This window comes from Geotrypetes seraphini, chromosome 1 (genome assembly GCF_902459505.1).
Source record: "Geotrypetes seraphini chromosome 1, aGeoSer1.1, whole genome shotgun sequence".
In the NCBI taxonomy this organism is placed as follows: Eukaryota; Metazoa; Chordata; class Amphibia; order Gymnophiona; family Dermophiidae; genus Geotrypetes; species Geotrypetes seraphini.
In genome coordinates this window covers 468,152,195-468,224,283 of record NC_047084.1, presented here as the reverse complement: position 1 = coordinate 468,224,283, position 72,089 = coordinate 468,152,195, and the positions used below count along the sequence as shown (strand labels likewise).

At 42.0% G+C, this 72,089-nt stretch overlaps 3 protein-coding genes across 3 annotated transcripts; 2 read left to right on the top strand and 1 right to left on the bottom strand.

The window, feature by feature from the left end:
• Nucleotides 1-20,709: 20,709 nt before the first annotated feature.
• Nucleotides 20,710-21,657, bottom strand: LOC117368383 (olfactory receptor 5V1-like). Its single transcript, XM_033961985.1, has one exon. It carries the CDS (start codon nucleotides 21,655-21,657, stop codon nucleotides 20,710-20,712), a length of 948 nt encoding a protein of 315 aa, XP_033817876.1.
• Nucleotides 21,658-31,160: 9,503 nt separating this feature from the next.
• LOC117368375 (olfactory receptor 1052-like) lies at nucleotides 31,161-52,293 on the top strand. The gene is made up of 2 exons (XM_033961973.1): nucleotides 31,161-31,265; nucleotides 51,328-52,293. Exons 1-2 carry the CDS (start codon nucleotides 31,161-31,163, stop codon nucleotides 52,291-52,293), a joined length of 1,071 nt encoding a protein of 356 aa, XP_033817864.1.
• Nucleotides 52,294-63,560: 11,267 nt separating this feature from the next.
• Nucleotides 63,561-66,111, top strand: LOC117368367 (olfactory receptor 1052-like). The gene is made up of 2 exons (XM_033961963.1): nucleotides 63,561-63,623; nucleotides 65,149-66,111. Exons 1-2 carry the CDS (start codon nucleotides 63,561-63,563, stop codon nucleotides 66,109-66,111), a joined length of 1,026 nt encoding a protein of 341 aa, XP_033817854.1.
• The last annotated feature ends 5,978 nt before the right edge of the window (nucleotides 66,112-72,089 follow it).

Here is a 72,089-nt window from a genome sequence, read left to right as displayed (position 1 = left end):
ATAGCACTAACACAGCATGGATAGTTGAAGAGAGGAGCTTCAACAGAGACCCATGCAGGTATCACATTAATTGATTTAAAGCAGGGGTGTCCAAAACTTTTGGCTTCCCTGGACCCCAATGGCCACAAAAAAATGTTTCTGGGGCCGCACAAACGCTGCAGCAAGACAGAGGAGAGAGCCGGCAAGACGGTAAACACCTGGGGGCAGCAGAAGAAAACACTGCATTGCCCTTGACCGGGGCCACACAAAATACTTCACGCATGTGGCCCTTGGGCTTCAGGTTGGACACCCCTGATTTAAAGTATTAATGGAGCACAGACCACTGAAAAGTCCCATACATGCATCACACCGATAAAACTTAAATAAACTAAACTAAACTAAATTAAACTAAAACTTAGTTTTATAGACCAGGTCTTCAACCAAATGGAGCTCGACTTGGTTAATAGTGAAATAAGCATAATACATAAACATTTTTAAAAAAATAAATAAACTAAAATGACTTAATTTCCAAAATGTTTAGTAAACAGGAAAGTTTTCAGGGCTTTCCAGAATGAGAGGAAGGGCCTAAACTTCTCAGTACCAGCGGTAGATCATTCCAGAGCTCTGTCAGCTTGAAAGCGAAAGAATGACTAAATCTCCTCAAAGCATTGATATCTGCATAATAGAACTGGAAAGAAATTTTAAAAAAATAATCAAAGAAATTTGACTATAGTAAAAGGTTGTGCAATATTTAGTCCCCTAAAATGTCATAGAAATATAAAGGAGCCAGTGGACTAATGTAAATGTCCAGAGTTCAAAGTTTTAGAGAATTTTTATCCAGCATCTGTTACAATTAACCAGAAGGGGTATAGTAAAGTCCCTTCTATCACAAAAGTGTTCTTTCTACAAAGCTAGGGAAGAATTGCTCAAATTGCAAACCCTTCTTCAAGTTTGCCCTGCACCACGTAAGAGCGATTACGGTTGTCGAGTTACTCACTGTTTTTATCCAGTTCCTTGCATTGATACATCACAGATTAGGACCCCTGAGGAAGGAGTGTTTATTTGAAACACGGACTATGTCGGGTCCAACCTTATCTGTCCTTTTGGATACAAACTGTTTTATAATTTTAATTTTATGTTTATTCAGTAAAGACTTGGCGTCCTGTACACCATCACTGCAGTTTTGTTTTGTTTTATTTTGTTCTTTAACTTGTTACTTCACTGCAGTTCATTGTATACTTTTTTGCTTTTTGCGTCACGCATACACATGACATCAGCATGTCGACGACCGCACACTTCTGGGTGCCTTCTGGTCAGGGTACTGTGTTTAGTGTGCCGCCGGCCGGAAAGTTTGCAACATACTGCTTTAAAGGGTTAATGCAATTTAAGGCAAGCCGCATTTCATTCAGTAAGTCCCATTTACTAAGGAGATAAATTCTATTAATAACTCTGCTTCTCTGGAGTTTTTCTCTTCTGTGGTGTTTTTTATTGAATTACTGCATTATTCTTCCCTTATCCTTATTTTGTCTAAGCCTGATATGTATGATAATAATTGTTTGCTTACTCCTTTTCATAAGTACTACAGTTAAGTAGAGCCCCCTACTTAAAGTACCTGATTAGACTTTTGGCCATTGTATAGGTCAAATTTTATTTGTTTTTTAAATTGCTTCGAAGCCAGTGTGATGATTTAATGGTATATAAACATTGCATTAAATTAATTAATTAATGTGCTTTAATGTACCTTAATGCATAAACACATATCAGTAAATGAGGCTCTTAAATTGTAAACCTTCTGCAGCAAGAAAATACCAATAGTACCTATATGTAACTAGCCCTGAGCAAAAAAATAAGCATCCAAAAGTAAAATACAAATTTTGTTTAGACCCTTTTTTAAAAATAAGAGTCATTATGCAGACTCTACAGAATTGCAGTACTTCTTTTTGTATTGTCATGACTTGTCTAATCCTTTCTCCACAGTGCCCAAAAAAGATTTAACTTGCATCCTATACAGAGGCATTATTACCTCCTTTTTCTTCCTTTTCTTGTGCACCTTTGAATTCATTTAGTTCTAGCCACTGATTTGTCACATTTTATTTCTAGGTTGATATTATCTGATTTCATCCCTTAGTTTTCTCTTCTGTTTGGTGCACTTCAGTATCTCACCAATCCAAATGCAAGAGACTACCTGATTTTACATTAAAACTTGATATATTAATGTTAAAAGGCTGAGTAGAAGTTTGAAAACAATGAGAAATGCCTTTAGTCTACGTAAAAAGAGATTAGGTTCTTACCTTGATAATATCTTTTCCAGTAGATAGAGATGGTATGCTGAACCATAGGGTACGCGATCCATTCTGTGAGTATACTGCAGAAAAATGTCAATCACAGCTTTTGAATGCCTCCTCCTTCTCCCCAGTCTCATCTTCCCCCTTCAGTTTGTACCAAAGCATGCAAGATCTCTAGAGTAAAAGACAGGAGACGGAGGGACTCCCCAAAACCAAGATTCTGATCTGCTCATATAATGATATAACAGTCAATAATGAAACTAATTTATAAATGAACGAATATTGTCATTGAATAGTAAAATTCATCAAATAAAAACAACAACTTAAATATTAGTGAAGCTCAATTATTTCTTGAGTTTCTATTTACAAACTGATTTTGAACCCATAGTCCAACTGGCAGAGAAGTCTTAGCTATGAAAAGGACCATGAAGCTTAATGCAGAAACAGGCACACCAGAAATTATTTGGTGAGGGGTTCAACATGCTACCCCTTTCTATTAGAAAAGATATTATCAAGGTAAGAACCTAATCGCTTTTTCCAGTGCAATAGGGATGGTATGCTGAACCATAGGGATATATCTAAGCAGTTCTCAAAGTCCCAGTTAAGATAGATAAGCCTGCTCTTAGTACCGAAGATCCAAATGCAGAATCCTCCTGTGCTGCCATGTCTATCATCTAGAATTTAGTAAACGTGTGAAGAGAAGAAAAAAAAATTAGGAAAATCCAACATGGCCACCTCAGGCGAATTTTAGCACTAAAAAATAGCTTAAAATCAGCTCAGAGCTTATAAAAAAACTTCAAAAATTAGGATTTTAGGGGAGGGGGACCAAGGCTCTAGCTGTAGAATAAAGAAGAAATAGACCAAGCAGATCAGAAGACACTTTCATGCTCGCCTGCAAAACAAGAAACTGAAGGGGGAAGAAGAAACTGGGAAGGAGGAGGTATTCAAAAGCTCTGATTGCCATCTTTCTGCAGTATGCTCATGAGAATGGATTGAGTACCATATGTTTCAACATCCCATTCCTATTGCACTAGAAACTGTCCTTTATCATATTTCAGTGACATGGTCATTCTGCAGTACTGTTAAATGTGTATATTTTTTATACTGCTTCATGGTAGTCCTATTATTAGGTTTTAGGTTAATAAATTCCCCAAAAAATAAATAAATAATCTGGTCCACTTGTGCCCCACTGTTCTTAATTGTCCTGTTATACCAGTGGTCTCAAACCTGCTGCCTGGGGGCCATATGCTGCCTGCCAGGTACTATTTGGAGGCACTCGGTATGTTTATCATAATCACAAAAGTAAAATAAAACCGTTTCTTGATCATATGTCTCTTTAGCTATAAATTACAATATTATTATTAAGACTTAGCCAAAAGGAAAGATTTATAAACAATAAAGAGTTTTACCTCATGCAAAATTGTCATTTCTTTAATTAGATATTAGCTATTTTTTCTGAGGCCCTCCAAGTACCTAAACATTCAAAATGTAGCCCTGCAAAGGGTTTGTGTTCAAGACCACTGTGTTATACCTTATATTGAACATATACTTTTTTCTTTGTTTAGACCCACACCACCTGGGTAGATTTTATTTATTTACATGTTTTTGATTAAGAGTTTAATTATGTTTTCTTTAGTGTTGCATGTTGCCTTTCATTGCTTGTCTTCTCCTTATGGTCTTTTAGATCATGTTTTTTTGCTTAGAATATATGTTTTGTTTTTACATATGTTTTTAATTATGCTATGAATTATGCTGTTTGTTTATGTTCAGGTTATAATGTTGCTCTCATATATATATATATTTTTTAATTTATATACATGTTTTTATGATGATTTGAATTATGATGCTTAATTATGTTTTATCCTATTTTATTTTGCTTTAACATAGTCCCTTAGACTCTTGATAAAGGCACATACGCCAAAACACTGCCAGTGTCGAGTCTTTGAGCTATTGTGAAATATGCATCAATAAAGTGATTCTTTGAACTATATACCCCTGGCTGATCTCCTGATATCTTGTCCTCCCGACTCCTCGTTGTGTGTCCACCTGACCCCCCAAACCAGAGAGATCCATTTCCAAATACCTTCAACACTCCTATCCAAGACACAGTTCTTACAGGCTCAGTGCATGCAAAAAACACACTCGGCTGGAGATTCTGTAGTGTTGAAGAGGATAAACTGAGGTGTCTCTAGAGCAGGGCATGAGAGAGATTTGTTTGTACTGCCACCTCCGTATGCAGATCTCTCTCATGCACATTCATTGTGGATATCCTGAAAACCTTGCCCTGCCTGTGGACCTCAAGGAGCAGAATTAAGCAGCCCCACTTTAGAGTGAGTAGAAAGTTAAGATTTGGCAGTTATTCAATAATCAGTAGGATGGAATGACTCTCATAAGAGGAAAGTCTACAGAGGTTAGGGCGCTTCAGCTTGAAGACAAGATGCCTGTGCGGAGATAGAATAGAGGTAGAGAGGAGTGGGTAAACCTGAATCAATTGTTTACTCATCAAAAAATACTAAGTAGTCTGATTATTCTGTCAGTTCACTATACAGGTAATAAATAGATTTTTTTTTTTTTAGCAGTTTACATACAGGTACTTCAAGCATTTTCCCTATCTGTCCCTGTGGGCTCACAATCTATCTAATGTACCCGGGGCAGTGGAGCATTAAGGGCTCCTTTTACTAACCTGCGCTAGTGGTTTTAGTGCATGCTAAATGGGGAAAATATTGTAAGCGTGGGCCGGTTACTGTGAGCCTTGAGGACCGGCCACGCTACAACCTGCTGACCAGAATCTGTGGATGTGCATATAAGTGAACTTCAAAGGGAACCCTAGTGCTTGATTCCCCAGTACTAAGCTAAGGACTGGGGCAGGAGATGCATACAACAGGAAAATGATATCTTTAATACATATAAGAGCTCATATAGGTCAACTTCCCAGGACCTCAGCGATACCACTCAGGGCCTGAATATTCTCATGGCCCTAGAGCTTTAAGTATCTGATCGTCACTGGACTTCAACAAATCTCTGGAGACGGGAGTGGTTCTTGGAGATTGGAGAAGAGCGGATGTGGTCCCTATTCACAAATAGAGCGGATGTGGTCCCTATTGCCCCATGTGCTAGACGCTAACGCCTCCATTGAGCTGGCATTAGTTTCTCCATGTAGTGCGGGGGGTTAGCACGCGCTAAAAACGCTACCGCAGCTTAGCAAAGTGACTTGCCCAAGGTCACAAGGAGCAGCATAGGGTTTGAACCCACAACCTCAGGGTGCCAAGGTTGCAGCTCTAGCCACTGTGCCACACTCTCCTCCGTAAAGCAAAATAAAAGAAAGGAAAGGGAAAGCAAAAAGATGATACCGTTTTATTGGACTAAATGCAAAAGTACAAAGACTATGAAGCTACATAGTTGTCACATTTAAAACAAATAGCAGAGATTAGTTTTTTTTACTTCACATATAGATAAGATCTGAAACTCATTGCTGGAACAAGTGGTAAAAGCAGATAATTTAGCTGGGTTTAAAAACAATGTTTGGTAAAGTTACTGAAGGAAAAGTTCATAAACAGTATTAAGATAGATCTGGGTAAAGTCACTTCTTATCCCTGGGGTCGGTAATATGGAATCTTGCTACTTCTTGGTATTCTGCCAGGTACTTGTGACCCGGACTGGCCATTGATGGAAACAGGATACAGAGCTAGATGAACCTTTGGTCTGACCCAATATAGGAACTCTTATGTTATGACACACAAGTCAATGGGCAGGCAAGTTACGTAACTCAAATTGTGGGATGTTTGGTTATCCATGTAGTTACCTGGAGATTCTCCAAGCTGAAAACTGTCAAAAGTATGTAAGCTGTATCACAGTCATAGGAGCCAACATTTTAAAATTATTGGGGGTGCTAAACCCAATGAAAATTTCCTCTCCCTGGGACACAGTCAAGGTATTTGTTCAATATTGGGGGTGCTCAAGCACACACAGAACAGGCTCCTATGATCACAGTAAATGTACTTCTGCCCACAGTTAAAAGGGGCAAACCCAGGAGCAAAGAAGGTAAAATATATGTTTTTGAGTGTTCATTTGAGCACATGCTTACACCTTACTGTCCTGAATTTATTTCCAATGCAACATCCAATGGAGGTCCTTTTTAGAAACTAACTATGCACCTCTGCATATGACTAATTCAGGGGCCCATGATAGGGCCCATGATAGGGGGATGGAATTTACTGTTACTATTTATCACTTCTAAAGCACTAAAGCTATACATTTTGACATTTAATAGATGATCACTTCTAGGAAGAACTTACAGGCTAACTTGACATAAAGGGTTGGGGATGCAGAACCCAAGGTGAGAGGAGTTAGGAGTTGAAAGCACTCTCAAAGAGGTGGGCTTTTAACTGAGCCTTGAACACTGACAGAGATGGAGCCCGCCGCAGGTATTCGGGCAGCTTGTTCCAAGCATACAGCGCAGCAAGACAGAAGGGACATAGTCTGAGTTGGCAGAGGAAGAGAAGGGCACAGATAGGAGGGACCTACCAGCTGAGTGGAGCTCACGGGGGAGAGGGGAACATATGGGGAGATAAGTGAAGAGAGATAGTGAGAGGCAGCTGAGTGAGTGCATTTGAAAGTCGGTAAGAGGAGTTTGAATTGTATTCAGAAATGGATTGGAAGCCAATGAAGTGACTTTAGGAGAGGGGTAATGTGAGTATAGCAGTTCTCCCAGAATATGAGTCGTGCAGCAGAATTCTGGATGGATTGGCGGGGATTGTGATGGCTAAGTGGAAGGCCTGAGAGTAGCGCATTTCAGTAGTCCAAGGGCGAGGTAGTGAGGGTGCAGATAAGTGTTTTGGTAGTGTGCTCAGAGAGCTAGGGTCAGATTGTGATAATATTATAGAGGAAGAAGCAGCAGGTTTTAGTGATAGCTTGATTCTGGGTTATGAAGGAGAGAGAGGAGTCAAAGATGGCCCCTAGATTATGAACAGACAAAACAGGAAGGATGAGAGTGTTGTCCACAGAGACAGAGAACGAGGGAAGTGGGGAGGTGGGTTTAGGCAGGAAGATGAGTGGCTCTGTTTTGGCCATATTCAATTTTAGATGGCGGTGAGACATCCAGGCGGTAATGTCGGAGAAGCAGGCTGAGACTCTGGTCTTCACATTCACAGATCTACGGTCACAGCATGGCAGTGTACAGCTATGATCATGTGCACATACTCTGGCTGTGATCATGTATGTTCTGAAAGATAATCACAGGGCAATTAAGGAATAATTAAAAATCTTTTTCCATAATCACAGCCCAAGCTTGAGGCAGTTCCTCTGCCTGTAGCACGCAGGATCATGGGCTAAGCTGAGGGCAGTTCTCCTTTACAAAGGGTATATGATCGCAGTGTGAGCGAGGGGCAAGACTACTTTACACAGAGGAATGTAGTAGAGTGAAATATAGATGATCAGTCATCTGCATTGATATTAATTTACTGAGAATTCCTTTGCATTAACAAGGAGAGCATATATGGCTCCTGTATAACTGTACTTTTATAATTATTTAAAAATAAGATGTCAGTCCCTTACCATGCCACTAAGCACTACTTCTTGTATCCTTCCATCGTCGCCGTCCAGTGAAGATCCTTGAGCCACAGCAGTTTTGGAACCTAATAGACCCTTGAACTGAGAATCATGACTTGAATATTAAGACTTCAGAGTCTTGCACAGCACATAGATCACTGGTGAGACAAGGAAGTAGCTGTTCACATTTATAGGACACTTTCAGTAGCTATGGTATAACTTACAACTCTTGTTTCTCTCCCTCGTCCACTGGGAATGTGACATGGTGTACTGTGATCATTGCTTCTGCCTTTTTCAATCTGGTTCTCAGGTGACATACATGAGAGACGGGGAGCGGTGGTCACAGAGGAGAGGCACAGGGACTAGGGCAGTGAAATCTTTCAAGTTACCTAGTCAGCAGGTATCAGAAGCGGGGTAGGATTAGCACATTGGTCAATCCTAGGCAAACAAGTGTATTGGTCCCCCTGATAATAATATAAATAAATTTTAAAATTCTCACAGATGGGGCCTTGTGGGTTTCGTACAAAAGGGGGAAATTGGCTGAGGAGGAAGGAGCAGCTATGAAGTACTGTTCTCTGACCCTGCAGACTGAAGGACAATGTAGGGTCAGGTCAGTGTCATGAATTTGATATACAGTACCGCCTTTCTGTGGTACAACTAAAGCAGTTTGTGCAGTTACTTTCTCTGTCCCTAGTGGGCTCACAATCTAAATTTTGTAAGTGGGGCAAATAACAGAAGATGGAGAGAACAATCGCACCTCCTCTGGTAGTGCTGGCTCACTTCTCACTTCTCTCACGCCTTCCGTCCCCTCCCCTCCTTCTGCCACATACACATAATACCCACACACTTACACATATAAATCCTTTTTCCTGTCAGCAACTGACTTACTAGGGCAAAACTCTGCCTTAGAAATCATTGAATTACCACATCAGAGAGGGCCCCTTCTAAACATTTGGATCATAGGCACATGCCCAGTTTACCTGGGCCTTAATCCTGCCCTGATACAGAGATGCCTGTGTTCCACACTGGGGAATCTATTAAATGTCAGGGAAATTAATTGTCACATTGCTCTTCTTACAAACTTGTTCTGAATATAAATCAGTGCTTTTAAGAGGGATGCTCTGTGTCATGGGTAGAAAAATAAACCTCTTTCTACTTCTCCCTGGTTCCAGTACAATTCCATGGAAAATTAATCCTATGAGAGGTTCCACACACCCACTGTAATATCACAGGCAATGTCTCAGCAGGAAACTCATAATATGAACCTACAGCCTTCTGCTTCGCTCAAGCATTGAGCTAAGAGATCAATTTCCCTAGCTGACATCTTTTTTCAAACTCTATGAGGATACAAACAGAGACCATAGGCTATGAGCCAAATTTATACTTTTCATTTTGGGTTCTCTGAAGCAGCCGTTAGGCGAAACGCGTTAGAACCTGCAGTGCCTGCTCATATAAAGATATCCAGCTAAGTCATTTTACGTCTGTTTGTTGCACTTAAATGTAAGAAAGGTTTTTTTTTAAAATGAAGCTCACATTGAAGGTTTACAAAGTATTCAATCACTAAGGCCCTCTTGTACTAAGGAGTGCTAAGTGATTAGCGTGCGCTAAACGCTAACGCATTCATGTTAGTCTATGGATGCGTTAGCATGTAGCATGCGCTAATTCTATTAGCGCGCACTAGTACAAGAGGGGGGTAAGTGTGAAATGACTGGGAAATAAAACCACTTCTCCAGTGGGCTCAATTGCCCTCTCAGCGGTCTAACTGTCACGTGACTGAGCACATTAAAAAATCTTAGTGAGAATCCTTTGCAAAGATTCCTACATTGGGTGCATTTTTTGTTATTGGCCCATATTTGGGTGCCAATGAAAATTAGCACTAAACGCTGTTCTAAGAACAGTACTCAGAGTTGGACAACTTTAAAGGATAGCATTTGGTGCTAAGACCTGTACCCAAAATTGGGCATGAGGATATATACTAACTGAAACCTGGCGTAAATTCCCGTGCCTAAATAAGGTGCAGATCTCCTGAATTCTATAACACTGCGCGCAAATTCCAGGAACAATTCTGATCTACCCATGCCCCTCCCAGGTCCCATTTTCAGATCCACATGTAAAATTTACCTGCAGCTCCCGACACCTAAAGGTGTGTGCACAACTTTTAATTAATGCCAATTAGCACTGTTAATTATTAGCGCACAATTATCACCTCTTATTGTCTCATTTATCAATTAAATTGCATGCATAAATTGGGGCGTGTGCCCAAATTTGCATGTGCAGTTTTGAGCACTATACTTACTTTAACAAGCTCATAATTGAAAAAAAAAAAAAAAAACAATTCTACAACAGATTCCAAAAAAAGATTATATACTCGTCTATGAAAGCATGCACACCATACTCGAAAACCTAGGGCTCCTTTTACAAAGGCGCACTAAAATGCCACGCGTGCTAGCCACTACCGCCTCCTTTTAAGCAGACGGTAATTTTTTGGCTAGCGCATACTAATCATGTGCCTGATCTTGTACGGGCGCTAAAAACGCTAGCGCTCCTTAGTAAAAGGAGCCCCTAATGTCACTAAATTCCACACTGTACTCAAGTGACATTAGGGCCCAAATTCTATAACCAGTGCCTAAAGTTAGGCACCTATTTTGGAGGCGCCCGCCTAGATAGGCACCCGCCTAGATAGGCACCTATCTAAATTAAATTAAGCTTTTTAATCAGCACTGATTGAAACATAGGCGCCTATCAAGAAAGCTCAATTCTGTAACAAGGCGCCTCTAAAAATTTAGGCGGCCTTAAAAAAAATAGGCGCTATGCATGTTAGGCACCTTGTTGCATAATCACTGATCTTACGCATGATTATGCACTCAGCTAGGCGCCTAAGTTTTAGTTGTGCCTAGAGCTGGCCTATTTCTTGGGCGCCTCCAAAATAGGTTCCGCTCAGTGTGATCCATTAAACAGCACCCAATTTTACTTGAATCGCACTGAACAGTGCCTAATTAGGTGCCTAACTTTTGGGCGCTTGTAGAATTTGCCCTTAGGTTTATCGAGTTAATGACTTTAGGAGAGGGGTAATGCGAGTACAGCGGTTCTTCCAGAATATGAGTCATGCAGCCGAATTCTGGATGGATTGGAAGGGATCGAGTTGGCTAAGTGGAAGGCCTGAGAGTAGCAAGTTTCAGTAGTCTAAGGGCGAGGTGATGAGGGTGCGGATAAGTGTTTTGGTAGTGTGCTCAGAGAGCAAGGGTCAGATTTTGGTAATATTATAGAGGAAGAAGCAGCAGGTTTTAGCGATAGCTTGATTCTGGGTGACGAAGGAGAGAGAGGAGTCAAAGATGATCCTTGGATTATGAGCAGACAAAACAGGAACTAACTCGAAAAACCTAATGTCACTAAATCCCACACTGTACTCAAGTGACATTAGGTTTTTCGAGTTAGTGACTTTAGGAGAGGGGTAATGTGAGTATAGCGGCTCTCCCAGAGTATGAGTCGTGCAGCCGAATTCTGGACGGATTGGAGGGGATCGAGATGGCTATGTGGAAGGCCTGAGAGTAGCGAGTTTCAGTAGTCTAAGGGCGAGGTTATAAGGGTGCGGATAAGTGTTTTGGTAGTGTGCTCAGAGAGCAAGGGTCAGATTTTGGTAATATTATAGAGGAAGAAGCAGCAGGTTTTAGCGATAGCTTGATTCTGGGTGACGAAGGAGAGAGAGGAGTCAAAGATGATCCTTGGATTATGAGCAGACAAAACAGGAACTAACTCGAAAAACCTAATGTCACTAAATCCCACACTGTTCTCAAGTGCTTTACCAGTATATTCATAGAACCTCCATTCTCTCTTCCCTATTTCTTCATTCATAAGTCTACCCTTCTCAAACTGATAAAATGTAGCATATAAGGTACATTCTGTAATTCCTTATTTTGTAAAACACCTTGAACCTGTTTAGGCATATGACAACTCAGAAATACTAAATTAAATTAGATTAGATTAAAAATAACAATTAATTGGGTGATAGGCACCTGCCTTCTTAGGTGCAATTCTACAAAAGATAGGCACCTATCTGCGCCTAACACCAAGTAGGTATGTTTAGGGGTGGAGAAGGACTTAGGCACCACTACCTATGATTCTCTATACAACTTAGGCACCTATAATGTAGGCCTCTAAAATCCTGTCTTAGTTTTAAGTTTTCTGTAATAGGTGGTCAAGTGTGATTGACAAGAGATAGGCGCCTATCTGTTAGATGTCATTTACAGAATTGACCCCTAATAGCCTAATATTCCAAAGATTATGGCTGCTAACTTGAAGAGGTGGGTGCCTATGCTCCATCTTACTGAAAAAAATTTCTTCTCAGAGCAACTCCTATAGGCAACTGAAAAGCACTGTTCACTAAGATGAGCAGGTGTCCAGTGGGGGGGGGGAGGAGTGCTTCAATATTTTGTTTTGAACCACTAGAGATAGGCATGTTCCCTAGAGTCCTGCAGAGTTAGCTTGTCCCTCACTATTGAAAATTTGATGGTGAAGCAGCACCCCCTACTGGCAGGACTAAAGATAGAGGACTCCCGCTCAGCTTAGAGCAGTAGTCTCAAACTCAAACCCTTTACAGGGCCACATTTTGGATTTGTAGGTACTTTGAGGATTGCAGAAAAAATAGTTAATGTCTTATCAAAGAAATGACAATTTTGCATGAGTTTTTATAGTTTATAAATTTCCTGCCCCCCACCCCACCCGCCAAAGGCCTGCATGTTCCCCCCTTCTTCGCAGTGTCCTCCAGCTTCCCCCCTGGCCCCTCAGTCTTAGTTTCAGCTAATTACCACAGCCTGCAGAGAGGATCACCGGTGCTGTAGTGTTCCTTGCAGGCTGCCATCGGCCTCCGCAGCACGTTCCCTCTGCCGGGGTCCAACCCCTTCTCTGATTTCAGGGGCAGGATTGTGGCAGAGGGAACTTGCTGCTGAGGTCGATGGCAGCCTGCAAGGATCGCTACAGCACCGACGATCCTCTCTGCAGGCTGCGGTAATTAGATGAAGATAAGAGCGGGAGGCTTGGGGGGAAGCTAGAGGATGCTGCAAAGAGCGGGCAGCACTAGTACAGACAGAACTAGTACAGATTGCGGGCTGCAAAATAGTACCTGGTGGGCCGCGAGTTTGAGACCACTGGCTTAGAGGGAATGATGGCTAAAAAGTAGGCAAGACCAGGGAACAAAAGTCAGTGTTCAGTGCTATAAAAGATATGTGCATCTTGTAGAATTATGCTATATTGTTCTAGTTGGTGCCAGTTTTATGGGCGCCATATGTACAATATGGCCCTGAGGACATTAGCATGGAAAGAGCCATTGTCATTAATTAATTGGCCTAACATTTGAATATCATCATCTGCTTTATGGGCAAAAATTGTGAACATGCTGCCAAATAGTATTTATATAAAATATCATTAAAATAACATCTAAGGCTTATGCAATATATTTAGCAACATTTTATTTCCTGAATAGTTTTCTTAGATATCTTGATATGAGATTAATAAAGCATTATTCTTGGAGAACAATTCTTCCTCCTTCCCAATAGAGCTGTGGGGTACCTTAGAGGGCACCACTGTGAACTTCACATAAAGGGTGCCAGATATACCCCCCTTAAAACTTCCTTATAATTTATGGTGATCCCTCCAAAACTCCCACCCTAAAAGCCCTTATGGCTTCAGGTGGCACTTAACAAGCAAATATTGATGTTAATTACAATCAATTACAAGTAATGCACCTAAATTTTATGTGCGAGTCAACAAAGGGGGAGCATGCAAATGGGCTGGTCATGGGCAGATCGGGGACATCGCTTTCAGTTACGCTTGTAATTATAAAATACAGGCATCCACGCTTAAACTTAGGCATGAGCATTTGCACCACAGTTTTCTTGGTGCAAATGGTCACACTTAAATTTAGTCTTGGTTCTCAAGTATAAGGGCTATTCTATAAACCATGCCTATCTTGAAGTGAATCTTACAGAATATCACTTTTTTCAGCACTGATTTTTTGAGCACCATATACAGAATTTAGCCCTTAATATATTTGAAATATCTTTTAAGGCAGCATTCTGCAATATAATCCTTTACAGATATGACTATGTCAATTAGCATCTTGATACCATACTAGGGGAAAATGCCTTTCTTCTCACCTTTGTCTATGCAAAGGGGTTCAATTTGTACAAACTGAAGAAGAGGCAAAGAGAATGAGTTACCAAGGGATGGATTTTCAAAATGATTTACCCAGTTAACTTTGGCTGGTTATCAGTTAAGTTTTGGCTGGACAACTCAATGTCTAGACAAAAGCAATGAATTAGGAAGAGATAGTATTCTATAAGTGCCAGAATCATGGTTTCTTTTCACTGAATACCAGTAATTTCAACACTATTGTCTTAAAGATTACTAGTTAAGTCATGCCACACCACACAAATTTCTATTTAACTTGTATATTCAGTGGCACTGGATTAACTTGTTATCAGGGATACCAAGTTACTTAGTTCCATGCTGGATAATTTTTGGGCAATTCTGGTTTTGGATCTAAGTCTGTTCTCTTGAGGTTGAAATACCATACCTGGGGGAGTGGTGGGACACAGGGAGGTACATAGAGGAGACCTACAGGAATGTTGTAGAGCAGTCCCACCTCCAGTCCCTGTGCTGTTTTGGAGGAGGGAGGTCTCCAGAAAGGAGAGTATCACCCTGGTGAAGCAGGAAGTAAGCAATATCCTCTCGCACTGAGGATATCTCCAATGGCTTTTGATCAGGAGAGAAGGGATAGGCCAGCTGATGATTCAATCATTAGGCATGTAGATAGCTAGGTGGTTGGTGGACATAAGGTTTGCCTGGTCACAAGCCTGCCTGGTGTGAAAGTTGCAGACCTCATGCATCACCTAGATAGGATTTTAGATAGTGCTGGGGAGGAGCCTGCTGTCTTGATAACAATGACACAGGAAAATGCGGGAGGGAGGTTCTGGAAGTCAAATTTAGGCTCTTAAGTAAAAAGCTGAAATCCAGATCCTCTATGGTTGCATTTTCAGAAATGCTCCCCATTCCATGTGCAGGACCCAAGAGGTAGGCAGAGTTCTGAAGTCTCAATGCATGGTTGAAACATTGATGCAGGGATAAGGGAATTAGATTTGTTAGAAACTGGGCAACATTCTGGGTAAGGGGTAGCCTATTCTGAAAGGATGGACTCCACCTTAATCAGGATGGAACTAGGCTACCAGCACTAACATTTAAAAAGGAGATAGAGCCGCTTTTAAGCTAAGATGGGGGTGGAGAAGCTGACAATTGCCCAGGAGCACATGGAGGAGTATCCTTGAAGGATACTATTGAAATAGGACATTTAGGGAATCCCAATAGAGAGGGTATAATAATAGTGAAAGAAAGCCAGGAGTGCTTAAAGGAAGTACAAAGTAAAGGATACAAATTATCCCCATCAACTCCTAAGAAGCCTATAGATGCAAGGAAAAACACAATTTGAACCATTTGTGTATAAATGTTATGTTATGTTTTCTATTCCACCTTTACCTATTCAGTTCAAGGTCAGATCACATTACAAGAGGTTAGTCCAGTTACCCAGGAAGTTACAATGGACAGTTTGACATGGTCATTCAATAGAGTTATCAATAAAGTTAGATCAAAGTTACAAATACATAGTTACAAGTTTAAGTAGGTCATCTTTGGTTCATCGTTATGTCTCAGGAGTTGCATTGGACAGTTTAGAAATGGGCTTTTACAATTACCATTTCAGTTATTTCTGGGTTGGTTCCCTGTCATGGTATGGAAAAGCTTTTAAAAGTTTTCTGAACCTGATATATTGGTCACAGTAGTGTAGTTGGTTCCAATGCCAGAAGCCTAAAAAATAAGATGGGTGAGTTAGAGTATATAGCACTAAATAAAGAGGTAGATATAATAGGCATCTCAGAGACATGGTGGAAGGAAGACAGTCAGTGGGACACTGTTATCAGGGTACAAATTAAATCACAATAATAGAGCAGATCAAGTTGGAAGGGGGATTGTGCTATATGTTAAAGAGGGAATTGACTCAAACAGAATAAACATTCCACATGAAACAGATAGTAGCATGGAATTTTTATTTATTTATTCAATATTTAGCCCATCCTCCCAAAGGAGCTCAGAACAGGTTACAAATCAGGTATTCAAGCATTTTCCCTATCTGTCCCGGCAGGCTCACAGTCTAATATACCTGGAGCAGTGGAAGATTAAGTGACTTACCCAGGATCAGCATGGGGTTGAACCTCCAACCTTAGGGTGCTGAGGTTATAGCTCTAACCATTAAACCACAGTCTCCTCCTTATGGATAGAAATTCCATGTGAGAGGTGAAGAAATATACTGATGGGACAGTACTACCATCCTCCAGGACAGAATGAACAGACAGATGAAGAAATGTTTGCAGAAATTAGGAAAACAGGCAAATTGGGTAACAGTACAAACTCAGTATTGACTGGATAAATTTGCATCAGGGAGTGCTAGGGAGGTAAAATTCCTAGATGTAATAAATGGTCCAGGAACTTACAAGAGGGGAAGCTATTTTAGATCTAGTCCTTAGTGGAAATCAGAGCACAGCAAGAGAAGTAAAGGTGTTGGGTTCAGCTGGGAAACAGTGATCATAACATGATCAGATTTGAGCTAATATCTGGACTGAAATCACAAAAGAAGTTTACCTTAGCAGCATTTAAGAGGGAATTCAATGGACACTAAGCGATATAAGAACAAAAGATTAGCCTTACTGGGTTAGACCAATGGCCAATCAAGCCCAGTAGCCCGTTCTCATGGTAGCCAATCCAGGTCACTAGTACCTGGCCAAACCCAAGGAGCAACAACATTCCATGCTATCGATCCAGGGCAAGCAGTGGCTTCCCCCATGTCATTCTCAATAACAGACTATGAACTTTTCCTCCAGGAAATTGTCCAAACCTTTCATAAACCCAGCTACGCTATCCGCTCTTGCCACAAACTCTGGCAATGCGTTCCAGAGCTTAACTATTCTCCGAGTGAAAAAAATATTTCCTCCTATTGGTTTTAAAAGTATTTCCCTGTAGCGTCATCAAGTGTCCTCTAGAATTTCTAATTTTTGATGGAGTGAAAATTGATCCACTTGTACCCATTCTACTCCACTCAGGATTTTGTAGACTTCAGTCATATCTCCCCTCAGCTATCTCTTTTCCAAGCTAAAGAGCCCTAACCTTTTTTAGTCTTTCCTCATATGAGAGGAGTTCCATCCCCTTTATCATCTTGGTCACTCTTCTTTGAACCTTTTCCAGTGCCACTATATCTTTCTTAAGATAAGGAGATCAGAATTGAACACAATATTCCAGTTGAAGTCGCACCATGGAGCAATACAGAGGCATTATAACATTCTTAGTCTTGTTAACCATCCCTTTTTTAATAATTCCTAGCATCTTGTTTGCTTTTATGGCTGCCACCGCTACACATTGGGAGGAAGGTTTCATCAAATTGTCTACAATGACACCCAGATCCTTTTCTTGGGTGCTAATCCCCAAGGTGGACCCATAGGAATAAAATGGGTATCTTAGCATTTAGTATGCGCTAATTGTTAATGTGTGCCAACCCAGTAATGTTCTGTTGTGAATTACACATTTCTTATTGGACAGAAATCAGAGGGTAGAGTTAAATGGCCATTTTTCTCAATGGAGGAGGGTGAATAGTGGAGTGCTGCAGGGATCTGTACCGGGATTGGTGCTATTTAACATATTTATAAATGATCTGGAATTTGGAACAAAAAGGTACAAATCTTCAAAGTTATTAAAACAATCATTTGGACAGTGAAAAATTGCAGAAAGGCCTTGGGAAATTGGAAAACTACACACATTCAAATGGCAGATGAAATTTAATGTGGACAAATGCAAAATGATGTATATTGGGAAGAATAAACCTGATCCCAATAATCCCTGTTTATTGCTGGGAACAGTGCTGTTTTTCACCATGGTTTAGAGTTCCTATTGTGCTCTTTTGTTTGTCAAAATTTTTAAAAGCACATCTATATTCTCAAGCATTTTTATGAATTAAAACAGAAATTTTAGACATTGTTCAGATTTTTGAATACTGTGGGGCTCATAATCAAAACAAAAAAAAGTCTAAAAAGTGGCCTTAATGGGTACTTGGACGATCAAAAAGCCTAATCGTCCAAGTACCCATAACCAAAGCTGGTTTTAGACGTATCTAAAACCAGCTTAGGCCTTTCCCCTGTCTCTAAATGCATAGGGCGAAAAGAGGCATTTTTAGAGGCAGAGAAAGGGTGGGAGGGGGGGGCGGGAGGTGGGCTGACCAAGACATAGCCATGCAGCAGGTATAACCAAAGGTTTAGGCAGGTTGCCTAATTGGCACTTATACGTTTTGACTTAGACCAAGTCAAAACAGTTATAAGTGCCAAAAAAGGGGCCACTAAACTGATCGCGGCTGCCATGATCAGCTCAGCGGCCCAAGCAATCTGCCTACCCCCTACCACAATGATCGTGGCAGGAGAGATGGCTCATCTCTCCTGCTGTGATTACGATCGCCCATCTCCCCATACCACGGCATTTTGTGGTGAGGATCGCGGTAGGGCATCTCCCCTGCCGTGATCCTCACACCGAAGTGCCGCGGTTCGGGGGGGTGGGCGATCACCATTGCGACAGAAGAGGTGAGCCATCTCTCCTGCCACGATCCACCCCCTCAAGCAACAATCAGGACAGGAGGGAGCCCAAACCCTCCTGCTCCTGCGACCTCCCTACCCACCACCCCCACTAAAATATGGGCAAGAGGGATCCCAGGCCCTCCTGCCCTGATGCAGCTCCTCCATGTCTGGCCCCCCCCATGCCCCCAATCGGTCCCCCAAACACCCCCCACCCACCGACCTGCGAGACCTCCCGCCTACCCCGTGACCCCCTCCCCCCACACTCCCCTGTACCTGAAGAATGTTGGCCAGACGGATGGGTCCCAAGCCTGTCCTTCTGGCAGACCCGCCATCCTCAGAATGACGGACCTTAGGGCCTGATTGGTCCAGGTGCCTCAAGCCCCACCCACAGATGGGACCTGAGGTGCCTAGGCCAACCAGAATAGGCCCAGTTGCCTTAGGCCTCTCCTGTGGGTGGGACCTTAGACACATGGGCCCAACCCAGCCCATGTGCCTAAGGCCCCACCCACAGGAGGGGCCTAAGGCAACTGGGCTTATTCAGGTTGGCCCAGGCGCCTCAGGCCCCATCTGTGGGTGGGGCTTGAGGTGCCTGGGCCAATCAGGCCCTAAGACCCGCCATTCTGAGGATGGCGGGCTTGCTGGACAGACAGGCTTGGAACCCGTCCATCCGGCCAATGTTCTTCAGGTACGGAGGTGGGGGATGGGGTGGCGGGGTCAGCAGGGTTCTCGCAGGTCAGCAACTGGGGGTGTTTGGGGGGCCGATCGGTGTTGCAGGAGGCCAAACGTGGGGGGCTGCATTGGGGCAGGAGGGCCTGGGATCCCTCCTGCCTGTATTTTAGTAGGGGTGGGGGATAGGGGGGGTCACAGGGGCAGGAGGGCTTGGGTTCCCTTCTGCCCCGATCGTGTCTGGGAGGGTGGGGGTTGGTCACAGTGGCAGGAGGGCTTGGGTTCCCTTCTGTCCCGATCGTGTCAGGGAGGGTGGGGGTTGTTCGGGCACGAGGGCTTGGGCTCCCTCCTGCCCCGATCGTGTCGGGAGGGGTAGGGAGATGCCGGGCAGGAGTGCCTGGCCTACCTCCTGCCTGATTTGACCGGGGGGCTGGTCAATCCGATCAGGGGGGGTGGATTGCAGCAGGAGAGATTGGCTATCTTTCCTGCCGCGATCGTTGCTGGGGGGGAAGTGGATTCTGTAACCAGTGTTCTTTTTGACAGACACCAGTTACAGAATCCAGCTTTTAGGCAAAGGACTGGCTCCTCCTTTGCCTAAAAGCTCTTGTGTTGGGCGTTTGGGACTTAGGCTTTTTTTGGTTGATTATATGTTGTTAGTGTAGACGTAGTGGTGGTCTAGGCCTTTAAACAGCAGAACATAGAGGCAGGCCTTTATCAAAAAAACCTGCTTTTGGACTTTTGAGAATGGATATTTTCCCTGCTTCTACTTTCAACGTTTAGGGCCTAGACCAAAAGGGGACTTAGACTTTTTTTTTATTATGCCCCTCCACATGTCTTGAAAAATAATATATTTTAATGTTATAATCTGTTTTATGTATGTTTGTTGTAAACCACTTAGATTTGTAAATTTGAAGTATATAAGAAATTTATAAATAAATAAAATAAATTCCAATGCATCACAGAGGGGGGGTCTTTTACTAAGGCATGCTAACCGATTTAGCGCTTGTTAAATGCTAACGCACCTATTATATTCTTTGGATGCGATAGCATTTAGTGCGCACTAATATTTAGCATGTGCTAAATCAGCTAGCGCTCCTTAGTAAAAGACCCCCAGAATCCTTTGCAATGTGCTCTTCCACTGATAGCATATCAGTATTCTCCTGTAATTACACTGACTGAAAATCCAAATGCTATTCCATAGCAAAGGGTCTTCTAGTTTTTCAAGCAATTAAATTGAATGGATAGATTACATGTCAGCGGGTACTTCACAAGGTAGTTTTCAAAGAGAAACTTGCTACAGAAATAACAGAATTTCCTTTTAAAATTTCAGGATTAACAAATGCTCTTGAATCTGGGATCTTTGTAGCTGCTGTATCAACAGTGCAAAATATATGTTGGATAAACCACACAGAAGAAATGCTAACATATACTTTCTTTTCCTTATCCACTCCATCCCAGGTTAGTCCCTTTCACCCACAGCCAAAATTATGCCCAAATCTGAAACAATGCACATATGTTTTCCCCCAAATGGAGGGTGGTTTGTTACCTAGGCAAATCCCTTTGCAAATGGCTTTCTAAAAGAAAACTTTTGTGCTAATGAGTTTCTTCATTGCTGCCTTCACTTCTCTGTTCCTCAGGCTGTAGATAATGGGGTTCAGCATGGGAGTGATGATTGTATAGAGCACTGCGACCACCTTCACATCTTTGTCCATAGCATATGTAGAGGTTGGCCAAATGTAGCTGAAGATGCCACTGCCATAGTATAATCCAACTACAATGAAGTGGGAACCACATGTGGAGAAGGTTCGGCGACGGCCAGCTGTGGAACGCATCTTCAAGATGGCAGTAATGATGCACGCATAAGTGGCAAGGATGAAGGTCAAGGGTCCCATTCCGGCTACAGCCACCACTACCATGTAAATGGTCTCACTAGCGACCACGTTGGAACAGGCAAGTTTGAAGAGTGGTGTGACATCACATAAGAAGTAGTCCACCACATTGGGGCCACAAAAGTCCAGGCTAGTGACAGATATTACCTGGACCATGGAGTTGATGAAGCCACTTACCCAGCAACTAGCTGCCAGACAGAGGCGCACTTTCCTACTCATTCGGATGGCATAGGTCAATGGATGGCAGATAGCCACATAGCGATCATAGGCCATCACAGCCAAGAGATAACACTCTGCCACCACAAAATACTGGAAAAAACCTAACTGGATGATACAACCATAAAATGAGATGGTCTTCTTCATACCCACAAGGTTAGCAAGCAGGTTGGGGACAGTTGAAGAGGAAAAGACTATGTCAACCATGGAGAGGTTTGCTAAAAAGAAGTACATGGGGCTGCGGAGGCGGGAGTCTTTGGAAATAAGGGTGAGGATGAGCAAGTTCCCAATGAGGGTGATGAGGTATATAATCAGGAAAATAAAGAAGAGAAAGATCTGGGGCTCCTGGACAGAAGAAAGTCCCACAATTATGAATTCGGTGACGCTGGAATAGTTTTCCCGTTTTGTGTCCTCCATTATGTCTGTTGATAGAAGAGAAGAAAGTCAATGACAATTATGGCATCATTGATAATGTCAGACTTGATATACCTTTCTGGGAGAATTTTATAACAGGGCTTCTTTATAAATTCTCGAAAATGTCCCTGCCCCTGTTTTTTGCCAATTTAACAAAGGCAGTGAAAAAAATATATTCCCCTACATATATAGAATTAGTATACTGGCAACACAACTTAAATAACCGCATGACACTTAAATCATTATATTATTATTAATAAGTGTGTACCCTCAATGTGTTAACGAAAGTTATGATAACGGAAACTATGAGTTCAAAGGTTTACATGTCAAGCGTGAGGCTTTATCCCAAGCTTCAATTACACGCCATCATAGGCATACAGAGTGTGCGTTTTTATTTTTAAACAGTGAAGTGATGCAAAATCAATTAGTAAATAAATAAATCTATACTTTATAAATGTTCCCAATATACCAATGCTACAATGGTTTGCAGAGGGTTTGTACATATCTCCAACGCTTCCAATTGTTCCTCCATAGGTGGCACATCGGGACTCCAAATTAATACGTACATTTCCCACTGAATTTTGGGGCTTTATGTAACAACCTAACCTCAGTATTCTGGGTTGTCTAAAATTTGTTGATTAGGAATACATGATCTTAATGCAAAGTGTTGCATTAGTCCATCTTAGAGATTATTAATGAAATGGTAATTCTGCAGAGTTCTTTGGGGCAGGCTTTGAATGCACTGAATGGATGAGTCTTAATGTGAAGCAAGATTTTTTTTTTTTAATGAGATATGCTTTTGAAATAATAACTGATTGTCCCAAGGCGTGACTGAAACTCTTAATGACAATTGGAATGTCTTGAGTACAAAAAGAATTCCACTATGGGAAAAGAACAGCTTCAGTTTTAGAAGAGTTAAGTTAAAATTGATGATCATAAAGCCAGTTGGCTATTGACAGCAAGTTATTAGTAATGACCTCTATCAGAACCACACCGCCTGTATACTTTGAAATGCATATATACCCGTGCAAAATTATAAAAGGCAGTTTAGTAAGTAAAATATAGTTTATATAAAATGCTTTATATAATTACCCCCTTTATGACTGCAGTAATTTGGGGTAGAGGGAAATTAGAAACACAAGTAAAAGCTTAGAATTCCTGATGTCACCTTATTAAACGATCTATTAATAACATCTTTGATCAGAGAAGACAAAATATGAATTTTAAAAACACATAAAAATATACACATTTCTTTTTCTGTTTGTCCTCCCAGGAGTCATTTGTGACATCAAAACGAGACTAGCTTTGAGTCAGATTTCTTCACAATCACTTAAATTTTTGCCAGCAAACATGGACTTTGCAATGCCCATGGACTATGCCCTTTTAGCAATATATTCAGAGCTTCATAAAGATATGACACGGACAAACATAAATCAAGAATTCATCATCAGAGTGCCATGAAGCCATAACATTGGTAGAGGTAAAAGGTAAACATACTGGACTGCTAAGAGAGCAAATCTTCATCAGAATACCCACAGCTTTAACAATGATACATATACAAGGATCCGCTGAAAAGTTCTCAGCTCAACCAACAAAATTGGTGGAGTCTCCATCGAAAGCTATATAACTGGGGCCTCTTCTATCAAACTGCGCTAGCAATTTGTAGCACAGTGAGCTGTGTTGAATGGCCTGCGCTGCTCCCGACACTCATAGAGCTCCAATGAGTGTTGGGAGCAGTGCGGGCTATTCAACGAAGTTCTCTGCGCTAAAAACTGCTAGCACAGTTTGATGGAAGAGGCCCTTAGTCCAGTGATTTTCCACTTTTTTCATTCCGTCGGAAAAATAAGGAACAAAAAAAGTGGAAAATTGTTCTCGATGGAAACTGCCCCAACTTTGTTGGTTGGGCTCAGAACTTTTCAGCGGCCCTTGAATATCATAAATATAGCATAGATGACTGATATGAGGGCCTTCAGAAAAGCATGTTACATTAGAATCACCCTGACACACATACAGAATGAACACAGCATGGACAATTGAAAATTGAATCTTCATCAGAGCCCCATGCATGCTACAGTCAGGAGATTCAGTGTTTTCTCAAGATAAGAAAATTAAAGTTATTTTAAGTATTACCAGCAGCTTATGCAGCATAACAATTCAATTTTGATATTACAGAAGTGACCCAACTCAGATCACCTCCTAAAACTCTCACTGAAAATAATTTTCAATAAAAACCCTCAGAGACGCCAACAAGATACTCAAAGATTTTCACCAGGTCTTCTATTTTAAATATATTCAAATGTGTTCAACTGCATAAATATTTTATGTCATTAAGGTTCCATAGAATATTAAATACATAGCTTAAATGTTAAAGTGGTCACCATCCCAAGGGACTAACAAGCTGACATAACATGTTTCACCCAGAGGTTTTCCTCAAGGCTATTGTCCCTTTTTGAAGCTTTTTCACCCATATAATGACCACCGAGATTCAGTTATCAAGCATAACAATTCAAAGCATATGAGTAACTGGGTTGTTGTTTTTTTTGTTTTGTTTTGGGTTGGGGTTTTTTTTTTAATTTATCGGATTTCAAATTTACATTTCGAGTATCCACTTGTACAGAAAGTTGAAGAAAAGCAAACAATTAGCATACTAAGCTGCAATAGTAAACCTAGTATTATGTAGGACGATTGATTTGGTATAAACATATGCATATAAGTAGGATGATCGATGTGCCAGTAACATAAGTAGGATGATTGATTAAGGCAAAACTATGCCGCTATTAATAACTCTGTATTGTTACACCGCTACAGAAGCCTCTGTAACTCTGTATAGAGCCCTTGTATTGTAACACCTTTACAGAAGCTCAGGCAAACTGCTCTGAATTGACTCCTTAGTAGCGGTATATAAGCTCAGAATAAACAATATAGTGGGAGGGTAGTTTTTAGAATCATTTACCTATGGTAAAATGACTTGTGAAATTGTGCTCTTTGCTGAATAGTACCCAGGGTCTTCCATAATACACATACTTTTAACCAAGCAGTAGAAAAGTATTTCAAGAAGCATGTGACAGACCTTTCTGTCACATACTTATACAGAGGTGTGACAGGCTTTTACTAATGCAAATAAGCCTTTTATTTGTTAATCTTTGAAATTTCAGTGGATTTACTTGCATTGCACAGAGCACCAATTTAATTTGGGGGTTTTTTTGCCTGCTATACCTGCCGCTTGGCTCTGTAGGGTGGAGGTTGGGATCTGAGGTTTTTCCTTCCTCATTTTTCATGTTATTGGTTGCTCTGCTTCTCTGGGCACTTGCTGCAGTGCCCCTGTTATAGTGTTTGTGATACACATATGTACCTGTTTTGTTTCTGATGACAGGTAGAAGTGTGTTTGGTTATTACAATATTTTTTTTGGCTTTCTTTTGTATTGGTTTCTATTACGTATAGGTATGTGAACATTAAAAACTACCATACTGGTTAGACCAGAGGTTCTCAACCCAGTCCTTGGGACACACCCAGCCAGTCAGGTTTTCAGGATACTTACAGTGAATATGCTCAAGATACATACCAATACATTGGAGGCAGTTCATGCAGTCTCATGCATATTCAGTGTGGGAATGCTGAGGGCTGGATTGAGAACCTCAAGGTCACACTAAAGGTTTATCAAACCCAGGAGCCTGTTTCTACCAGTGGTCAATCCAGGGCACAAGTACCTGGCAGCAGAGTTGGGTAAGTACTATATTATTAAGTAATGTCTTTTGTTTTATTGTTTATTATACTTTATAATATGCCGTCTTTCCTGAGGAGATAACAAAGCAGCGAACAATCTAAATCTGAGAGGAAGGAATGCCAATTGTCAATCAGGGCTTAGTGCTGATATTCAGCTAGGGTCATCATATGGTTCCAGAAAAAAAAAAAAAAAAGAGGACGGATCGAGACATCCAGGTTTTACTTCCTTCCTCCTTTTTCTGGAGCCATATGGTAACCCTATATTCAGTGGCACTATCTGGTTGAATGGTACTGCATATCAACAGCCTCACATAAGTGTTTTAACTGGTCAGGAACCTCTCCTGTCCAGTTATGTAAATCTCTTTGAATTTTGACTCCATGATAACATTTGGCAGATAAAGACTAGCATGGGTCCATATAGTCAGCCCAGGAAGGTAGCCAGAGCTGTACCTGCTGCTATGAGTAGAACATGTAGGTTACCTCCTCTATGCCTTTGTTTAGGATTGCACCTGTCACTCCTGTATGCAGACAGCATGGACAGCTGGAGAGTAGAATTATCCATCAGAATCACATGCACATATCAAACTGACATATGTAAACTATTTTTTCCCAAAAACGTATGGGGCTATGAGAGTTCTTATGCCAACATGGTTTGCTCCCCTAATCCTGTCTTCCAGCCTGACCCCAGCATTCTTCCACCATTTTCACAACTCAGCTGTGGCATTTTTTTCCTCCCCAGCCTGACCACTCTGAAGCTTCCAGCTAATCTCTACTGTAGCACACACACACATACTGTATAGTTATACTTTCCCACACGAGCACTAATTATTCTCCAGGTTGTGAAGGTGATTGTGCTGATTTCCATGGCTCTCTCCATCCTCCTGCCCATGTGGGCCACTACTTGTTCCTGGAAGGAAGTCCACTACCTCCCTTTGTTCATGTGGAGCCAGGTTGCTTTGAAAAATACACATATTGCACTGTAAGGAGTGTCTCTTCCTGTTCACCAGTGAGCCTACTATGGATTTAAAAGCACTAAATACATAGATCAACAATACAGCATACATTAGATAGATGAAGGATGGACTTTCATCAAATTTCCAAGTTTATTTCAGATTTACTATCCGAAACAATGGACTAACCTTCTTGGTGGCTTACAATCTAAGTCTGGGACAGGAAAAAATAGTTAATGTCTTATTAAAGAAATTACAACTTTGCATGAGGTAAAACTTGTTATAGTAACTATAATGATTTTACCTCATGCAAAGTTGTCATATAGTTGTAATATAGTTTATAAATCTTTCCTTAATTGCTTCTGATAATTTCAGCAATGCACAGCTGAAAGCAGTGCAACATGCAGAAAGTGGAAAAACTATCAAAGTATCAACTGCAAGAAACAAGATTTTGGACCAACTATTTTGAGGCCCTCGTTATTATAAAGAATGATTCTTTAAGGAAAACTTGTGCTTAAGTGTCCGGCGGTCGCGTCCACAACCGCCTTCAGCTCCCACCTCCTCCAGCACCGGACACACACACAAGCTGTACTGCCTCCAATGGCTACCTTACGTTCTCCAACGTTGCCCGCTTCACTCAGCTGTAACCTCACGCAAGCACTTTCCTGCATCTGCACGTGATGGGACTCCACCTCATAATCGAGTGCAGACACAGGAAAGCGCTTGCATGAGGTTACAGTGTGCCAGACATGACCGGCGAACACTTAAGGCACAAGGTTTCCATTCTTTATAATACCGAGGGCCTCAAATTAGTATTTGACAGGTCATATGCGACCCATGGGCCACAAGTTTGAGACCACTGATTTAAGTTGTACGTGGAATTTCACAAGGTGCCTTGTGGTGCCTAACAATGCCTACCGGAAAAGTATGCATGTTTACACATGGAGAATAGGCATAGTTGACCTAGGCATTGGTACATGGAGTAAATTCCGGAACTTGGAGGCGAGGAGGATGGCAGTTTGAGTGCAGAGCTCCTCTCCCTGGACATTCTCACTAAAGATTTTATAACTATTTAATCCCTTCAGTTTAACTAAAGTGATTTCAGATGGCTTCAAGAAAACAACTTACATTGGATACTGTATTTGCTACAGATGGGAAAAGTAAAAGACCAAAACCAAACACTGTAACACCATCTAACACCATTCCAGCAGGGGAGAGCCGACGGAGGAGGGCTGCAGTCCGGCCATCGGACCAACGGTCGGCTTGGGGGCCCGTTCCAGCGGGGCACCCGACACTGTCTTCGCTCCTCCCCCATTCCAGCAGGGGAGAGCTGACGGAGGATGGCTGCAGTCCGGCCATCGGACCAACGGTCGGCTCGGGGGCCCGTTCCAGCGGGGCACCCGACACTGTCTTCGCTCCTCCCCCATTCCAGCAGGGGAGAGCCGACGGAGGAGGGCTGCAGTCCGGCCATCGGACCAACGGTTGGCTCGGGGGCCCGTTCAAGCTGGACTTCAGTTTTGACTGTTTTGATTTTATTTTCAATTCTTTTTAGTTTATGATATATTTTTTTAATCTCACTTATTGTTTTACCACTTATTTTGCATCTATTCTTATCTCCCCTCTTTTTTCAACCTTTCAAAGTCCTTTAGATCATTGTAATCTTATTAGAATGTTTATTTTCTTATTTTTCTCATCTATTCTCTATTTTATTTCTTCATTACTCTACTAATTGTCATTTTTCCAGGTACTTTAGTTAGATTGTGAGCCTTCGGGACAGTAAGGGAATTTCTAAGTACCTATTTTACTTATAATTTTAATGCACCCTATTGTCTATTTTTCTGTAAACCGCTTAGAATCCTAACGGAGTTTAGCGGTATATAAGAAATAAATTACATTACATTACATTACATCCTGGCCTAATGTACCAGCAACTACCACTAAGATACCTAGTGACACCTACGCGCCACTAGGCGTGATTCTATAAATGGCGCTGAATGGTTGATTGACAAACACGCCGACGGGCACCTACAACTTAGGCGGCGTTTATAGAATCAGGCCCAAAATGTCTACAAAGTCTAATGACACAAGAAATAAGATTTATTTGGGCAAAAAAAAAAAAAAAAGAGTTCTATAAGTAAAATTGAAAAAGAATGTGATAGAGCATAGAAATGAGAGAGACAATTATCTGAAAACCCAAATGAGAGGCATTTCTCCTTTCAGCACAAATTTATGACCCGTGGAAATATCATTGCCCTCCTTACTGAAGGCAGGCTGTTGAGTTTTTTTTTTCCTTGAGACAACCTGTGTGCTTTCACCTCTGCCATCACTGTATAAGGTTTTGCTTTTTTTTTCATTAAAGGCGGTATATCAAGTTCAACAAGAATAACATAACATAACAATTAGCTTATATACCGTAGGACCATGAAGTTCTATGTGGTTTACAAAAAATAAGATATACAATTGAATGGAAGAATTAGTTACCCGAGTATTTGGCGAATAGGTATGTTTTTAGAGGTCCCCTAAATTATAAATATGTACTGGAAGCATAAGGCACTCTTTGCCACTGTTCCTGAATGATTATTTATTAAAAGATTAGTAAATCAGGAGCCAGATGACTCAAAAAGGCCTCTTACCATACCTCTATGTTCTGCCTCCTGTCCCAGTGTCCACTCCAGCAAAAAATTGTTGAGCCGGGGCAGGGATGGAGCCCATTAGTGTCATGAGCTGTGAATCATTTTGATGTTAGAGAAAAGGCAAAGAGAGAGTCCAGCTTCCCTTGTAGTGCATGGATTGCTGGCAAGACCAACTTAAAGCTCTTCACTTTTAAAGATCATCCCTAGAACTTATGACATCACTTGAAATCTCCTTTCTTCTGCATCCTTTTCCCCTAGGTACCAAGCAATATGTGCAATGTTACGATCGTACAAGTTTCTGACTCCCTTTGAATGCAGTATCTCATCCTCAGAACCTATGCCATCACTTGAAACCTCCTCCCATCTGCACCCTCCTTCCCCTTAGGAGTCAAGCAATATGCACAGAGTAAAATGTTATTGTCTTTTTCTTGAATTTAGTGAATAATGGAATAGTCACCAAAGGAGAAGACAGAGGGAACTACTGAGGGTGGTTACCATAATTTTAATGTAAAGCACTGCATACATCTGATAGATCTATAGAAATAAATAGTAATAGTAGTAGCAATGATGGGACATTGGCAAGGTGGGGGTTCTTCTAGCTAGATTTTAGTTGACTTACAGAAAAGGCAATTTATAGTATTTTGTAGAACCCTGCCTAAAATAGCTCATTGCCTAAGTGGTTACCTGAGGCAATGGGAGGTCACAAGAACTATTAGTGGGAAGAAGAAACATTTATTTGAATCCTGGTTTTCACGATTCTCTGCCTATTGTTATTACTACAAGGCCCCTCATTCACAGAAAGAAGGACCAGTCTGGCTATGAGGAAGTCACACCTGTCCCAACTTTATTTACTCTCCTTGCGTGAACAGGACAATTCTATAAATGGAGGCCAACATAATTGCACTGCATGCTGTTTTCTAAGGTAATATGCATTGGCTTAACGTGTGAGTACAAGGGGTTGTACATATGGCTGTATGTCTCCAACTTACACACATAAGTCTAGATTCAGTAAATGGTGCCCATATTTGGGTGCAAAAAAAAAGAACACTGAGCAATGGCGTAGTGAGGGTAAGCGGTGCCCCTTCCCCGCCCTCAACCCCACCCCCCTGCCACATGTGTGTGCGCCCTTTCCCCATACCTTTTTAACTTGGGCGCAAGCAGCCACCAACTTACTGCCTGCATCGTCTTCGGCACTCTCTGATGTCATGTCCTAGGCGCAGGTCCTGGAAGAGATGTCAGAGAGAGCGCCGAAACCAACGTGGGCAGTAAGTTGGAGACTGCTCTCGCCCGAGTTTAAAAGATAGAGGGGAAGGAAAGGGGCGCTCGTGTGGCAAGAGAAGGAGTGAAAACCCATCTGTTCGACACGTAATCTCCTTTACCCTCTCCTCATCTCTTTTCCTCCCCTTTCTCCTTCCCTCCCACCTCCACTCCCCCCTATTTTCTCTCCCCTCCCCTTCCTCCCCCTCCTACCCTTCACCTCCCCTCTCTCCCTCCTATCCTCCTCCCTCCCCATCCTCTCCCCTCTTGCCTCTCCTTAAAGTCACCTTGAGCCTGTTTAGGTATGAGCAATTCACACATAGAAGATTAGATTAGAACTATAGAATAGAATGTAGCACCAGGATCCATGCCCAATTCTTGGCACAAGGAATTGCACCAACCGAAACCTGGTACAAATCCTCCCATGTAAATTAGCTGCGGATGCTCCGAATTCTATCATCTGCATGCATCTTTAGTGAATGCCTATGTCACGCCCATGCCCCTCCCATGGCCATGTTCCCTTTTCACTTGCTTGCTAAAAAATTGACACACGCATCTTTAAAGAACAGCGCTTACAAAGATGCACTCATAAATCCATATTGTGGCCGATTATCACTGATGATTGTTAATGTCCAATTATTGGCGCTAATTGGCTCATTACAGATTAAATTGTGCAAGCCCAAATTTGTTTGTGTACTTTTGAGTGTCAATTATAGAATTCCCCTGATAACTTATAGAATACTGTAAGTTACATGTGTTGCATCCATCTGTGCCTGCCATTGACCTGGCACACCTAAATATAGGCAGCCCTGCAACTAAATGAAATGCATGCTAAGTTAAGGTTTTTTGCCCCTGAAAAATTGCACACATAAGTCAAAATAGAATTGACTACCCCATCCCCCACCCCCAACTTGCCTGTAGTCCCTTCTAGTCAGTATAACGATGACCCTGGCTGGTTCTGCAGCTCCTCTTTCTAGTGCCTTGTTCAAAGAGAAAGCCATCTACAATGGAGGCAGCATATGCAAATCAAGCTTATGCTTATTCATTGTGGGTATCCTAAAAACCTGACAAGCAAGGGGGTACTCCAAGACCATTTTGGGAAACCCTGCCCTAGATAGTTAAATCTCTAAAATGTTAGACAAATTTTAATAAACTTTTACAGAGCTGTTTCTTGCAATGTAATTACTACAGGGGTTGCCCCATCTTGCTGGCAGACTCTCTCAACTTCTTGCACCCAGGCCACAGAGGTTTCACAGCATACCTCTTTCCCTGTCCCAGTAGGTTTACAATTACTGATCAGTAAGCACATTTACCTCCCAGCAAGAATCATTAAGACTTATAGGGCTCGATTTTCAGCCTACCTTTTTTTTCAGGAGGAAGGGGGGAGGGCAGAGAATGGTTGGGGGGGTCCATGGTACAGGGGTCCAGGCCTGGGGGGAACATGGTTCATGGTGGGGGGTGTCATTGGGGAGGGCCATCAGCGTGGTGGGGCTTTTTTCTTTTTTTTATGGGGCAGATTGTGCATGTGTGTAACGCATGCACATCTGTGCCATTAAAAAAAAGGAGACCTAACAGCAGTGACACTTCCCTAGTCACTGCTATTAGGTCTCTATGCATGTGTCACTTGCTCACTGAGCGATTGATCTGTCGGATTTGCAAATAATTCATACCTCCTTGCAAATCATTAATCGCTGTTCCACAATCGTCCAGAGAATTGGCCAACAGCGTTCCAGTCAGTATTACCGACCAACTTTAGTTCATCTAGCTCCAAACATGACACTGTTCAACACTAACAGTGAGCACATTAACCTTGGTTAAAGGTACATACTGCACTAATGTTTAGCACAGGCAAGTTCAACCTCAGTCCTCAAGAGCCTCAGTTTAGTTGGGTTTCCAGGATTTCTCCTGTGAATATACATTATCTGCATGCACTGTCTCCTTTGTATGTAAATATATCCAGGGCCGGATTAATGAATAGGCCCAGTAGGCACATGCCTAGGGCACAAAACTGTGAGAGGGGCCCGCTGAAGGAGGACGATTCACCATGCCAATTTTTTTAAACAGCAACGACTCCCCCCCGCCCCCGGCATCAATGGTAATGCGCCCCCCCTTCCTCCCCCGGCATCGATGGCAATGTGGCCGGCTATGTTACAGGAAGGTCCTGCGATGACTGCATCTGCCGGTCCATCCCCCTCCGACGTCACTTATTTGCTCCGGAAGAAGTGATGTCAGAAGGGGATGGACCGACAGACGCAGTCATCGCGGGACCTTCCTGTAACAGATCCGGCCACGTTGCCGTTGATGCAGGGGGGGGCCCATTGCTGTTGATGCGGAGAGGGCCATTGCAGTTGATGCAGGGGGTGGGGGCCGTTGCCATCAGCTGTTCTAATTCTGCTTTCGGGCTGCCTTTTGCAAAGGAGCTCAGAGGACAGAGCCAGCAGCTGCAATGTTTGGAGGGGGAGAGAGAAAGGATGGTACGGAAGGGTGGTGGAGGGAGAGAAAGGGTGGCAGGGTGATATGGAAGGGTGGTGGAGTAAGAGAAAGGGGGCAGGGTGGTATGGAAGTGTTGTGAGAAGGATGGTAAAGAAGGGTGGTGGAGGAAGAAAAAGGGGGCAGGGTGGTGGGAAGGATGGTATGGAAGGGTGGTGGGGCAGCATGGTATGGAAGGGGGGTGGAGGGAGAGAAAGGGGGCAGATATTGATGGAATTGGTGTGCAAGGAAAGGGAAGAGAGATATAAGGGGGAAGGATACTGGATGGAATTGTGTTGGAAGGAAAGAAAGGGGGTATATGGGGGTGGGGCATAGTATGGTGGGGGCAGGGGGCCCAGTGTACTTGTGGGCCTAGGGGCCCTAGACGAATTAATCCAGCCCTGAATATATCTCATGCACATTCTTTGTGGAAATCCTGAAAACCTGACTTGTCGAGGGTTGGGGTTGGTCACCCCTGGTTTAGCTCATGTACTGAATCCCCTGCTATAATTATCTCCGCATGCCACTGCCATGTGGGCTCCAGAGCAGCAGAAGCTGTCAGCACAAGAGAGCTTTAACCTCTCCTGTAGAGAAAACAGGGAATTAATGCTGTAAGAAAATTCATGAAGAGAATAAATTAATTTTATTTTCTTAAATTAGAATTTCACAGTTCAGGTATCCAGTCAGGCAGGCTCCCAACTAAGTTCATGCACATAGGGTGGTAGTTTTCTCTCTTTTTATTTGATTTAAACTAAGTTTAAGTCAACCACACACACCTACAATACCAGAGATTACATCATAATCTCCTCTGCTACAATCATTAAACTAAACTAAAGCTTAACTTTATATACTGGGTCATCAACCTAAGGAAGCTCAACTCGGTTTACAACAATTAGATAAAAACTAAAAAAAAAGTTTACAATGATCAAATAAAAACTAAAGAAAGTAATAGCAAAGGTTTCAAAGAAATTAGTTTTCAAAATGTTTGGCAAAAATAAACGTTTTTAGAAATTTATGGAAAGTTTGGAAAGAACTGAGGCTCCTCAGAATTAATTGGAGTTCATTCCATAGTTGAGAAAATTTAAAAGCCAGAGATTGACTGAAGATCTTAAGTCCTTTAATTCCTTTTCTAGAAGGAAGGGAAAGTTTGAATTGTTGGATGCCTCTTGCAAAGGAAAATCTGTAAGCATTCCATAATAAGGGAATGAGGATCATAAAAATGCCATATCAAATTTAGAAAAAGATGCAAGCACATTTTAATTGAATTCTAAGATAAACCGGGAGCCAATGAAGACTCAGGAGCAAAGGGGTCACATGGTCAAATTTACTTTTTCCAAAAATCAGCTTCACAGTAGTATTCTGGATTAATTGTAATCTTTGGAGACAGATATTTGTAATTCCAAGATAAATAGCGTTGCAATAATCTAGTCGAGATAATATGATTGATTGGACGAAGACAGAGAAATGTCGATGATGAAAAAGATGTCTAACCTTCCTCAACATTCGTAAACTAAAAAAGCATTTCTTGACCAGGGAATTTATTTGGTCCTTAAAAATAAGAGAGGAATCAAAAAGGACTCCCAATATCTTAGACAAGAACTCGATCTGCAGAGGCCCCAGATTCCAAAGCTACAGTACAAATAATCTTGAACTTAATTTAGAAGAATTTTCCAAACTTGAACTGAAAGAGCAATCCACACGCATCTACATCTCTAAATCTAGTCAGAAGCCATGGTTCAATCAGGACTTGGAAAACTTGAAGTTTACAACTTTGCTCCAGTATACCATGTTTAAAAGGATATTTATAATATATTAGTTTCAGTGGGAGTTGAACTGGGATCATCAGTGTGCATATTGAAAAAATGTGACATGTTAACCTTCACTCTAAACATAGAAACATAGAAACATAGAAATAGACGGCAGATAAGGGCCCACGGCCCATCTAGTCTGCCCACCTTAATGTCCCTCCCCTACCTTTGCCCTGTGAATAGATCCCATGTGCCGATCCCATTTGGCCTTAAAATCAGGCACGCTGCTGGCCTCAATCACCTGTAGTGGAAGACTATTCCAGCGATCAACCACTCTTTCAGTGAAAAAGAATTTCCTGGTGTTACCTCGTAGTTTCCCGCCCCTGATTTTCAACGGATGCCCTCTTGTTGTCGTGGGACCCTTGAAAAAGAAGATATCTTCCTCCGCCTCGATGCGGCCCGTAATATACTTGAACGTCTCGATCATGTCCCCCCTCTCTCTGCGCTCCTCGAGCGAGTATAGCTGTAATTTGTCAAGCCGTTTTTCGTATGGTAGATCCTTGAGTCCCGAGACCATCCGGGTGGCCATTCTTTGCACCGACTCCAGTCTCAGCACATCCTTGCGATAATGCGGCCTCCAGAATTGCACACAGTATTCCAGGTGGGGCCTCACCATGGATCTATACAATGGCATAATGACTTCCGCCTTACGACTGACGAAACCCCTTCGTATGCAGCCCATGATTTGTCTTGCCTTGGACGAAGCCTGCTCCACTTGATTGGCAGACTTCATGTCCTCACTGACGATTACCCCCAAGTCTCGTTCTGCTACCATTTTTGCTAGGATCTCGCCATTAAGGGTATAAGACTTGCATGGATTCTGGCTGCCCAGGTGCATAACTTTGCATTTTTTGGCATTGAAGTTGAGTTGCCATGTCCTAGACCATCGCTCCAGTAGGAGTAGGTCGTGCATCATGTTGTCGGGCACTGAATCTTCGTCTGTTGTGCATTTGCCCACTACATTACTCAGTTTGGCGTCATCGGCGAATAATGTTATTTTTACCTCGAAGCCCTTCTGCCAAGTCTCTTATAAAGATGTTGAATAGGATTGGGCCCAAGACTGAGCCCTGTGGTACTCCACTAATCACCTCCGTCATTTCGGAGGGGGTGCCGTTCACCACCACCCTTTGGAGCCTACCTCCAAGCCAGCTCCCAACCCATTTCGTCAATGTGTTACCTAATCCTATAGAACTCATCTTGCTCAGTAACCTGCGGTGTGGTACGCTATCGAATGCTTTGCTAAAGTCCAGGTACACGATGTCCAGGGACTCCCCAATATCCAGCTTCCCCGTTACCCAGTCAAAGAAGCTGATCAGGTTGGATTGGCAGGATCTCCCCTTAGTAAATCCATGTTGTCGGGGATCCCGTAGATTCTCCTCATCTAGGATCTTATCTAATTGGTGTTTGATTAGAGTTTCCATTAGTTTGCTCACTATCGATGTTAGACTCACTGGTCTGTAGTTTGCTGTCTCCATCTTTGAGCCTTTCTTGTGGAGTGGAATGACGTTAGCCGTCCTCCAGTCCAACGGGACGCTGCCTGTACTAAGGGAGAGGTTGAAGAGCGCGGACAGTGGCTCCGCCAAGACATCACTCAGCTCCCTAAGCACCCTGGGGTGCAGGTTGTCCGGCCCCATTGCTTTGTTAACCTTGAGCTTTGACAGCTCACCGTAGACACTGCTGGGCGTAAACTCAAAGTTACTAAACGGGTCAACTGAGCCAACCCTTGTCTGTAGCTGAGGGCCGAGCCCTGGCGCTTCTCGGGTGAAGACTGAGCAGAAGTATTCATTTAATAGTTGGGCTTTTTCCGAATCCTTTTCCACATAGTCTCCGTCTGGTTTCCTAAGACGTACAATCCCGCCTGAGTTTTTTCTTCTATCACTGATATACCTGAAGAAGGATTTATCTCCCTTCTGGATGTTCTTTGCTAGAGACTCCTCCATGAGGAATTTAGCCTCCCTGACTGCTGTTTTGACGGCTTTTGATTTGGCCAGGTAGTCTGCTCTAGAGTCCTGCTTCCCTGATTGTTTGTAAGAGATGAATGCTTTTTTCTTCTCCTTGATCAGGTCTGAGATCTCCGCAGTAAACCACTGTGGCTTATTGTTCCTTCGCCGTTTACTTACTGATTTTACATAGCGGTTTGTTGCTTCTTGTATGGTTGCTTTCAAAGTCGACCACATGTCTTCCACGTTATCGGTTTCTTCTTGGCTTTGTAGCGCCTGGTGAACGAAGTCTCCCATTTCTTTGAAATTTGTGTCCTTGAATTTGAGGACTTTGGTTAGTGTAGTAGATTTAGTGAAACCTTTCCTGATATTGAACCATACCATGTTGTGGTCACTGGAGGCCAATGTGTCGCCCACCGAGACCTCTGTGACACTTTCTCCATTGGTAAGTATCAGGTCCAGTATTGCCTGATCCCTTGTCGGTTCCAACACCAGTTGCCTGAGGCTTGCTCCTTTCATAGAGTTTAATAGCCTCCTGCTGCTGCCGGAAGCAGAGGTAAGTGTAACCCAATCCACATCAGGCATGTTGAAGTCACCTAGCAATACTGTGTCCCCACGCAAGGTGATATTTTCTATATCTTCGATTATTTCCATATCCAGGTCATCCTGTTGTCTTGGGGGTCTGTAAATTACGCCAAGATACAAGCATTTGTCCTTCCCTCTGGCCAAATTAACCCAAAGGGATTCCCCAGTATACTGGACATCTGAGATTCTCGTGACCTTAATGTCATCTTTAGTATATAATGCTACACCCCCTCCCTTCCTACCCTCTCTGTCCCGGCGAAGCAAGTTGTAACCCGGTATGACCATGTCCCACCCGTGGGAGTCTGTGAGCCAGGTTTCGGATATCGCCACCACATCCAGGTCGGCATTCCTTATTTCTGTTTCCAATTCCAGGATCTTGTTTCCTAAACTGTGTGCGTTGACGTACATAGCCCTCCATGTTATATCTTTGTTATGTCTCAGTGGGGATATTCCTGTTTGAGCTATTTGAACACCTTTAGCATTGTTTGTGTTATTTGTGCTTTCCTGAGGCTCAGAACCACAATGTGTACTCCCCATATACCCAGAACTACAGTGTGTACTCCCCCTAGACCCGGAATTACAATGTGACCCATAAATATGATGTGACTCTACTCCCGACTCAAAAGTGTGTGCACTCACCCCTGACCCAGAATTTCGGTGTCTACTTTCCTCAGCCTCATAAATGTATTGGCATTTTAGTTCGCCTGGTATGTTGTTTGTGCCTGTACCCTCCCCCGACTTACCTAGTTTAAAGCCCTGTGGAGTAGGCAGGCTAGGCGGTGTCCAAGGACATTCTTCCCTCTTCTGGTTAGGTGTAGCCCGTCGTGTCCCTGTAGTCCTTGCAATGCTTCTCCATGGTGCAGAAACCCGAAGTTCATCTCCTTGCACCATCCTCGCAGCCAGTCGTTCGCCCTTTGTATTCGATCCTCTCTGGCTCTGCCCTTGCCCCTCACTGGGAGAATCGAGGAGAAGACTACCTGCGCATCCATCCTCCTCAGCTTCTCCCCCAGGGCCCTGAAGTCTTCAGGTATGCTGTCCGGGCTGCTCCTTGCGGTGTCGTTGGTTCCGACGTGGATTAGAACCATGGGGAAGTGGTCTCGGGGCTTGATGAGTCTGTCAATGCAAGCAGTGACATCCCGGATCCTGGCCCCTGGCAAACAGCAGACCTCTCTTGATTGTAGGTCTGGTCTGCAGATTGGTCCCTCGGTGCCCCTCAGCAGCGAATCTCCGATGACCACCACTCTGCGCTTCTTAGGGGTGGGCTGTACTGTTGATTCCGGAGTTGGAACCGTCTGCTGAACAACTACTTGTAGCTCTTTCTCCGGACCTTCCTGTAGCAGCTGATATCTGTTCCTCAGGACGATATGAGGTGTCGATGTTGAGCTGTCCTGTATGGGGGAAAAAGAGACAGAGTTAGGTCCTCTGCATTTTCTTGTGGAGGAAGTCACCAACTGCCAGGAGTCCGCTGTGCTAGAAAATGAGCCATACAATAATAGCAATTCTGATTTGATTATACTACTCCTTATAGGTAGTGCATGGCAGTTAATTCTGCTAGGAGACAGAACAAGGAATGTCTCTCTTTCTTATTATATCTTTTTTCTTCATTATTTCTGGATTGTATACTTCAACAGTATAAAAACAAAAAAGTCATAAAGTATGCCATGTTTAAAAGAAGAAGTATAAGATTTCTGTTTAACGAGAGGTACTGAGTGGGAGTTGATCTGCAAACATCAGCATGGAAGGGGGAAAGTTTCACTCCTGTGCTTTACAGAAACTTGTATAGCAATGGTATCATTAGCTCCTATAAGAAGTGTAACGCATAGGACTTAGAACTCTCTATAGGCTTCAAATAGACATGGTTTAAGCTCCAGAAAGGCTTTAGCACAATACATGCTATTTAGGTCATCCAATCAGCTTTCTCTGGGCATCCCACAGATGTTATTTGAGAGAGGATTTTAGAAGCAATTCCTTGCTCTAAATAACACTCTCTTTGTCATGAAACATTGCTACAATCAGCTCATTCTTCAAAGCAAACAGAAAGCCCATAACTTCAATTGGCCAAGCTTAAAAACAGAATAAAACACAGAACAGACCTGTATGTGGCTTCTAATTCATTGCAAATGAAGGTATGCAGCTGCACAATGATGACCTCATTGTGACATCATGAAAGTGCACCTGCAAAGTAGACGAGCAACGAAACTAGTAAATGGTATGGAGAAACTGGAATATGAGGATTGACTTAAGAGATTGGGATTGTTCTCCCTTGAGAAAAGGAGACTGCGAGGGGATATGATCGAGACCTTCAAAATACTGAAAAGAATCGACAAAATAGAGCAGAAAAAATTATTTACATTGTCCAATTTGACACAGACAAGAGGACACGGAATGAAGCTAAGGGGGGACAAGTTCAGGACAAATATCAGGAAGTTCTGCTTCATGCAGAGAGTGGTTGACACCTGGAATGCTCTCCCAGAGGGGTTATTGCGGAATCAACCGTCCTAGGATTCAAAAGCAAACTAGATGCACATCTCCTTATGAGAAGCATAGAAGGATATGGGTGACTAAAAATTACCAAATAATTCCCACTTATAATTAAATGTGAATGAAGGTTCTATTCTATGTATAGGAGTCGGCCTCAGTAATGGAGCCTACGCGTAGCCACATTCAATGACTGAGGTATTCAGCGTAGTTATGTTTGCTCCTTATTCTCCAATCATTGGCCTTACTCCAATTATTTTTTAATTTATTCGAAAATATTAAACTCTACCTACTATAAATTAGTTATTTCAATTTTATCTTTTTATCTTTTTTTTCAATTTTATGAAAATTCATTAAAACGTATTGTTTAATTCATTTCTTAACATTTAATCTCCATTCCTTTCACTATCCCTCCCCTTACAACCCCTCTTACATTCCCTCCCGTTACAACCCTTTTTCTTCTGTAACATTCCCCTCATGCATTTGTAATTCGTTGAATGTCCAGCCTTCTTTCGATATGAACCACTTAGAAGTCGTCTGACTATGGCGGTATAGAAAAATAAAGTTATTATTATTAAATATTATGCTAGTTGCAGGCTGTGAGGCAGGAAACATGCCAGCTACTCTGTTTGCCACCCCCACCCCTTTGCACCCTGGGCCTCATGGAACACTATAAGACAAAGGTCAATGTGACTAAGTAGCTGAAGTGGTGCTTATTAAGGAAACACTAATGCCCGGCTGTTACTCAATATAAATAAGCACAAGGTGAAAAATGGTATAAGATTTTTATTGCACAGTCCAGTAAAGCAGCATGCAAGTGTAATATCAGGCAACAGCAGTTCAATGAGATGGATGACAGGTATGCATAGTAAGCCACTCCTAGGTCCAAGTTGTTACTGTGGTAGAATTGTTAAGGTCCCAGAATCTGCTCCTGGTAGAAGGCAGACTGAAGAAAAAGGAAGATTGGATTGAGACAAATTAAGAGTTGATTGGTGAGTTTTAGGCTGTGTTTTACAAAGATGTGCTAAATCCATGCATGCGCTAACTACTAATTCATCTATAGGATAATATGCACGCATTAACCTTTAGCACATGCTAACGGTGCCTAAATGGTGCCTAAACGGTGCCACTTCAGGGCACCATAAAATTTGGGAGAATATGTCACACCACAGTCTCAGAATAACAGCTAGAATGAACAGAAGCAAAAAAACACTGTTCCTTTTTTATAATAAGGATGCCTATCAATTATGACTCTAAAATGATTTACCTTTGGCTCTATGAGGAAGAGCACTGCTTCCATCTTCCCAACATCATAGGTTCCACATATTCATGTAACTTGCATATCCATTTTGCTTGCACCAAAGTTTCAAACAGTATGGGGGAGTTTTCAGCCAAGACTCCTGGAACCAAATTTTATCATCACTAATTCTCAGACCTGCTAATGACCCTGTGGAATGAAGAGTTGTGGCAGATATCAGGGGAACAAAAAGTTAATGGAAAATCACCATAAGCAATAACACAGAATGGGAGTCCAAAAGAAGAAATCAGTTCTGCCTGAGCTTTTATCTAATAAAGACACCTAAGTAGCTTGCAATAAATCATTCTCACCTAGATTTGTTCATGGAAAGATGAAAAAGGTTAGATAAACATCAAAATTGCAAATTGCTATAGCTGCTAATGGTCCTATGAAATGGAGAGTTGTGGCAGATATAGGAATGAAAAGGTTAAAAGATAATCAAGAAAAGTAAAGTATCAGAAATAAGCATTAACACAGAATAGGAGTCCTAAAAGAGAAAACACTGCTCTGATGGATCTTCTTATACTAAGCATGCCTAAGTAGCATCTGACATCATAGGCACCGTTTGGACTTCTCACCAGAAAATTTTCAAATCTGATTGAGCGTGCTTTAGATGTGGTTTGGGCAAACACAGCTGCACTGACTTCCTTCACTTCTCAAAGCTTTTACTAGAAGTCATTTGTCATCTGCTTAGTCTGTAGAGGCTCTGTTACCAAATTCTAAGTGAAGTTCCCTATATAGCTCTATGCCTTAAGGCACTGCTTTTATCTTCCATATGTCAGGGGTTCAAGTCTTGAGTGCGGTTAGCAAATATTTGATATTCATATTTCTACCAGAAAACTTTCAAACTCTGCTTAAACATATTTTAGTTGATCTTTAAAATGATCTGCAGCAATTCTCAGATGTCTAAAGCAGCCTGTTCTCTCTCATTCTAACCCCCCTCCCTTACCCCAATACACACCCCTCAAGCATGAAACCACAAACAGCCAAGCTGAATATACCAACAGGAATGTCTCTAGGATACATCTCAAAAACATGTACCTTTCTTCAATACCTGTCCAAGTCCTCTGAAGTTTTAAGTAAACTGTTATACCTGTTGCCCTGTGCGGATATTGTACAGAAGGAAATCCATTCCTACCACAATGGCTTGAAGCAGAGAGAAGATGAATGTATCTGATGCAACTGTGCCTGCAAACTGCAGAATGCTGATGAAAAACAGCAAAGTCCACCACTTATGGGAGCTGTTAGGATGCTGTACTTGCCTTGGATTATTAGGGCTTACCAGCCATTTCAGATACTCTGGATCCAGCCCATGAATAACCTTAAAGATTTAAGAGAGGATCTTCCACTTTGCTGACCCAGAAATTGAGAATCAAGGTAAGTTTTTCATGAGATAGAACAAGCTCCGATCCCGCCTAGGGAGGAGCGTGGCCAAATCGGCCGAAGCCGGAGCGATAGGATGGGAGGGGGGAGGGGGAAGGGAGGAGAAGGAAGGGCCAATGAACAAAGAAGTGGGGGGGGTTAGGGGACAAGGGTGAGCGGAAGGGAAGTCGCCCTTTCGACACGGCGATCCCGAGAGAGAGACGCGGCTTCCCTCCCGCCCACCCTTCACTACTGTCGCAGCCAGTCTGGCAGGTAAGCACAGCATATGGTTAGAAGGCATACATCTTTACAGTGGTTAAGACATGGGGCACGTCGCCTTGCTTGGACGGCAGGGAGGCCAGGCCATGATCTTCACAGCTACTTACCGCTGACGAGGGGACACCTCCTTGAACGGGAAGGGTCCGGTGAGCCGGGGTTGCTTGTACGGCACCCCACATTGTGCGGGGATAGAGAGGCATATGCTGTGCGCCTGATCATCGGTTGGTTATATGTTGCCTGGTGATGTACCTTGCGTGTTATGCCATTGTCAGAAGTGCGGTTACAGTGTACGGGTCATCACCGTTCATGCTTGATTATTATGTTCAGTTGATAACAGTTGATGTAATTGTGCTGTCATGGCTGCGGCCAAATAAATTCCACATGAGTCAATAAATGCCTGAGTGTCATCATTGTTCCACGCTAGTCCATGAAGGGTAAGAGCAACAGTGCTGAGTGCACGATTTGGTAATATGACTATACCCAGTAGCCAATTATGCCACATTCTTGACTAACTGCAGTACTCTGACCAAAACATCCGATAACCCTGGAGAAATGATATTGCAGTCATTCATATCCCAAAATACTAAAATCTGTACAAAAATCAAATTGTCCCTAATAGTTTTGTATTTTCCAAATAAGACACAGATTTAAAAAAAATAATGTCAGCACAAGCAGACAAATTTGTGTGTCCATAGATAACGAATGTCTAACCACTTTCTTAAACTATGCAATTCTCCAACTACTTCCAATCATTTACTGATAAAAATGATCACAGATCTACAAAGTTAAATGAAACATGAGACATGCCCAGAAACATACCCCCTTTTACAAAGCTGCGCTAGCATTTTTAGTGCTGGCCACAGCGGTAACAGCACGGACACTCATACTACGCCACTGGTTCCTCCCCCTTTCACTGAGGTACTCAGCACAAATAGTGTGCATATAATTTGCATGTTGTTTGTGCTGAGCATAGCCCAGCAAACAAAAATCGCTCCCAGCCTGGTGTTTTCACACAGGTTGCTGGAGATCTGTGCATCCTGCCCTGAATACCTGATTATTCATTGGTCTGCCCCTCTTGCTTATTTTGTGCCCTCGCTGGTCTATAGGAGGGGATTTTTTCCTCAAAGCAGAGGTAGTACAGAGGGAATTCCAAGGAGCTTCTGCCATTCTCTTAAGAAATCCCCTGCCTTTTCTACCAAACCACTGGCAGCTACTAGGCTGCACACCACAATGCATTATCTATTTTTCAGAGGGGACATATTATGGGGAGAGAAGAGGCATGGAAGTGTTAACCAACTAGCACATTCACATTAGCGTGTGCTAACTGCATAATACAGACTTCATAGTTTTTTAGTTTAATACAATTTGATATTCCACCCTTCCTAACATGTCAGAGTGGATTGCAATATAAATATCTAAAAAAACATAGTCCATTTTTGTTTTAGATTTTTTTAAAATAATAATAATAATAGTAATAAAAAAGAGAGAAGAAGAAAAAAAAAAGGAAAACCTGGTGCTACTTCATTGAGCTCCCCCAATTGCTTTTTCAAAAAGTTACGTTTTTAGCATCTTAAAACCCAGCAGGGTGTGTTCCTCCGACAAATTCATTGGTAAACCATTCCATAGCACTGGGGCCTCCCAAAAAAATGCACACTCTCTTATTACAGCCATGTGAGTGAACTTAACATGAGAACCTTTAGCACTTCTTAAATAGGAGATGGTAAGAGTTCCTGTATTAATTTTTTTTTTTTTTTTTTTTTTTTGCAAATCCCATGCATTAAAGGAAAAATGAGTGCAGGACCTGCAAAAAACAAACTGAGAAAAATCCTTAATATGCTGCCACAGTAAATCTGGACATACCGGGGCTGATATTCAGACTGCAGTCAGTACTGACAGTAGATATTCAATGCCGGGCACTGAATATCCATTTTATATTTTGCTGGCCTAAACATATACCCCCCACCCCCACACCCACTTTATAAAACTGCGCAAGAGTTTTTTTTAGTGCTGGCCAGCACATTGAATGCTCTGCGCTGCTCTTATGCTCATGAACTCTATGAACATTGGAGCAGCACAGAGCATTCTGCGCACTGGCCAGTGCTAAAAAAAAACTCTTGCATGGTTTTGTAAAAGGGAGTATTAGTCGACTAAATCAATCTTCAGCCCTGCTTAATTAAGGGGCTCATAATTGAAGAGAAAAATGTCCAAAAACCGGCCTAAGTTGGCACTTGGACGATCATAAACGAAAGACATCCAAGTGCCGATAATAAAACCGGGTTTTGGACGTATTTCTAAATGAACTAGGCCTTCATAGTGCCACTGAACGACCATAGCTAAACGGGGCATTTCAGGAGGAGTGTCGAGGGCAGGATTTGGGCGGGACTTAGTGGGCAGGCTTAGACTTAGTCGTATTGCATGTATAACCGAAAATTATACAGCACAGGGTCGACGGAATTTGGACGTTGTGACTTAGACCATTTAAAACATGGTCTAAGTCATAAAAACCCATCTAAAGTGACCAAATAAGCACTGCAAACACATAATATAGACCCACACATACTACCCCAGTAATCACTGACCCCCCGACCCCACACCCCCATAAAAATACTAATCACAACTTGAAAATTGTGCCTCCAGAACATCATCACCTGGCAGCCTGGCATAGGAAAGCCTAGTCGTTCTGCACAGAAGTGTCTTAAACCATCTTGGGGGTGGGTTAGGGACCCAATAGAGAGGTGAACCCATGCGCATAAGCCCCTGTAATCACTGCATTGATATTGAAACATGTGCACTCTCCTATACACCTCCAAAATCCTTTTTTACTAGCATATAAGTGACTCCTGCAGCCATAAGGGCTATTGGGGTGGTAGATAAGTGGGTCTAGGGGATTCTGGAGGTGGTTTTGGGGGTTCACCATGCCCTATAAGGGAGCTGTAGTGAGATGAAGACATGGCACCCTTTTTGTGAAGTTCACAGCAGTGCCTTGTAAGGTACCCCACTATTTAGGTGTCATGTCTGGGTATTCAGTCCATCATTTTGCAGACCCCTCCCACGTCCAACAGGGCTTGTTCTAGGCATTTTTGACTTGGACGAAAAGTTGGACGAAAATGTAGTATGAAGATGGATGATTTAGCGGCTTGGACAATCAGATCAGCAAGAAGTATTGTTAGACGATTTTCAAAACGAAAAAAAATTTGGACATATTTTTCGAAAATGTGTCCTAAGCTATTTTTACTTTGGATGACTTGCGACTTGGATGAAAATGGACTTAGACATTCCTTTCGATTATGCCCCTCCACGTATATAGCAGCAAAAGACAGACTTGATATTCGTGCGGCCTGATTTGGCCACTAAACTTGGACAGTCAGCAAGCAATATTTGTGGCTATCACATGATATAGCCTGCTAAGTTTTAGCCACTGACCATGAATATTCAGTGGACATAGCTCCCTCCAAATATTAGCCGTTAGCCAGCCAAACGCTATTTAACTGGCCAGGAGCCATACATAACTGATTTTTCACTATCATTTAAGCTGTAACATTATTCAGAAAGTACTTTCAAGTTGAAATTAATTAGACGGTTAAAGGATCTCCCGGCAACTCAGAATTTTCGATCTATGTTGCAAGTGTTGATATTGTCAGTTTATAATTATTGTAATGTATTGTTTCTTGGGTCTTCCAAACGATGTGATTGTTGGGGAGAGAGATAACTTTCAAGACCCTACAACTATATTTCTGTTTATTTCTTCCTCCAGATCCCTCATACGTGATGTCCAAGTAGAGACACCTTTGCGGCTCCACTTATCAACTTATTCCAAACGCAGTATTTGCCATTATTAGCACCTAGTAACATTCCTAATATTCCTTTGGCTATTCTTCTGCTCTTGAGTTTCTTCAGCTTATGGTGACCCCTGGGAATTGATCTCACCGGAGCTGTTAATATTTAACTGCAGTAATAAATCTTCAAATACTCCTTGTTGTGCTTTCATCACAACATAATAGCAGAATGAGGGGCAGGACATCAAGCGCTTTACCACTGATATAAGTACAGTAGAAGCAGTGGCCTCAGTACTGCAATTGACTCATTGTTCCCCAACATCTGATTGCACAGGACATCCCACAACTACAGGGCCTGATACTTCATGATGGTGCGTTCCAGTTTTATCTCTGTGCTGACTGTTATCATCACTATAGTAATGTAAATTATAGAATATTATTTGAAATGTCTAAGAGCTAATATTCAGAAGACAATGGGGTCCTTTTATTAAGGCGCGCTATGCGATTTAACGCACGCTAAATGCTAAGGCATCCATTATATTTTATGGGCACCTTAGCATTTAGCTTGTGCTAATCTTTAGCGTGCGCTAAATTGGTTAGCACGCCTTAATAAAAGGACTCCCACTGTGGTGCAATACAATTGAAAAAGTGAGTGCCAAAGTCTGTTAAGTAGAAAAATCTATGAATCTATGGAAGCTTTTATTTTCAAAAATTCTAGCCAACAAAAGAAATTTTTTTTCACTGAATATTATATACCTTATGAATAAATGCCTCTCGGTACAAATTTCACACATCATATGACTATAAATTCAGGCTGTTTCCAGAAGAAACTCATTGGGGGGGGAAAGTATATTTAACAGGTTTTGGAACTTTCTTCAATTGCACTCTATATGGCGTTTTTTTTAATTTAAAAAAAGACAAGAAAATTAGGGATACAATGGAAAGCACCCACATCGTAGCATAGATGTGTTGTGCTTAGCATTCTGATGAACAAATATAAGTATCTATAATAATCTTTTCCAGTAAAACAGGTTATGGTGGGGGAGGGGGAGCAGCATAGCTTACTTTGCTTATTTCTGCCTATCTACAGAGATTGATTGCAACACTCAGACCAATCCAATTGAAAAACAACACAAAGCACCTTACAAGTTTCACCAAATACTCAGCTGTGGGGTTTCAATGTCTCAATAAGAAGTTGGTGTAAAGAAAAGAAATTTAGATTCATTAGGTCCTAGAGACAAATTGAGGTAATGAGGAACTTATTCCAACAATTTTGCCTGATTGGAACTCCTTTGGTGGCATTGATATTTATAAATAAGACAGAGTAATTTCTAAAAGAGATAGGGAAAACTGAGAGTCACTGAGAAATGCATAGCTCATTTATCCTTGTTAACAATCTGCGGGAGACGTTAAATATAAAAGTACTCACTCTTATTTATATAACAATTCTAGTACTTTGCAAAACAATCTTCTTATTGTCTGTTAATAATTAACTGATATTAGTGTATTGTGCTCAGTGGCCACCACCACGGTTATGTTATACAACGTATTTTATAATGACCACGATTTAATGGGAACCATCATTGCACATACAGGTTCCCTACTCCTCCATTGAATCAGATAGGAAACAGTATAAACCAGTGGTTCCCAAACCTGTCCTGGGGGACCCCCCAGCCAGTCAGGTTTTCAACATATCCCTAATGAATATGCATGAGAGAGATTTGCATATAATAGAAGTGACAGGTATCTTGAAAATCTGACTGGCTGGGGGTCCCCCAGGACAGGTTTGGGAACCACTGGTATAAACTGTGCTCAATAATCTTAATTAAATCCACTACCGTACTCCAATAAACAAGCTAAAATAAAAAAGCTACACTTATCTGGTTCCGTTCTATCCAAGTTATCCAAGCTATCCACGCTATCAAGACCAGGATATCCGAACATTTGAGCATGATTCGCACTGCAAAAATGGAGGCTCCTTTAACCAAGCATTGGTTACAAGCAGGTCATACTGTGCACCAACTCCACTTTATAGTACTCTTAAAGATCAATGTTCAAACAGGAGGGATATAGCTCAACAATTACTTTACAAAGAACAGAAATTGATTTATATATGGTGCACTGTAGAGCCTGTAGGATTACACCATGAGCTTGAATGGCCCGCGGTGTGATTTATCAACACAGCTCATTGGTCAGCTATACTTCTCCTTGATTGGTTCATTAAAGTGACATCACTATACAGACAGGGATAGGGAAGCAGTTCTGTAGCAGTCCTTCCTTTGTTGAAGCCAGGATATGTTTCAGCCACAACAATGTAAGTTGATTTGTTTGGTTTAATATTCAACATACAGTCTTTTAACACTAGTTTACTAGGGTTTTATTGATGTTTTTCATCAGTATCATCTGTTGACCGTTTGTTTACCCTGAAGACGATTGTGAAACTCGGCTTGAGTTGGCAGACAGCGGCATTGAGAGGATAAAGTTTAAACATGATTGTTTTCATTGATTATTGAAGAATGAACAAGGATTAGCATTAAGAAAGAAAAAAAACTTTTGACCTGATTTTCTTTTTTTTTTTTTGCAAATCCTTTATTCATTTTTTTTTTTTTTTTTGTAACTTACAATAAGTGCGATTTAAGATTTAAAAAAACCATTTTACACTTTAACATCACTTAATATTCCATCAAAGTCTCATTCAGATCAAATATCCCTCCCTCCCACATCACCAACAACTGTCTTTAAACATAAGAAAACATAAAGTACCCCACCCCCCAGACTTGGATGTGTATGCTCAAAAAGAAAGAAATATAATATTCATTCTTTACAATATTTTGTTAATGGCTCCCAAACATCCTGAAATTTCTTAAAATTTCCCTGTTGTATGGCTATTACAAGTCTCCTGTGACTTTCAAAGTACCAGCAAATGGGGGGAGGAGGGTGAATTAGAGTTTTACTATAGGTTTAATTAATAGTAAAAAATATTTATATTTGTATATTTTTGATTGAATGTTAAAGGAAAGGGTGGGTGGGAAGGGAATAAATTTATTTCTTTGATGTTATACTAGAAAGAAATTCAAGTGAAGTATTTAATTTTAAATGTTTTATTATTTGTACACTTGTTGTAAGATTAAAAAATGAATAAAGAATTTTTTTTAAAAAACCAAAATACCAGCATCCAGAGAACAGAACCAGATAAGTGTAACTTTTTTATTTTAGTTTGTTTATTGGAGTACAGTAGTGGACTTAATTAAGATTATTGAGCACAGTTTACAGTGCTTCCTATCTGGTTCAATGGAGGAGTAGGAACCTGTATGTGCAATGATCAGGTTCCCATTAAATCGTGGTCATTATAAAATACATTTTATAACATGGCCATGGTGGTGGTCACTGAGCATAATACACTAATATCAGTTAATTATTAACAGACAATAAGAAGATTGTTTTGCAAAGTACTAGAATTGTTATATAGCTCATATATACTACCAGACAGGATTTGGAAAAAACTGATAGTTCAAAAAGATTTAAAAGAGTGAACAAAGGGGAGAGTTGGGAGCTAGAGAAATCATAAGATGAAGCAGTGTCAGAGGAGGGAGGGGAGGGGCTGGATAAACAGCATGGAGGGAAGGAGGGGGCCTGAAAAAACACCATGGAGGGAGGGCTAGAGAAACAGCATGGAGAGAGAGAAGGAGGGCTGGAGAAGCATTATAGAAAGGAGAGAGTGCTAGAGAAAAGAGCATTGAGAAGGGTAGTGCTGGATGGGTGGGGAGAGACAGAAACAGCAGTAAAACAGGTTGGAGAGAGGGGCACACACAGTGGGGTTGGAAAGAAAAAAAAGAAAGAAAGACCCACAGGAAAAGGGGATTAAAGGGGAGAAAGAGAAAAAGAAGCGTCTGTGGGGGAGGAGGGTTGGAGGAAGGGAGAGAGAAAGAGAGAGAAAAGCTCTAAAACAGTACAGAGGATGGGAAGGGGTACCATGGAAATGGGTGGAATGTGGGCAGGGCTGTGGGTGGAGTGTGGGTGGGGTCATGTGTCTTCACAAATAGAGTAACCCTGACTACAGTATACACTAATTCTGCACCAGGACTAGCTTGCCACACTAGCTTGCAGGGCTTACTGCATTCAAAGAATAAATCCAGGGTTGTTCACGGTAGTTCAACTGTCTATCAATGTGTCACTCACCGTTAAGAAAGACGACGACGCCATATTAAGAATGATAAAAGGCTGGCAGCGGGTCTTTCTTAACGGTGAGTGACACTATGGGTTATGGGTAGTATTGATATAATATGTATTATGATTAGATTTTTTTCTAATATTCTTCTTTTTGATTTCTATTAGGGATTGCTCCTTGAAAAAGCCTATTAGCGAAACGTGGATTCATGTCGGAGCCCCTGTTTCAGCTTTTAGATACAAAACATGAAAGATTGATTAGAGTATATGAATATTTGTGGAAGAATATTTGATGATGAAAAAATGTATACATGAAGAAACTTTATTTGCTTTGAAGCAGGGACTGCCTATTAAAAAAAAGACATGTACCTAAACCCCCCAAGTCTCTCCAAAAAATAGCCCTGGTGGTATAGTGACAAACACAATCGGGCCTGGACAACGCCCTTCCCCCGCCCCCTTGTCAGGACACAAAAAACACACACAAAAAAATCAAACAGAGCTTTAGACTGCTCCCAGTTCATCCCAAGATGCACTAGGAAGGGGAAGGCCAGCCATTTTAAGATGGTTTTTTTAATGTGTTTTTAAGTCTCGTCATCAGGGGGGATGCAGGATCGGGGATGGAGTCCAGGCCCATTTGGTCTGCCATCAGACCACCAGGACCATCATTTGGAGGGCCCAGGGGGTTGGGAGTTTGGGATATGTCTCTTTTTTTAGGGGAGAGACATTTAGCGGCAGTGTCTGCTGTCATAGGCTTACTTTCCTGTCAGTGCCTGAGCCAGTCCTGCACTAGTCAAACTGCATCAAGCAAAAAGAAGGGCTGGGGATTCACACAACCCCTTAAAGGTTCTGACAGTACTACAGTATATACAGTATAGAATCGTTAATATATATATACAGTATATAATATTATATACAGTATATAATTTAGTAATTGTTTTTTTTCTACAGATAGACCTTGTGAGGCATAGGCCATGGGAAAACAACTCTACATTAAGAGAAATCGTCCTCACTGGTCTGTCTAGTACCCCAGAACTACAGACTTTGTTGTTTGATATCTTCACACTTATCTACTGCACTACCCTTCTTGGGAATTTGGGCATGCTAAGTATGGTTATAGTTAATCCTCATCTCCACACCCCTATGTACTTCTTCCTGGCTAATCTCTCTGCCTTGGATACAGTCATTGTCTCTATCATTGTGCCCAAGATGTTGGAGAACTTCCTATCTGACAGAAAGTCCACGTCTTTTTTATGCTGCATGGCCCAGATGTATTGCTTTCAGCTTATTATAGTGGTTGAATGTTTCCTCATCGCAGTGATGGGTTTTGATCGGTATGTTGCTATTTGCAAACCACTAAGTTATACATTGATAATGAATAGGACCATCTGTATTCAACTCTTGATCACATGTTGGATGGGAGGTTTCATAAATTCATCAATACAGATCACCTTGGCTTCTACCTTAAATTTCTGTGGACCCAATGTCATTGATCACTTTTTCTGTGACATCCCATCACTAATTGAACTCTCCTGCTCTGATACATCTGTTCAAGAACTTGTTCTACTAATAGTAGGCACAGTCTTAGGATTTATCCCTTGCCTTGTTGTCCTTGCCTCTTACTGCCACATTGTTACTGCCATCTTAAAAATTACTACTACTACAGGGAGGCAGCGGGCCTTTTCTACCTGTGCCTCCCATCTTACCATTGTCACTTTGTTTTATGGGGGCGGCTTTTATATGTATATGATTAGGCCCAATTTGAGATTTTCATTGGATGGGGACAAAGTGGTAACAGTGTTGTACACTATATTAAGCCCCATGCTTAACCCTTTCATCTACAGTCTACGAAACACAGAAGTGAAGAAGGCCCTCAGGAGAGCAATAGGCAGGACTTGTTTTTCTAAGAGAATATAATGGGGCTGATATTGAAACCGCGGGAGGCAGGCCAGCTAACTCGACACTGACTATGGATATTCAATTCCAGGGCATTTCCAGTGACCAGAATTGAATATCCAGCATATTTTTGGTTGGCTTAAACTTCACCAGCTTAGTTGACTTTAAACACTGGTCAGGTCATTTATCATGGCCAAAGATAGATCAGCTATTTGCACGGCATGATTTGGCCTGCTAAACTTGGCTGGTCTGTGCTTAAAATTGGTGGCTATAATGCAATATAGCCTGCTCAGTTTTAGTTACAAACGATAATATACAGTGAACATAGCTGGTTATCTCCTGTTGAATATTAGCAGTTAACCGGCCAAATGTTATATAAAATCACCTCTCCTTCCCTCTTCCATCCAGCATTTGCCCTCCTCTCTCCTCCAAGCTTCCATGTATTTCCTCTCTTTCTGTCCCCATGCTTCCAGCACCTTCTCTCTCTCTCCATCCTTCCATCTAGGATATCCCCTTTTTCTCTATCCCACCTTCCAGCCAGCATCTCCCCTCTTTCTCTCCCCTTTCCATCCAATGTCTCTCTTTCTCTCCATCTTTCTATCTAGCTTCCTTCTATCCTCTTTTTCATTCAACATCTCCCACCTCTTTTCCATGACTGCTGCTGCTTCTCCTGATGAGCAGCAGTGGGATCCAAGCCAGGAGAAGCACGCTAGAGACACAATATTCAGATGCATGATGTAGGCTCTGCCAGTTCCCTACCACTCAGACCTCAACTTCCTGTTCCGGGACAGGGGACCAGCAGAGCCAACAGAGTGCGCCTGAGTAGGGTTACCAGATTTTCCCAAAGGAAAATCAGGACCCATTGCCATGCCCCCCCCAGCCCGCCCAGTTCCACCTGCATCCCACCCCGCCCTGAGACCCACCCCCTTTAACCTGTTTGTACATCCAGATGGCACAACACAATGGCATCACATGTGTGCACGTGATGTCACCATGTTGCATCCGCGCATTCTCAGATGCCATCCTGACATCGGAAGCTTTTCAAAACCTGGACAAAGTGCCAGGTTTTGAAAAGCCATGCAGATCCCCAGTCATATCCTCAAATAGAGCTGGATATTCAAAGCTGGGTCATGTCCAGGCTGGTAATGAATATCCAGGTATGAAATGGCAAGTACTGTAGAATTTATACAATATGTCCTGCCTTTTTGGAGGTCCAACTTGCCTGATTAGTATGTGGGCACTAACATTAGGGTTACCAAATGGCTCCAGAAAAAGGAGGACGGATTAAGACATCCGGGTTTTACTTCTAGTGCTTTCAATGGAAGTAAAGCCTGGATGTCTCAATCTGTCCTCCTTTTTCTGGAAACTTCTTTAAAAAGAGAATTTATAATTTTATAATATCAATAAATACTTTAAATTAATGAAAATGCTCAGTGAAAGCCAACATGAACTTTAAGGTATGAGAGCACAGGATTCTACCAGCTCAGGCTTGAATACATCATCGCACTCCTCCCTCCCTACCAATAAACATAATAAATTGAAAACATTAAATAAGTAAAGGGTAGAGGAGTATTTATCTCTGCTAGAACAGTTGTTATGTCCTCCTGGGCAGTTAGGGGGCCGATCTGAGGGTTCAGGGGGTAATCGTGGGAGGGGGACGTCAAGGGCAGGAGGGCCTGGGATCCCTTCTGCCCGTATCTTAGTGGGGGGTAGGGGGGCCACCTGGGCAGGAGGGGTTGAGCTCCCTCCTGCCCAGATCATTCTCGGCCAGGGTGGGGGGGTCGCCTGACCCCTCCCATGTCCAACAGGGCTTATTCAAGGCATTTTTGACTTGGACGAATATTTGGCCGAAAATGTGGTATAAAGATGGACGATTTAGTAGCTTGGATGATCAGATGGCTGGACTTATAGTTAGACGATTTTCGGTAAAAAAAATATTTTGGGCGTATTGTGGCGCTGCCAGTGACAGGCTCAGGCTTAGGCCCCTGTTCACCGCACAGCCACGACCGATTCCTACGTGCCTCCTGCTGGCTTTTAATTTTTAAAAAAAAACACAATTAGTCAGGATCAATAAAGTTCTTTTATCAACTTGGGTCTCACTTTATTGGCTTATGTAACACTTTGTCAGAAGTTAGTTTTGCAGCTTAAAAGAAACAAATAAAAAAAAAACTGGGCTTTTAAAGTATAGCTCACACCTTCTTGGTAGGTCCAAACAGGTAAGTCCCAAATAATCCTTAGTAGCTCAGTCCTATCAGTTCCAGCGTCTGAGCAGGGTCAAAAAAAAAGTTACAAACACTGTCCAGCTTTATCAGAGTCTTTAGCAAGGTTGCTCCAATACTTGAGGGCAATGTTGCCGAGGCCTGGCTTGTAACAGGCCTACCACACCAGCTGAGCACGCTGGTGGGGGAAGGGAGTAGCCGAATCCACTCTAAATCAGCTTGCCAAAATTGGCCCCACAAACCCAACCCGAGGATGGATAGTGGATTCTCCCCACTACTGTTCCTTCACACAATAAGTCCCAAACACTCTGCAAAAAGGCAGAACACAAAACTTGCCAAACAAAATATACTTGGCTTTAAAGTCCAAAAACCAGCTCCCTCATGGCTATGAGCTCTGCACAGCTCCCCTAGCTTCACATTGGTGTTTGTAGCAATTCTCAAACAAAAAAAAAAAACACCAAAATTTTAAACCCACAAGACAAAAATAAAGTTAATGCACTTAACTTTCATCCATTAATACGTCTTGTGGCTCCATGGCAGTCTCCAGAAATTCCATGGGTTCAGGGATGGCTGTTTGGCTGGCTTCAGGGACAGGAGCTGCCTCTGACATCTCAATGTCCTGTCCTAGGGCTGAGGCAGGAGCCCGGTCCTCAGAGCATGTTTCCTGGTCAGAGCCAGGATAGACTGACCTAGTTCTCCTCAGGGCAGCCTCTAGAGCACAGTTCTTCAACCGCCGTTCCGCAGACCGGTGGCGGTCCGCAGGAAATTTTTGTCGGTCCGCGCAGGGCCGGCAAGATTGACTCATTTCAACTTCCTGCCGGTCCGCGCAGGGCCGGCAAGATCAACATCTGAAGCGTGCGCTGGGCCGGAGAGATCTTGGGGAGCCTCCGACAGTGGCTTTCTCCCCTCTCTGCAGCTGTCCTTTACTTCCCAGCGCAGTGATTCACGAAGGCAGCCTCGGGGCTTTTGCTGAGTCATGGCTGCCTCTGATGACGCAACTTCCTCTTTCCTCAGAGGCGGCGCGACCCAACAAAGGACCCAAGGCTGCCTTCCTGAATCGCTGCGCTGGGAAATAAGAAGAGCTGCTGGCAGGGGAGAAAGCCACTATCAGAAGTCTGGGCAAGGGAAAAAAAGGGACAGCTGCTACTGGAGAGGGAGAAGGAGAAGGAGAGATGCTTCTGGGAGGGTAGGAGGGAAAGGAATCAGGGGAGCTGCTGGGCAAGGAAAAAAAGGGACAGCTGCTACTGGAGAGGGAGAAGGAGAGATGCTTCTGGGAGGGGAGGAGGGAAAGGAATCAGGGAAGATGCTGGGCAAGGAAAAAAAGGGACAGCTGCTACTGGAGAGGGAGAAGGAGAAGGAGAGATGCTTCTGGGAGGGGAGGAGGGAAAGGAATCAGGGAAGCTGCTGGGCAAGGAAAAAAAGGGACAGCTGCTACTGGAGAGGGAGAAGGAGAAGGAGAGATGCTTCTGGGAGGGTAGGAGGGAAAGGAATCAGGGGAGCTGCTGGGCAAGGAAAAAAAGGGACAGCTGCTACTGGAGAGGGAGAAGGAGAGATGCTTCTGGGAGGGGAGGAGGGAAAGGAATCAGGGAAGATGCTGGGCAAGGAAAAAAAGGGACAGCTGCTACTGGAGAGGGAGAAGGAGAAGGAGAGATGCTTCTGGGAGGGGAGGAGGGAAAGGAATCAGGGAAGCTGCTGGGCAAGGAAAAAAAGGGACAGCTGCTACTGGAGAGGAAGAAGGAGAGATGCTTCTGGGAGGGGAGGAAGGGAAGAGAGTTACTGCTGGACAGGAGGAGGAGGGAAGGGAGAATGAAAAAAGGAAGGAAACAGCTGGCAGAGAGATTAGAGGAGGGAAAGGAGAGACAGGCATGAGAAAGTAGAGAGATTGATGATAGGAAGGGATCAGCAGAAAAATAAGCAGAGAGGGACAACGATGATAGATCTGGTGTAGGAGAGATAAAAATGAAGAGAGCAGTGAAGCTGGAATGAATCATGTAAAAAGGAGAGAGGGGGCACAAGCTGGATGGAAAGGGGAGAGGGGCATAGAAAGAAGACAGATACCATATGGAAGGGGGAGAGGACAGACAGTGGATGGAAGGGGCAGATGCTGGATTGAAGAGACAGAGAGGGCAGACGCTGGAAGGAAGAGAGTGAAAAGAAGATTGAAAGCAGAAACCAGAGACGACAAAAGGTAGAAAAAAATAATTTTATTTCTATTTTGTGATTAGAATATATCAGATTTGAAATATATATCCTGCTAGAGCTGGTGTTAGACATAACTGGGGACTGCAAAACCCAGGCAGTGCTTCTTTAGCTTCCAGCTGGCTTAGGGCGCTCTCTGACCAGGGGAAGTTGCCCTAGTTGCACTCCCCTAAAACTATTCCTGTCATGTGTGACTTCAGTATTCTGTTAGCGTGATATTTCTGTGTAGCATTCTGTAATAATTTGGCTTGTTCAGTTTTCTTGATAGTAGAGGGGATATATGTGAAGGGGAGGGGAGACAGGGGTTTTGTTGATCCTTGCTCTGAATTATTTGTATTTATAAAATGACAATTGTACAGAATATTGTTTCTTTTTATACTTTAATAAAATACATTCAATATAAAATCATAACTGATAATTGTGTGGATGGGATCAGATGATTTGTGGGGACCGAGCTCGTGGAGATGGGGCGGAAACAGGGTTTTTAAATTTTAGCCCTAGTAGTTTGCCGGTCCACAAAATAATTCTTTTTTTTCTGCCGGTCCACGGGTGTAAAAAGGTTGAAGAACACTGCTCTAGAGCATGCAGCTGACCACGCCCTAACTTGAAAGGGGGCAGAGCAGCTTGTTGCTTACACTGGGTTTTCCTTGGGGCTTTAATCGGTGCTTGCAGCTGTGCACTACCTGCCGTAGGAGCTTGTTTCCTAGGCTGTTGCTTTCTAGGACACACCTCCTGCCGCCCTAGGCTATTCTCCCCTTCTTCCTCCCCTCCCCAGGGCTTAGTGACTTGGTGCTTCAACTGGAACTCTGATCCTAGCTGGGAACTAGAGTTTGCCTGGTCACACTTGTTAGCCCTTTGAAGGGTAATACTAGGGTTAGGAGGAGACTTCCCTGGAACAAGCTGAGCTTTAAGCTAGGGTTGTGACAGTATTTTTCAAAAATGTGTCCTAAGCTGTGTCTGACTTTGGGCGTCTTGCGACTTAGGCGAAAACAGACTTAGACATTTCTTTTGATTATGCCCCTCCATATGTACTCATATTGCAAGACTTTGCAATATGAACAGGCACTACACTCTTGTAGCGTCAGAGAGAGAACCATCGGCTCAGTTGTGATGACGTGACACGTGTATACTGTATGTACTCATATTGCAAGACCTCGCTCGTTTAGAACAGTCACTACACTCCTGCAGCGTCAGAGAGAGAAGAACCATCAGCTCAGTTGTGATGTGACGTGTGTATACTGTATGTACTCGTATTGCCAGATTTTGCTCGTTTAGAACAGTCACTACACTCTTGCAGTGTCAGAGGGAGAAGAACCATCGGCTCAGTTGTGATGTATGTATACTGTATGTAATTGTATTGCAAGACCTTGCTTGTATATCAAGTTAAATTTTAATAAAATATTTTGTTTGTCTTGCAAAACACTTGCAAACCAAGTTACTTGCAATCAAAGGTTTTGCTGTATTTGAAATTGGTCCAAATATTGCTTTGTATTCAATTTGAATGATATTTGCTGTTTCAGGGAGGGGGTGGATTATAAAAGACATTACTACTATCTGTGAGTAACTAAAAATTTGGATTGATTCAATTGTTTGGTTCAAGAAATCACACTGGTTGTATTAATATGAACTTTAAAGTGCAACAATTTTTGTTATTTTAGGCTTTGAATTGATTATCACTATTACTGAATATATTTATTTTGGGGGATTTATTAACCACCTTTATGAAGAGATTCACCCAAGGAGGAGTACAGCAGGTACAGATTAACATAAAACTTACAATATTGTTCAATATTGTCCGCCCCCCCCCTATCTAAACAACCGCCTAAACCAGATCCTCACCTCAAGACAAAGAAGAACTCCGAACCCTTTTGCCTTCCCTCCACTCAAGGGCACTCAGCGCAAAAAGATGTTTGATAACCTTCTGGCGACGCAAGCAGCAAAACTTAACCACTCCACCTCCAACCTGTTGACGGCAACGGGCGACTTCAAAACTTTTCGAAAAGAAATCAAAACCCTACTTTTCAAAAAATTTATCCAGATATCTTAACCCAACCCTTCCCCCTCCTCCTAGATAAATTCTCCCCCAAAACCTCCACTTAAATAATCTCTTCCTCTCCAAAACACCAACCAAGTATTCAGTTCCCTGAAATGTAACGTAATCTTATTTGTAATCTAACTGTAATCTATTTGTTATATCACACAGTAACGTACAATCAATTTAATATCCAATTTGCAAGTTCTTCCGGAATTAATCCAAGTACCTCTCCTCCCTTGTAACCAAAAAAAAAAAAAAAAAACCCAAAACTGTTGTAACTTCACTGGAAATGTCCAGTTAGCTCTTTTGTAATCCGCCTTGAACTGCAAGGTATAGGCGGAATAGAAGTCCCTAATGTAATGTAATGTAAGTTTTATTAAAATTTTGATGAATCGCAATATCATTAATTCAAAGTGATTTACAATTAAAAAGAGGATCTTAATTATTAATTACAGCCAACACAAACGGACCTGACGTACCAATACATATGGAAAGTAGGGAGAACTACAATAAGTATAGTAAAGAATGCATACAAGGAAAATACAAATGGAGGGTAAGAAAGTTTAAAAGTAATTATAAAAGTATAACAGCATAATAATAGTAAAATGAACAAAAATATGCATAAATACAATCATGAGGCAAACTCAAAATCAGCAAATCAAAACCTAATAATAGGACTACCATGAAACAGTATCATAAAATATACACATTTAACAGCATTGAAAATCAAATAACAGAGATACAATACAATATAAGCATATGTTATTTATGGTCTTATATCCCGCCAAATCCTCCTGAGCAAAATTCAAGGCAGGTTACTTACTCTTCTCTTCTATATATAAGTTCATGTAAACCTTTTTTTTCCTTCTCTTCCTATATTTTAAGTTCTTGTAAACCGTGCCGAGCTCCACAACATCTGTGGAGATGATGCGGTATATAAACTTAAGGTTTAGTTTAGTTTAGTTAGTTACAATAATCAAATGCAATATTAAACCATTAATAACAGCGATCAATGTAATAACAGTAATTAATGTGGTAGTAACAATAATCAGTCAGTAGTAAGTAACAATAATCCATCAATGTAACCACAACAGTGATCTGTGTAACATTCACAGCGGACAATATCAATATGGAAGTAGTAATGATTATGTTCTAGTAATTGTGGTCACTTTCATATGGCTCAGTCAAGACAATCAGGTCTTTTGGTGTCTGAGCCAGTCAGGGCCTTAGGCCCCTCGCCGTGCATCCAAGGATGCACCAGGAAGGGGAAGGCCTGCCATTTTGGAGTGGCAGGCCTGCGAGCAGGAGCGACTAGGCATCCCTCCTGCTGTCATCCAATTTTGAGGTAGGGGGAGATTAAGGGGGTGGGGGTGTTTGGGGGGGGACTGGGGGACATATGGTGGCAAGAGGGAGTGGTCTCCCCCCTGCCAATTTTTTTGGGGGGGAATGAGGGAGGGGAGGGGTTGGTTTGGGAGGTCTTAGCAGGGGGGGTGGCAGTTTGGTGGGGGGTTCATGGTGGCAGGAGGGGGTGGGCATCCTCCTGCCAGGTGATGGATCAGCTGGTGTGGGGGGAGGGTTGGATTTTTATCACAGTATTTGTTTATCATTGTACTTTTTTAATTGAATTTTCATGGTTTTATATGTCAGTGTTTAATAAATGATCTCCAGAACATCTGTATCCACAGTTTTTGTTTTTGTTTTCACTGTGGATCATTGGGTCTCCCCATTTTTCTTTGTTGTGCTGCACCTTTTTGACCTGTTCACATACTATCACTCCCAAGTCTCGCTCTTCTTTCGTGCACAAAAGTTCTTCACCCCTAAACTGTACCATTCCCTTGGGTTTTTGCAGCCTAAATGCATGACCTTGCATTTCTTAGCTGCCAAATTTCAGACCATTCACCAGGTCATTTCTCATGTTATTCACATCATCAGGAGTGTCCACTCTATTGTAAAGACTAGGGGAAATTCAATGAAGTAACAGGGAATACTTTTAAAACCAAAAGGAGGAAATATTTTTCACTCAGAGAATAATTAAGCTCTGGAACACGTTGCCAGAGGATGTGGTAACAGCAGTTGACATGGATGGGTTCAAAAAAGGTTTTGACAAGTTCCTGGGCGGCAAGGTCCATAGTCTGCAATTGAGACAGACATAAGGGAAGCCAGTACTTGCCCTGGGATCGGTAGCATGGAATATTGCTACTATTTGGTTTTTTGCCTGGTACTTGTGACCTGGATTAGCCACTATGGAAACAGGACCATTATCATCTTATTCTCAAACTGCAGTATCTGCCATTAATTTGACCTAATTACATCCCTAGCATTCCTTTCTCTATTTTTGTACTTAGAAGCCTTATGAGATTATGGTGACTCCTGACAATTGATCTTGTAGCATTGGTTGATGCTCATATTTGACTGCAATAATAAATTCTGCATGACAAAGCTTTGAATACTCCTTGTAATATTTTCATCACAGCACTAAAACTCAGAGAAGAACTCAAGCAGAAATTCAGGTGCTTCACCTCTGATATAAATGTATCTTTAAAGTTATCTCTTATAAGAAAGCCTATAATGTAATAAGGAAAGCTATCACTTACACTAGCAATAGTGAACTTAATATGGTGCTTTCCCCCAAGATCTGTTTACAAAAGACACCCTAAAACTAGAGGACCTGCCCTTCAGGATGGTAAGTTCTTGGTTTATCTCTATGCTGACAATTATATTATTTTTATTTCTATTGTGAGGTGAACAGAGAACCTAATTGTGTATTTGGTATGGGAGATAATATTCCAAAGAGTTTGTGATACATAGAATGCAGCAAAGAACATTAGAATAGCTATAGTGGGTCAGACCAAAGGTCCATCTAGCCCAGTATCCTGTTTTCAACAGTGGCCAATCCAGGTCTCCAGTACTTGGCAGAAGCATAAATAGAAGAACAAATTCTCTTACCCACAATATATATCAATATCACAGAAAAAGGGGCAGAGTCAACCATCTTTCCTCCCCTCCTGCCAATTTTTTCTCATGCGGGGATGGGGGTCAGCATGGCAGGCGGGAGTGGACATCCCTCTTGCTGATTTTCATTGGAATGGGGGGGTCAGTCCCCGGTGCTGTTCATCAGGTTGACGTTGGGGATCTTCTTCAGCAGGGGGGAAGGGGCTATTTTCTTTTTTTTTTAATGAGACAGATATTAAGTTTGTGTAACATATACACAGCATCTGTGCTCATGAAAAAAAAAAAAAAAAAAAAAAGAGCTGAACTATCAGTAAGACAGGTAAGTGACCAGTCAATTTTGGGGGATCACTAAAACCCATCGCTTTTTTTTTGACCATTGTCAAGTGATATTAGTGCATCAATTGCTGTACTAGTTTGCATGGCATTTTAATATTAAATAACTAATTTGCATAGCTAGATCAGAAAATGGGTGATCGAGGGGAAAAACACTCAGTGAACCATTTTGTGCATTGTGTCGGTAAATGTGATTATCGCTAGAGCAGTCAAAACTGGCTTAGTGACGATCACTGGCTTTAGTGCATCTGGCTCTTAGGGCTAGATTCACGAAGGACACCGATCGTGTCCCAACCACTTTGCGATCACGTAGCGAACCCCAACCCAATTCATTAACCTTACTCCCGATCCGATCCACGTCCAATCCAATCCGCGCATGCAAATAAAGAGGGACGGCATGCAAATACAGGCAGGCAGCGATTCACAAAAATAAATGAGGGACACCGACTAGGCTGGCCGATTGAAAAAATAAGTGACTGCTGAGGACCAGTTGCTCAGGTCCTTTCCGACTGCCCTGCTCTCTGCCCTGACTCTCCGCTCTTCTCTGCCCCAACTCTCCGCCCCAACTCTCTGCTCTTCTCTGCCCCAACTCTCCGCTCTTCTCTGTCCCAACTCTCTGCTCTTCTCTGCCCCGATCCAATCTGAGGCCTTAGTGAATCTAGCCCTTAGTCATTACTATATACTATGCTTTAAAATAAGAGTGAAGGCAGAGAGGGATCACACAAAAATCAGCATAAATGGACAACAATATATGGAACAAATCAAAGTGGAAATGTCCAATCAGAAAGGTGCACAAAAAAGTGTCTTTCAACTCATCTGATTGATCCAAAATCTTTATTCATCCAAAGTAACTCAACGACCCGACATGTACATGTTTCGGCCTCACGGCCTGCATCAGGAGTCTTGGAAATCTTTGGGTGTATAAAAAGTTGTAAAAACTTATGTAAACCACTTGAAGTGCCGTTTCTATCAAATCGCCGTCACACCGCGGCCTTGTACATGTCGGGTCGTTGAGTTACTTTGGATGAATAAAGATTTTGGATCAATCAGATGAGTTGAAAGACACTTTTTTGTGCATCTTTCTGATTGGACATTTCCACTTTGATTTGTTCCTTTGTATTTTGTGGATTTGTTTCCCCTGTTTTTTGTGCAACAATATATGGAGACAATATAAGAGAAATTAAGCATTATTAGGTCAAGTCTCAAACCTATAGTGGTAATTCCAAAGTCTGTAGCTACTTTTCCCTGTGGACTTTACACCAGCTCTCAAAGGGAAAACAGTTGTGTAGTGTTCTTGCAGCAGTTTGCAGCTGCTTTTTCTGAGGATACTATGAATGGCACATAGTTTTGAAAATCCAAAACTATGCATGCTGTTGCCTCCACCGGCCGCACCCCACCTCTGATCCTGCCAACTTAAGCCAAAGATAAAGAAGTCATACCCATTGTTGATCTCTGTGTCCTTTTATACCTTGTAAAGAGCATGAATAGATTTCAAAAAGGTAAATTAAAATTTACCAGCCGATTAAAAAAGGTAAATGTCTTTTGAAAATATGGAGACTAATGAAACGAAGAAGAGAAAGAGATCATGGCTTTCAAACAAACTGGCTGAAAAGGTAAGAAGCAAAGATTAGTATTCAAAAGGCATAAGAGCTTTCCGAGAGAAGAAGATAGGGAGAAGCAGAGTGAAGCAGGGAAGGTAATCAGGACAGTTAAGTTACAACCAGAAGGTAGATGAGCCTTTGTGTGATGTCTGAGACTCATTTCTCTCACTAAAGTCAGTGACCACTACCTCTAGTTTAGACCAGGGGTAGGCAATTCCAGTCCTCGAGAGCCGAAGCTAGGTCAGATTTTCAGGATATCCACAATAAATATGCATGAGATAGATTTGCATCTCAAGGAGGCAGTGCATGCAAGTCCATCTCATACATATTCTTTGTGGATATCCTGAAAACCTGACCTGGCTCCGGCTCTCGAGGATCAGAATTGCCTACCCCTGGTCTAGGCCATCTAGCACAAATTTGCCCAAGAAGCAGCAGCTAGGCCAGGGGTAGGGAACTCCATTCCTCAAGAGCCATATTCCAGTTGGGTTTTCAGGATTTCCCCAATGAATATGCATGAGATCTATTTGCATGCACTGCTTTCAATGCATATTCATTGGGGAAATCCTGAAAACCCGACTGGAATACGGCTCTCGAGGACCGGAGTTCCCTACCCCTGAGCTAGGCAATGGAATAGCAGTATACATTAGTAACATGGAGTGAAGTGGCCTGGTGCCCTGCTTTACTTTATGTAGGATAGTTCTTTTAGAAAATTATCCTTTATCTTGTTTAATTAAATGCAGGAAATACAATATTCCTTATTTTTTTTTTTTCAGTTTGGTTATACAGAGAAAAAAAATACACTGAATTTCATTTATAGCATAAGTCAGGGATCTCAAAATCCCTCCTCAAGGGCCACAATCCAGTCGGGTTTTCAGGATTTCCCCAATGAATATGCATTGAAAGCAGTGCATGCACATAGATCTCATGCATATTCATTGGGGAAATCCTGAAAACCCGACTGGATTGCGGCCCTCAAGGAGGGACTTTGGAGACCCCCTGGTGTAGATGGTATGATTCGTTATCATGGCCCTACTCATATGCTTTTCTTGCTATCATTTCCCCTTCTGCTTTTTCTTCCCCTGTTTTTCCTTCTTGTTTCTACTATTTTAAGATTCTTTCAGTTTAGCTTTTTACTCTTTACTACTCCTCCTATTTCTCTGTATTCTCCTACCAAGTTCTTCTCCATTTCACTCTTTTTTTGAGTGCCTTTTCTTCTCTCATGCCTCTAAATTTCTTATCAATTCTTTACCCCTTCCTTAATTCCTCACCTCCATAGGGTCTTCTCATATCCCCAGTTTCCTTTCTATCTCTTCTTCTTGTTCAAATTCCTTTCTTTCACTCCACAGCAAGGTTCATCTTCATTTTCCCTCTCTTCCTTCTGCTTCATTCCCTTGGGGTACAAATATAGGCATGAAAGTACTCCTCATTCTGTTGTTTCTTAGGATAAGGATGCAGCTTTCTATATTCTGATTCTTTTCAGAATGTTAAGATTATATTAATGATTCATTTCTCCCTTTTTAATTATTTTTTCTTGCAGATAGGCGTTGTGAGATACATTCCAGTGGAAAATAATTCCTCAGTATCAGAATTCATCCTTGCTGGTCTGTCTAATACCCCTGAGTTGCAGACTCTGCTTTTCCATATCTTCACACTTATCTACTCCACGGCCCTTCTGGGAAACCTGGGCCTGCTGACTATGGTGATCTTTGACCCTCACCTCCACACTCCTATGTATTTCTTCTTGGCCAACCTCTCTGCCTTGGACACGGTCATTGTCTCCATCACTGTGCCCAAAATGTTAGACAGCTTTATGTCTGATAGAAAGTCCTTACCCTTCCCATGCTGCATAGCTCAGATGTATTGCTTCCAGCTGATTATAGTGGTTGAGTGTTTCCTTATAGCAGTGATGGGTTTTGACCGGTATGTGGCAATTTGCAAACCATTGAGTTATACACTGATAATGAATAGGAATTTCTGTGTTCAGCTGTTGGTTGTCTGTTGGCTAGTAGGTTTACTAAATTCATCAATACAGCTCACTTTAGCCTCAACTTTAAATTTCTGTGGCCCCAATACCATTGACCACTTCTTCTGTGACATTCCAGTGCTGATGAAACTCTCCTGCTCTGATACGTCTGTTCAGCAATTTGTTCTATTCACTGTTGGTGTGGTTTTGGGATTTACACCTGGCCTTGTGGTCATTGCCTCTTATTACAACATTGGACCTGCTATCTTCAAAATTTCCACTACCACAGGAAGACGCCGTGCCTTCTCCACTTGTGCATCCCACCTTACTGTTGTCATTCTGTTTTATGGGGGTGGTTCTTATGCATACATAATTAGACCCAATTTGAGCCTTTCACTGGACGATGACAAAGTGATAACAGTATTATACACTATATTAAGCCCCATGCTTAACCCCTTCATCTATAGCCTTAGAAACATGGAAGTGAAGAAGGCTCTCAGGAGAGTCAGTAGGATATGTTTTTCTAAGGCACTATAATAAATCTACAGTGATGCAGTTTGAGGGGGTAAATTTTCAGTGGCAAGCTTTTCACAATGTTTCATGCAGAAAATTCTGCATGGTGAAGATATGATGCTTCTTGACCCATATTTTGAAATCTTTTTTAGAAGCAATATATATAGTAAGCACAAAAAATCTAATCTAATATGGAACTTATCTACCAGACAAATCCCAGCTAGAGGTTCAAGGCTGTTTATGGAAAAGAAGCCTACATAATACAAATGGGGAGCTGCATCAAATATACATGTCATACAAATACTATAAAATTAGAAAAAAAAAAACATAAAATGAGATTACTAAAAAAAATGCTTAGAACTTGTCAAACAAAAAGGTTGTCTACATCTTTCAAGATATGTATCAGTTCTATGTATCAGAATTGAATTTAACTCAATTCTGATAGATAAAATTGATACATATATAATTCCTTATACTGTAGAAAAAGCATAAGAAAACATAGAATTGAGTTGATGCTTGTATCAAAACCTTTTGACTGTAGGAATCATAATAATAATGTATCATGAACCAGAGAAGAAAAGTGAATGTGACAAAAGTTGAATTAATAAAACTGGAAAATCTATATGTAATATATGAAAAAGAGTGCAGACAAAAGGACCAAATAAACATCAACATATTTTCAAGGGCACTGAGTAGTTGGTAGTCAAAGGTAGGCAGGTTTAGAAAAATGACTTCTTACTTATCTGTGTCTGTTGATTTCCAATATGCTACATATTAAAAGTAAATTTCTGAGATTACTGCACCAGGGATTAGGGAAGGCAATTTTTAGCAAGTGTGAAGAAATTTTCAGGTCTACCCTTAACACTCTCCAATATTCAGATTATATTGTTAATGCTGGTTGAAAATTAGACTGGTTTTCAGTGCACATATACACATAGAAGGGCAAATATGGACATTTACTGCAAGACATCTAAATCAGAAACGTAGAAATATGTATTTTCAAACAGGATGTCCAAATAATTTTTTTTTTATTTTTTATTTTTGTAAAAATCACTAATTTGGATGTCTTAACTGCCAAAATGATTAGACCATCAGGACATCTAACATTATTCGCCATTTTTGACCACATCATCCAAGTTAGAAACATCCAAAGAAGCACGATTTATACATAGGAGGGGCCACCATTCTAATGGACTGTCCACATAGACATGCCAAAAGAGCAGTGGGGCACCTTTGAGGACACTGCTGTGAACTTCACATAATGGATGCCAGGTATACTCCTCACATTATACCCCTTATCATTTATGGTGAGCCCTCCAAAACTTTCCCAAAACCTACAATACCCAACTGTCTACCACCCCAATAGCCCTTATAGTAAGGTTTTGATGGGCTTATACTTAACACCATAGATGTGGTTAGAGTGCCATAGCTCTGGCTCCTCCTCTCTATGGTTCTCTGGCCTACCCACCTGGATACTTAAGACAACTGTGTGATGCTTTACTAGGATTTCCCATATCAGATATTCCAGAGACAAGTATGTACTGTTTCATTCAGATCTTTGTGGGGTGAGAGGGGGGTTAGTTACCACTGAGGGAGTGTGTGAGGGGGGGAGTCATTACATAATCCCTCCAGTAGTCATCTTGTCAGTTTTGGTACCTTTTTGACACTTAGATGCTTCCAAAAGTGGTCTAACTCAAAGGGGTAAATTCTCTATTAGTACGTCTAACGTCGGCGTGCTTTAGACGTCCGGCAAACGCAAGTGTCAATCAAACGGTACTTAGGCGTGCGGTAGACGTCTCTAGAACCGCTTGGCGCAAGATAGACGCAGGTTTCTGAAACGTCATTAAGACGTCTCCAATGGACCCATGATAGACGTGGGTATGATTTTTTTTTTTTTATATACTCTTTATTATCACTCATTCAGCATTGTAAGTATAGGATGATGAAAAAGATAACCAAAACACAGTATACCATTTTGTAAACTATATATTAGTTGATCTGGCAATATCAGTGAGGTAGGGAATGGCAGACAGAGAACACTGCTGTGTTGTATCTTTTTCCTCTAGGATATCAGAATTGTACAGTTTACCATTAATACAAGGAAAAAAAATATGTTATGTTTCAAAGGAGAACTAGAAGATGAAACGTACCAAGTGGGTGTTGAACTTACATTATCAGTATGGAAGGTGGGAACCAGTAGATGTATGCTACACAGAAAGCTGTACAGAAATGTCATACTCACCTCCTATTAGAAGTGGAAAGGATAGGACTTTGAACACCATATAGACTTCTTATAAACTTCGTTTAAGTTCCACAAAGACTGGCAGGAAAGGCACCCTAAGTCATCCAATAAGCTTTCTCTCGATTTCCCAGAGACATTATTTCAGAGAGGATAGTTTAGAAGTGATATCTTGCTCGAAAGAACACTCTCCTGGTCTTAAAACATTGCAACAATCAGCTCATTCTTCAGAACAAAGGTAAATTCCATAACTTACACTGGCCCAACTTAGAAACAGAATCAAAACACAGATTAGACCTGAATGTGGCTTCTAGTTCACAGGAAGAGGAAGTAGCCAGCAGCACAATGCTGACCTCATTGTGACATCATCAAGGTGCACCTGGAAGGTAGATATGCCACAAGTAAAGACAAGCCAGGAGTTGAACTCACAACCTACAGATGATCGATATAGTGCTTTTACTCACTGACCTACACCTGTGTCTCTGGTTCTCTTGTCATAGCATACCTTAGTGATGTGCTAAAGTATACTCTACTTAGCTATCATATCACAATCAGTTGAGGTAAAAGACTGGTAGCTCAATGGTGTAAAGCACCATTGTCACGGATGCAACACCCATATTCTTAAGTATGGTTCAATAAATGTAATACAGAGTCAAAATTATGCTGTTTATTTTATCAAACCCAAGCTCAACTTTGTAATGTATTGTGTATAGTCTCGCTAATGTGTTTGTGATGAAAATGAGATGCGATAGGTGTATATCCTATATAATAAAACCCTAGCCGCGCATGCGCACATACCTGCGTGCTTCTGTGATCTCTGCTCTGTGATCAGTAGGTCTGTGGCCAGCAGGAGTGCAGATGCAGCAGCCAAGCGACTCCCCCCTCCCGCCCTCACTCACCACCAAAACCACCACCGCCAAAGCCTCCTCCTTCTGCCCAGCCAGGAGGAGGGCTCCGAGTCACTGAAGACTGTCCCAGATCAGCTTACACAGTCCCTAAAAAATTAACCTTTTCACCGCGAGGCTGCGGTGACCTTTCTCCCCCGGCTCACTAAGGTTTCATCTTAAGAAATTCAAATGCATTGTTGAAAATGCAAGTGACTATTCTCTGTCATCCTAGACACCCCTGCAACACCCCAACAATACACTCCTGCAGCATAAACCCCTCATGTTATAATCAAGTAAAAGACAAGCCAGGAGTTGAACTCACAACCTATGGATGATTGGTACAGTGCGTTTATTCACTGAGCTACCAAGCTACTTAACTGTAGCCCTAACCCTAACCATAAAGTAGCATCTGACATCATAGAAGCCGTTAGAATTTTGAAATCGTTTTGGACGTTCATTGGGTGTTCTCAGATCAAATACACCTGTAGATACTTGCAATGATTACCCCTTGTCAAAGCTTGTACCTAAAGCCATTTCTGGAGACTCCCATTCCTAAGTCCCCAACATAGCTCAGTGCTTAAAAGCACTGCATGTATCTTCCAAAGGTCAGAGGTTCAAGTCCTGACTAAGGTTACCAAAGACATAATATTCTTTTTTTTTTCCACCCACCCAAACATGCATAGCTAAGCTAAAATATGTGAACCTCACTTCCCAATCTTCATTTATTTAATTTATAACTTGTCATTGTGTTTGTTCAAATGTAGATCGTGTGAACCTAAATACATGGGGGGAGGTGAAATTTCATTAGGTTTACATGGTAAGCTTCTAAGCTTGTACCTAAAGTCATTTCTGGAGACTCCCATTCCCAAATCCCCAACATAGCTCAGTGCTTAAAAGCACTGCATGTATCTTCCAAAGGTCAGGGGTTCAAGTCCTGACTAAGGTTACCAAAGACATAATATTCTTTTTTTTTTCCACCCACTCAAACATGCATAGCTAAGCTAAAATATGTGAACCTCTCTTCCCAATCTTTATTTATTTAATTTATAACTTGTCATAGTGTTTGGGGGAGGTGAAGTTTCATTAGGTTTACATGGTAAGCTTCTAAGCGTTCTGCTATACTTTTTTGTATAACAGTGATATCGGCGTGGTTTAGGATATAATCAACAGTGTTGATGTAGTGCGGAGTGGCCGCTGCAAGCACGCCCAAGCGGCACAAAAACGTCATCGCGTTTTTTTGCGTTGTGACGTCATAGAATCGCAGTTATTTCTCCTAAAATGGCTGCCAGGAGACAGCCAAATTTCTCAACAGAGGATTCCAGGCTGCTGGCCAGGCTCTTTTTGGTACATGAGCACACTATTTTAGAGTGGCAGGCCATCGCAGGTCATACCTGCAGTTCAGGAACTCCTGGACCCGCCTGACCCGGCGGTATAACAGAAGAGCCTCATGTCCCAGGGAAGTAAGTATTCCAAGTCAGGCCCTCACAAATAATCATGTAATGATGATGGAAACCTGTCTCAATCAAATTGGTCATGTTATTGTGGGTACATCTTGATTCCTTTTAAAAACTACAATTGTGCATAATAAATCTTTTACATTGAATACTGAAATTAAAGCACATCCCAAAGGAGCAGTAGTAGGATTTTAAATGACAAATTCAGCTCCTATAAGGCATCTATTCCATTCACAACATGCACACAACTAATTTTTGGGTCATGAACATCGCATTTGTAATTGAAACATCTTGAAATCAACTTTGCCAAAGGAAAACAAATATATTAAAGTGCTGCTATGTCATTTCAAATACCTACAACTTTCCTGTATCAATCTGCTGGTCTAGGGAGATAGTGGCATGACATTTAAAGTGACAGCGTCAGTACCCTGACGTCAGGGGTTTCAAGCCACGCTGCTCCTTCTGACCAAACTATTTTATTGCCCCTGCTGCATGATTGTAAGCTCACCAGGACATGCTGTAATGTGGGGCAGTGCTGATAGGCTACAGCCTCAGCACCCTGGGGTTGTGAGTTCAATCCCACACTCCTCCTTGTGATGCTGGCCATGTCACCTCAAACCCCCCCCCCCCACACACACACACACACTGTTCCAGGTACAGTAGAGAGATAGTGATGCCTCCAGCACAGAAAGGGGAAAATGCTGGAGTACATGAATACATTCATGTAAAACATGTGGCAGAAGGGGGTGGAGGCAGGCAGCAAAGCGGATAGGGGCTCTTGGAGGGCAGCATACTCCATTTTTATGTGCTTATAGAGGTCAATACTTAAGTAAACATGTTATGCCACAGTGCTAGATGGCACTCATCATATCCCTCCCTCTCTGTTCTTTCTCTCTCTCTCTCTATTATCCAGGTTGAGGATCTCAGGAAAAGGGGGCGGCTGCTGAGGCGCCAGGGCGGGCCTTCCTTGAGGGGGTGAGGGAGGAATTGCGCGCTGAAGCCGGTGAGTAATGAGTCCAGCGTGTTTCTTTGTGATCAGCCTACCAGAATAAATAGATGAAAATGCTTGAGTAGCTGTAAACCATTCGTAATCATAAAATCTGCAGTAAAGCTGCTATTGTGATATCATGTCACAATGGCTTTATGGTGTTCTACTTGCCTCTTCTAGGCAGTTAATTCTGCTAGGAGACAAAACACTGCAGTTGTATATTATTGTTTCTTCACGATTTCAGAAATGTATACTTTACCATGATAAAAACTAACAAAGTATGCCATGTTTAAAAGGAGAAATATAAGATGAGTTGAACTCAAATTCTTAGCATGGAAGGGGGAAAAGTTTATTTTTCTGCTACACAGCAAAGTTGTACAGTAATGTTATATTCAACTCCTATAAGAAGTGGAAAGCATCTTCAAGGTGCACCT

Bases quoted from the DNA above. Each gene is read 5' to 3' on its own strand.
- LOC117368383 (XM_033961985.1), bottom strand. From the start codon at position 21,657: ATGGAGGACACAAAACGGGAAAACTATTCCAGCGTCACCGAATTCATA.
- LOC117368375 (XM_033961973.1), top strand. From the start codon at position 31,161: ATGACCCTGGCTGGTTCTGCAGCTCCTCTTTCTAGTGCCTTGTTCAAA. The intron at 31,266-51,327 runs GTGGGTATCCTA...TTTTTTCTACAG, and splicing joins CAAGCTTATGCTTATTCATT to ATAGACCTTGTGAGGCATAG.
- LOC117368367 (XM_033961963.1), top strand. From the start codon at position 63,561: ATGGAGACTAATGAAACGAAGAAGAGAAAGAGATCATGGCTTTCAAAC. The intron at 63,624-65,148 runs GTAAGAAGCAAA...TTTTTCTTGCAG, and splicing joins CAAACAAACTGGCTGAAAAG to ATAGGCGTTGTGAGATACAT.